The sequence below is a fragment of the Phalangium opilio genome, unplaced genomic scaffold (genome assembly GCF_054372755.1).
Source record: "Phalangium opilio isolate 3A_F unplaced genomic scaffold, DU_Popi_V2 ptg000046l_1, whole genome shotgun sequence".
Classification (NCBI taxonomy): Eukaryota; Metazoa; Arthropoda; class Arachnida; order Opiliones; family Phalangiidae; genus Phalangium; species Phalangium opilio.
In genome coordinates, this window is record NW_028324169.1 from 508,921 (window position 1) to 581,009 (window position 72,089).

Consider the following 72,089-nt stretch of genomic DNA (forward strand, 5'->3'; position numbering starts at 1 on the left):
ACCACGCAATAAACCCGGACCTTCTGGGTGAAAGCAAGATATCCTAGCCACTAGACCATATCGGATCCGTTCAGTTTTCCACAATTGAGCTCCTAGTATTGTTTCTTAATAAGGTTTTTTGGAAACCTGATCTCCGATACCGGGAATTGAACCCGGGCCTTCTGGGTGAAAGCCAGATAGCCTAGCCACTAGACCATATCGGATCTGCTTTGGTTTTCACAATTGAGCTTCATGTATCGTTTCATAATAAAGTTTTTTTAGAAAACTAACCTCCGATACCGGGAATTGAACCCGGGTCTACTGCGTGAAAGCCAGATATCCTAGCCTCTAGACCATATAGGAACGGCTTGGGTTTTCACAATTGAGATTCATGTATCGTTTCATAATACATTTTTTGGAAAACTGACCTCCGATACCGGGAATCGAACCCGGGCCTTCTGCGTGAAAGCCAGATATCCTAGCCACTAGACCATATCGTATCCAATTGGCCTATCACATTTGTGCTCCTAGTATCGTTGATCAATAAAATTTAAACAAAACTGACCTCTGATACCACGCAATAAACCCGGACCTTCTTGGTGTAAGCGAGATATCCTAAACACTAGGCCATATCGTATCCAACTGGCTGTTCACAATTGTGCTCCTTGTATCGTTGATCAATTAAATTTAAAGAAAACAGACCTCTGATACCGGACAATGAACCCGGACCTTCTGTGTGAAAGCAAGATATCCTAGCCACTAGACCATATCGGATCCGTTCAGTTTTTCACAATTGAGCTCCTAATATCGTTGATTAATAAAATTAATAGAAAACTGACCTCCGATACCGGGAATTGAACCCGGGCCTTCTGGGTTAAAGCCAGATATCCTACCCACTAGACCATATCGGATCTGCTTGGCTTTTCACAATGGAGCTCCTAGTATTGTTTCTTAATAAAGTTTTTGGAAAACCGACCTCCGATATCGGGAATTGAACCCGGGCCTTCTGGGTGAAAGCCAGATATCCTAGCCACTAGATCATATCGTATCCAAATTGCCTTTCACAATTGTGCTCCTAGTATCGTTGATCAATAAAATTTAAAGAAAACTGACCTCTGATAACAGGCCCCAAGAGCTTGGTCTCCGCGCCCCTATTCGCAAAACTATCGGCTTGCTCATTGCCATAATATCCGCTATGCCCTGGCACCCAGTACAACAGAACCCTGTTGCAGGACGCTAGTCGCGCTAGCTGATCAAGGCAGCACGCACCTGTTGAGAGGTAATCTGACACGGGTTCAGCGCGTTCAGGGCGACCTGACTGTCAGAATAAATTCCCACAGTCCGTCCGGTATACCCTTTGTTAATGCAGTAATCTGCGCAATAACAGATCGCGGCAATTTCCGCCTGGAACTCGCTAGCAAAGGTGCCCAGGCAAGCAGAAAAACCGACCCTTGTGGTTTGGCAGTAATAGCCGGCGCCAGCGCCGGAATCAGTCTTGGAACCATCGGTGAACCAAATAGTTTCACCCCCAGTGCCAAGAGGCAGCAGGTTAGTCCACTCGGCCCGACTGGGAAAGTGGATGCTGAATGGCTTAGTGAAATCAAAACTGGTAACAAAGAGTAAGGGATATAAAAATAATATAAAGATTAGTGAAGTCTAATAATAATTTGAAGTCTAATAACATTTAAAATTTTACAGAGAGTTTGGAGAAAAGCCAAGCGATCATGGATGAGCGAAAATCAAAGACAAAGAATGAAATGCAAACTACGACGAAACTTCTAGAAAGTCTCAATGAATCCCAAAATATCTTCAAGCAAATGTCTGCTACGCTAACTCAACTTGGGGGGGGCAGCGGAAAATGTGTCAAAAGAATAAAAAAATATAGCCAATCAGTTAAAGGAAATGGCTAATCAACAAAAAGAACTTTTAATGAATGGGAAAGAAAGGAACAAAATAGAAATGCTAAAACTCGCTGCTGTAAGGCAAAACAATACATTGTTACAATCCTTAATGGAACAACTAAATAAGAAGAAAACATAATTTTTTAAAAAGCTTTTAATAAAAACATACAATTGTTGTCTAAACTTTCTTTCCGGAAATATTTTTTAAACCTTAGTTTGTGAATCGCCTACGAATAATTTGATGTCTTGTTTGTTGCCCAGCCAATTTCCATTTATCAACCGGGTTAGCCGATGGTGCTGCGACATCCTCCCATGGTTCATTATCGATCCAAATTTTATCATCGGCACCGTATTCTCCTGGTTCTAGCGGTTCAAGTTCGTTGAAATCATCAGGCACACCTCTCAAGATACAAATGTTGTGAAGAACTACACAAGCTGTTATTATTTTCGTAGCTTTTTGGGGAGAATAGTGGAGCATTCTATCTTTTAGCAAACATCTGAACCTTTGTTTCAAAACACCATTACATCTTTCTATAACACTGCGAGCAGACTGCTGGCGTTGAGAAAATCTTTCTTCTGGAGAGTCTTTTACTGGCTTTGAAATCGGAGTTATCAGCCATGGCAATAACGGGTAGCCGCTATCTCCTATCAATTAAATATTTTTTATCTATTAAATCACGAAAATTGGATTTACGAGTTTGAAATATTTTATATCTACCTAATATCCATGAGCCTTTTATCGAACCATCCTCGTATTTCCTCTCCAAGTATGAAGATATTTCCGATGTTTTGTAGATATACGTGTCATGGGCTGATCCCGGATATTTTGCGTTAGACTGCACAATTACTAGGTCATAGTCACATATCTATTATCATGAGTTAATAATATGTTAACTCCCTATAAGTTACTCACGCAATTCATTTTTATACTCTAGCGTTTTCTTCCGCGCCGCCGGCTTCTCAATTATATGCGACGCTCTGCGGCCGCCACGTGAACGAAAATTTTATTTACTCTTCTTTCCGGTTTTTCCCCGGACGCGCGTGTAGTGGAAGCTAGCCCATGATATCGGAGCTATTTAAGCAGCCGAAGCTGCCGAATATTGAACTCAGTTACTTCGGTTAGGAAAACAGTTAAGAGATCAATGGATCGGATTTAGCTCAGTTGTATGATTGGTTTCAAGTCACAATAACAACTCTTATCTTTAGCATTCTTTATCTATATCGGCAAATTGCATTGAGTTCCTGCATTTTTTGTCTCGGTACTGACACAAACACCGTGATTTAATGTTAAATTGTTAAAACATAAACATTCACGACTAAAACACTCCCTTGGTGAAAAATCAGCCGACGACTCAGGGTCGAGGAGCCGTACGAGCTAGATTTTTTATTCGACAAGAGAGAGCGCAACATTCGGATGTTTTTCCCGCGCGGGCGAAATGAGAAGAAATCGCTGGATACATTACGCCTATGGAGCCTGAGTAACTTATAGGGAGCTAACATATTATTTACTCATGCTATTATATAGATTAAGTGTTTAGTGGGGATTTAAAATTATATGTAATGATAAATCACATACCAACTGCACATTGATGGAGTGGTACCCTTTCCTGTTAACGTATAAATACTCCCTATTTAACCCATTTACTTTTACTGGGGGTACTATTGCAACGTGTGTGCAGTCTATTGCCCCGATTACTCCAGGAAAACGGGTCTTTTCCATAAACCTGAAAAACCAAATCATTACTTCTTTATGCAATGTGAAGGTAAGGGGAAACGTTACCTCATTTGTATAGACATGCTTTCAATCTCATTTGTTGGGAATTTGATCGTCTTTTCAGCCAATGAATCTATAATTACGTTGGTAACGCAATTTATTACTCGAGAGACAGTTGACTGGCTTACTTCTAAGAATAAATCTTGACCAACACACAATTGGTATGACCCTACGGCGTAGAAGCGCAAAGCAATCAAAATCTAAAAGTAAAATTGTTAAAAAGAACTATTTAATGTGTACTAAAAAATAAGGGAAACCAACCTTGCAGTCCACAGGCAAATTAGTGGCTCTTTTCCCTGACAAAGGCCCACGAAGGTCTTCGCAAAGTTCTATAACAACCGATTTTTCGAGACGATATAAACGTCGAAAATTTACTTCAGAAAGTTCAAAGGCTTTGGACTTATCTCTAAGTACTCGCTGTCGTCGCAAATCTCTTCTTCCATCTATTCTTAACGCGAGGTTAATAATTTCTAGGCGAGCTAGGTTTATCGCGGCCATTTTTTCCCCTTTATGTTGTCTTTCGTGCAGGATAACGATGCGCGATCGTGATTGGAGGAAAATGATAACGAAGAGGTTTTCGTCCGCTACTACCCTGTCGAAATAGATTTCGATATCTATCTCGGATTACGATTTCGAATCGACAGACATTTATCGAAAACGACCTTATAGAATACCATTTTGGCATTTTTCGAAATCTTGTATCGAAATCGAAATGTTTTCGATCGAAATTTCCATTTCGAAGCTTAGAGAATCGGGTCCCTGTATCGGCGATTATGCTCATGACAATTGAAGCAGGAAGGACCCCCCCCTTCGGATTCGCATTGAGCGTTTGAGTAGCTACCACCACAATAGCCACAGACGGGGCGAGTACTGGGACAGCGAGCACGCGAGTGGCCATAGTCCTGGCACATGAAACAGCGTCGAACATTTAATAGCTCTCCTACGGCGCAGCACCGGAAACCAAGAAATTCTCGACCACGCTCCAGGAGATCGTTAAAATAAATTGATGGCAGTTCCAGGACGCAATTGGTACCCTGGTCGGATTTAAACTTGGTGAGCAGGGCGAAATAATCTGGCAATGCTTCGAGGTTAAGGCTCGTTTACATGTGCGCGAGAATTAAGCTTAAAGCGGAGAGTAGAAGTTTAAAGTCGAATCTTTTTCTCGTGCCCCTAAAAATCGCGTCTGCCAAAAGCCTTTGTTCCCGCTGCTCCACCCGCTCCTTCGTTTACATACGAGCTGGGCGATAGCATGAGCCTAGATTGCAGAGTTGCCTTTCAGTCGGAAGTAAACAACTAAAATGGCGTCGACTGTCGTTAGTTTGCTTGTGCTTAAAAAGAAACTATTGCTTTTGAAAAACATTCGATATTTATAACAAAAAAAAAACAGAAAACTAGAGTGGAACATCGTTGGTGGGTACATACTATATGCAGAAATAGAAACAAAGAAGGCTATTTTCGCCTTTTGATACGTTATTTGATATATAACTTATCAAGGTGCGTATATTTTCTCTACTTGAGTTTAGAATAATGTTGATTTAATTGTCTAGCTTGAAAGGATGAGGCAATGTGATTACACGTATTTCAAAAATTTTATCTTGCTCTTTTCTTTCTTTTAAAGACATTTTCAATGGGGGTGCCTAGCCCTATTTCGCGAGATAAACAAACGTATAAGTATAAAACGATATTCGGTCCTTGGCTATTATGGGCTTGGTAATGACGTGACTCTTTGCGACAAGAAAAAATCAGCTGAAAAATCTACCACGGCAGATCGAAGCTTATTCGGAACACCCGCTTCATCTTTTAGCAAGAAGCGCGACTTAAAAAGTTCTCGCTTGTTTGAAAACGGTACGACTAGGGAACACAAACCCCAATACGCCTCATCTCTCAGCTTTACGCTTCGGCTTTTTCCATTTCTCGCGCACATGTAAACGAGCCTTTATCATCTTTTTGCCTCATAATTTTGTTCAAGCTCACTAAATTGGAATTCCTCCCATATTGGGTTACCAATTAAAGACGCATATGGATTGTCACTATCACTTTGACTTTGAAAAGCGAAATGATCTCGGACGGGTCTAAGTTGGTTAAAATCTCCAACTAAAAGTACAGACACACCACCAAAATAATCTGGGCAACCCATTATCTCTTGCATTCTCGAGTTCACTCGGTTAAAAACCTTCGCACCAACCACTGATATTTCGTCAATAATTAACAGTTTCACTTGACCATACATCAATCTACAATTGTGAAGAGTTTCACTTTCTAATCTGGAAATGTTTCCGGCAAATTGACTAACGGGCAGACAAAAGGCACTATGCAAAGTCGCCCCACCTATATTAAAGACAGCCTTGCCCGTAGTTGCGCATCGCAGAACTTTAACCTCCGAGGGATTAGACCCTGGTTGCTTATTGTAAAATCTAGTAACAGATTCAAATATAGCACTTATCAAAACGCTTTTTTCAACACCAGCGCCTCCTTTAACAAACAGTCGTAAAGGCGTTTCTTTGCACTTTAAATAGTGCAGATCTTCATAAAATATTTCTTTCTGTTTCAAATTCAGCTTTCTAACAAGGGCATTGTATTCTGAATCATTAACTAACGTGACTGATTTAGCAACAGTTTTTTCCGCATTACCATCAAGAATATCTCTGTTAATATTTCCCATTACCTCTTCCACTGTATTAAATAGAAATTCAGAATCTTCAACAATTAAAGACCTATCTATTTCATTTTGATGTTCCAATTCAGGTTGGATATTAGTAAGATCAGCTTCAATCGCTTCACTTTTGAAATTTCTCACAGCCTGTTCAATAGCTACTTAGTCAATTTCATTATGAAATACTTTTCTAGATTCCGTTATAATGTCAAGTCTAAGCTCATACTCCGATTTTACATCCTTTGTCAAAATATCACTACTCTCATCACGCCAAGGCGAGAATAACATGATTTGCTTACGATAAAACTGCTCGGGATCTTTCACTAAATTGAATCTACGATACCGTATAATTTTAGAATGACCACGTTTTCTAATGAACTTTGAATCATTTTTCAGTTTTAACCATTTACCACATTGAACTTCATCGTTCACACCGTCATCAATATGACTATGAGTTTTCGAAACTCTACGACTTCTGGAAAATTCATAACAAGCCGCAAATTGAGCTAACGTTACTGCCACTAAATCGTCTGGCCTTTGAACATAATGGTCTAACTTCCAGAAGCGAAAACATCCAAATAATTGTTCAAGCTCAACTTTGCTTTTGAGAATATGAACACGATTTTCGGGCACATTTGTGTTAACATAAATGCAAGCCCGACTACACCTGGAGACTGGAATTTTTAAAGCACTATAAGCCGCTTCCTGCGCGCTTACCTCGTGCGCGTTCAAAAACTGATTAGCAATCACCTTCAACTTTTGCTTCACCGTGCATTTATCTGACTGCGCTCGTTTAGCAGCTTCACGCAGAAGCATTGACATACCACGCTGAGATTTCCCTATATAAGACACGATATACATAACCAGAGCGTAAGGACCAAGAAAAAACTGAATGTCCATATTCGCTTGCCAGAGGCGCAGAGTGCACGGGTTGTACGGATTAACCCGAGTATCTTTAGGGTGTCTTTTCAATAAAACCACTTTCCTTTTAAGGTCATACGTAATGGCTTTAATATAATCATCTTCAGTTATACGCAACTTTTCCAACAACTCCTCAAAACTATCTACCCACAATTCTTTTTCTTTCGATTGCAAAAGCTCAAGCAATTTCTTGGAATTGTTCTTACACCTAAGTTCTTCATCAAGAGTACCGGGTTCTCTTAAACTCGGATCATAAATAATAGTTCTAGGCATGGGAGGAAATGGAATTCCAAAACGACAAACTGAACTATTATTAACCTTCTTCCTGCACGTTGTCGTGTGTTTATGCATTTGCAATGACGTTAACAAATCCCCATTATCATCGTTCAATTTACCAGCGCAAGAAATAACTTTATCATTATATTCCTCTACCTCTTTAACATTTGACAAGTCATCTTTAAGCTTAGGCGCATCTTTAATCCATATCAACCCATGTTGATGAGGAGAGCCTCTTTGCTGTATTTCAACTCTAAAGTAATAATCTTCAATAACACCAAGAGGGCCTAGCTTTTGCAGAGCTTTAAGAAGAGCCCGAAAACGGTGGTCAAAATATCTAGCACAAGTAACAGGATCATTCTGAATCAACTTTGCCTTTTCCGAAAAACTTAAATTGCCAATATCATCATTCGCTAAGCGATCTTGACTCGAAGTCACCCTCAGTATGTTCAAAAGCTCAGGCCATTTGCCTTCCGCAGCTGAAAACGTTATAAAAAAGGTAGCCGTACCAAGCTGCCTAATCATAGCCATTAACTCTTTCTGCCCATGCTGCCAGGGTTGGCAAGTTTTAAACAAACTGTTTTAAACTTTGGTTTAAAACTTGTTTTAAACAGCCATGGAAAAAAAACATTAATTTGTTTAAAACGTTTTAAACAAACAGTTTAAAACATGTTTTTTATGGAGAGGAATTTCGAATATTTTTCACTCGTTTTATTTGAAAATGAGCGAAAATATTAAATAATTGAAATAATAAGCTTCAGTCAAAACCTTGCAATAATTTGACTGTTTTTTAAGAGTATTTAATTGTTTGGAAACCCTACCAGTTGATTTATCCGTTACCAATCTGTATTGAAGACTGATATTCAATAATTTGATTAAGAATAACTTATTTTGTCGTCTACCTAAGGTAAAGGAACGTTTTTGTACACTGTTGGTACATTTTACTGTTCTAAAGTGATTACGCGTAATATTTAAAGCCAGGCCCTTGCCAGTGCTAAAATTAATACGCTTAATCCATAAACGGAAAACATGAAGCGCCTACAAAGTAGAAAGAGGTGTGAAGTTTCAAATGTATGATACTGCAGTATGGATGCGAAAATTCCTTAATAGTGGCCACAAAAGAAATCAAGCATTTGGACATTTGGGGTTAAATGAACAATTTTACCCATCACCCTCATTTTGTATGCGCTATAAAAAAATTAGATTTTCGTTTTGAAAAGATCTCTTGCTCTTTTTAAACAGTCAGTAGAACATTTCAAATATTCAAATTTGATCCCTCAACACGTACTCCCTTTTTAATAATTAATTTCATGATAAAATGTTTTCGGAAAATCTAATTTTAAATCGTGTTTTAAGCATTAAAAACACAACTTTTTTTTACTACATTTTTGCCAACCCTGGCAAGGACCCTTTCTTACACCTTCAAATTCTAAATTTTAGGAGCTCTTGATTTCGTCTTTTCGTGTTTTTCTTCTCAATACGTTTTCGTGGTCCGTTGGTCAAGCTGTATGATACTCGCTTTGGGTTCAAGTGGTCCCTGGTTCTAATTCCACACAGACAATTTCTTACACCTTGAAATTCTAAATTTAAGGAGCTGTTGCTCGTTTTAAAGTTAGTAGAATATTTCACATATTCTGTATTGATCGCTTAACACGCACTCCCTTCAAAATAATTAATATCATAAAATAATTTTGGAAAATCTAATTTGTTCTTGAAAAAGCTCAGATATGTTATTTTTCAAATAATTTGGAGGGAACAAATCGATTAACAATTAAATAAGTTGATTGAATTAAATTGTGATTAAGGAATAAATTAATATAAATAAAGAAAAATCGCAATATCGGATCATCAGTCAATTGATAAACGTCACTCTCATCGTTTGTTTTTTCTGTCTTGGTCCAAACCAAGACCATTTTGTTTAATCAAGCACGCTGTGAAAATAAGTGCCTTGCGCTAGCGGGAAAAGTGGCATAAATGGAGAGCCGCGATGTATAATATATAGGCTATTAGATCTGCAAGAGTGATTTTAAACATGTTTAAAACTAGTTTTTTTTGTGTTTTTTACTGTTTTTTTCTACTTGTTTAAAAAACAGTTTAAAACAACATATCGTGTTTTAAACAATAAAAAACAGAATTTTTGTTTTTTTTAAAAAAAACTCAATTTTTGCCAACCCTGCATAGTCGATGCGCGATTGAAGATAAGAGCCATACACGGGACCGGACCAGGTCCAGTCAAAAATGTCCGCATGTGTTGCGCGCCAAACGTCAATGAGGTGGGTATCACGTAGAAATCGGAATAGGGCAGTCGAGCCCAAACGCGAAGAGGAACCAGACAATGGTCGGCGATCGAGACCCGGCTGCGCTACGTCGTTAAAGTCCCCGACGACTAGGGGACGCGAACAGCTCGAGACCACCCCCCGCAAGCAAAAGGGCAAACGATCGGGCGCGACACTCGGAAGATACACGTTCACGATATCCAGAGGTTCGCCGTCAATGGACAAAGACGCCAAAATAAACCGGCCCTCTCCACTACGTAGGACGCGGGAAGGCAAAACGTCAAGACCCGCCCGAATGCAAATAGCAACACCGCGAAAACCGGAAACAGGTTCATTATCAAAATAAATGGGACCGCGCCAAAGAGACCGAAAAACCGCGACATGGGAGCCCGACCAGTGAGTCTCTTGGAGACACAAAACGTCGAAACCCTTGCTCCATTCAACCAGTTCTTTCATCTTCGCCAGAGCCCGCAAACCGCGGACGTTAAGAGAAACGATTTTTATCATTTAAGGGCGAGAGCAGCGGAGGGGTCACCTGGTCAGCGATACGACGTGGAGAAGGAGGCCGACCAAGCAGGGTGAGGTCTGACTTAGGCCTTTTCAGCCCCTGCTTACCACCGACATCACGCCAGTCGCCCTGGCCATCCTCGGGCGAAACGGAAGGTTCACCCTCACTACTAGAAACTGGACGTTTCTGAGCCGCAACCAGTACTTCAGAGTCTCCAGGCGCTGCAACTGATGACCCGCCCTCCGGGATAACCTCGGCGGAAGAAACACCAACCGGCAAGTCGACAGAAGGTGCAGCAGGAGGCAGACGACGAGGTATATCAACATTGGGGCAAACCCGTTCGATATGCTCTTGGGTGTCACACCGGCGGCAAACGAAGAGAGGACAGTCCTTGTAGAGGTGAGAGTTAGACAGACACTTATTACAAACTTTGCCCTGCCGATCATGCCGAACGCGGTAGGAGCTTTCTAGCCCCATGACGTCGACAAACGCAAACTATAAGGTAAGCTAGAGACACCCTCTGGTAGCGAGACTTTTACCGATCGTTGCCCGTAACACTTGCCATTTGTACGCTCCCAAACCACCTCACTTCTTAACTCGCAATTATAACTCAGCAACTTTGCCTTTAAAACGTCATCCGATACAAACTCCGGGAGATCAAAAAAGGTAGCAATGATCTCGCGACTCCCGACTTTGCGCACCACGCAATCTTTCGCCTCTAGCCCAAGACCTAATTCTGCGCAATTATCCGCATCTTCCACCGAGACTAAAGTTACGAAAAATCCGCCCTTCGTACTCACCACCGACGAATAAGAATCCGAACCAAAAGTCAAGGACAAAGCTTCTTCAATCTTCGAAACAACGCGCTCCTGACATTCCACAAAAGCCGAACGTCTCAAAACTTCCATCGTGTAAGTAGATTAGTTGAAAAAAAATAACGGGACTCTGCCCGAGGCAGAGCCCAAAACGCGAGAAACCAGACACAAAATATGCAGCAAAAAAAGTAACTCACGCAAAGAAACGAATAAAAAAGCCAAAAGGCCGAAAAAAAAACCTCGCGAACAAGAAGAAAAGCCGAGGACGGAGCGAGAGAAAAACGCGACCCCACCCGACGAAAACCGAAACGCTATTTCCGTGTTAGGCGGCCGTGATAACCACTACACCATAGTTCGGTAGTTAGATTGAGTCTTCCAAGAGACCTAGCTTATTTTTATGCGCAATCACGATGGACACAACATGTCTCTACCAGGGCTCGAACCTGGGACCTTCCGCGTGTAAAGCGGACGTGATAACCACTAAACCATAGATACGTAGTACTGAGTTTTCCAAGATATCTAGCTTATTTTTATGCCCAATAACGATGGACAAAATAACTATCTACCTGGGCTCGAACCTGGGACCTTCCGCGTGTAAAACGGACGTGATAACCACTACACCATAGATACCTACTAATATTGAGTTTTCCAAGACACCTAGCTTATTTTAAATGCCCAATCACGATGGTTAAAACATGTATCTCATGGTGCTCGAACCTGGGACCTTCCGCGTATTAGGCGGACGTGATAACCACTACACCATAGATACCTACTATTTTTGAGTTTTTCAAGACACCTACCTTATTTTTATGCCGAATCACGATGGACAAAATATGTATCTACCAGGGCTCGAACCTGCGACCTTTCGCGTGTTAGGCTGCCGTGATAACCACTACACAATAGTTAGGTAGTTAGACTGAGTTTTCCAAGAGATCTAGCTTATTGTTATGCCCAATCACGATGGACGAAATATGTATCTAACAGGGCTCGAACCTGGGACCTTCCGCGTGTAAAACGGACGTGATAACTACTACACCATAGATCCCTACTATTATTGTGTTTTCCAAGACACCTAGCTTATTTTTATGTCCAATCACGATGGTTAAAACATGTATCTCATGGTGCTCGAACCTGGGACCTTCCGCGTATTAGGCGGACGTGATAACCACTACACCATAGTAAGTTTGTTAGACTTAGTTTTCCAAGAGACCTAGCTTATTGTTATGCCCAATCACGATGGACAAAATTAGTATCTACCAGTGCTCGAACCTGGGACCTTCCGCGTGTAAAGCGGACGTGATAACCACTACATTATAGATACTTAGTAATAATGAGTTTTCCAAGAGACCTAGCTTATTTTTATGCCCAATAACGATGGTCCAAACATGTATCTCATGGGGCACGAACCTGGGACCTTCCGCGTATTAGGCGGACGTGAAAACCACTACACCATAGTTAGGTAGTTAGACTTAGTTTTCCAAGAGACCTAGCTTATTGTAATGCCCAATCACGATGGACAAAATATGTATCTACCAGGGTTCAAACCTAGGACCTTCCGCGTGTAAAACGGACGTTATAACCACTACACCATAGATACCTACTAATAATGAGTTTTCCAAGACACCTAGCTTATTTTTATGCCCAATCACGATGGTCAAAACATGTAGCTTATGGGCTCGAACCTGGGACGTTCCGCGTGTGAAGCGGACGTGATTACCACTACACCATAGTTAAGCATTTAGACTGAGTTTTCCAAGAGATCTATCTTATTTTTATCCCCAATCACGATGGTGAAAACATGTATCTACCAGGGCTCGAACCTGGGACCTTTCGCATGTAAAACGGCCGTGATAACCACTACACCATAGATACCCACCAATATTGAGTTTTCCAAGACACCTAGCTTATGTTAAATGCCCAATCACGATGGTCGAAACATGTATCTCATGGGGCTCGAACCTGGGACCTTCGGCGTGTTACGCGGACGTGATAACCACTACACCATAGTTAGGTAGTTCGATTGAGTTTTCCAAGAGACCTAGCTTATTGCTATTCCCAATCACGATGGACAAAATGTGCATCTACAAGGGCTCGAACCTGGGACCTTCAGCGTGTATCGCGGACGTGATAACCACTACACCATAGATACCTACTAAATTTGAGTTTTTCAAGACTCCTACCTTATTTTTATGCAGAATCTTGATGGACAAAATATGTATCTACCAGGGCTCGAACCTGCGACCTTTCGCGTGTTAGGCTGCCGTGATAACCACTACACCATAGTTAGGTACTTGGCTGAGTTTTCCAAGAGATCTAGCTTATTGTTATGCCCAATCACGATGGACGAAATATGTATCTAACAGGGCTCGAACCTGGGACCTTCCGCGTGTAAAACGGACGTGATAACTACTACACCATAAATCCCTACTAATATTGAGTTTTCCAAGACACCTAGCTTAATTTTATGCCCAATCACGATGGTCAAAACATGTAGCTCATGGGGCTCGAACCTGGGACGTTCCGCGTGTGAGGCGGACGTGATTACCACTAAACCATAGATACGTAGTACTGAGTTTTCCAAGATATCTAGCTTATTTTTATGCCCAATCACGATGGACAAAATAACTATCTACCTGGGCTCGAACCTGGGACCTTCCGCGTGTAAAACGGACGTGATAACCACTACACCATAGATACCTACTAATATTGAGTTTTCCAAGACACGTAGCTTATTTTTATGCCCAATCACGATGGTAAAAACATGTATCTCATGGTGCTCGAACCTGGGACCTTTCGCGTATTAGGCGGACGTGATAACCACTACATCATAGTAAGGTTGTTAGACTTAGTTTTCCAAGAGACCTAGCTTATTGTTATGCCCAATCACGATGGACAAAATTAGTATCTACCAGTGCTCGAACCTGGGACCTTACGCGTGTAAAGCGGACGTGATAACCACTACACCATAGTAAGGTTGTTAGACTTAGTTTTCCAAGAGACCTAGCACATTGTTATGCCCAATCACGATGGACAAAATATGTATGAACCAGGGCTCGAACCTGGGACCTTCCACGTGTAAAACGGACATGATAACCACTACACCATAGAAACGTAGTGATATTGAGTTTTCCAAGAGACCTAGGTAATTAGTATGTCCAATCACGATGGTCAAAACAAGTATCTAATGGGGCTCGAACCTGGGACCTTGCGCGTGTGCAGCGGACGTGATTACCACTACACCATAGTTAGGTAGTTAGATTGAGATTTCCAAGAGACCTAGCTTATTTTTCTCCCCAATCACGATGGTCAAAACATGTATCTACCAGGGCTCGAACCTGGGAGCTTTCGCGTGTAAAACGGCCGTGATAACCACTACACCATAGATACCTACTAATATTGAGTTTTCCAAGACACCTAGCTTATTTTAAATGCCCAATCACGATGGTTAAAACATGTATCTCATGGTGCTCGAACCTGGGACCTTCCGCGTATTAGGCGGACGTGATAACCACTACACCATAGATACCTACTATTTTTGAGTTTTTCAAGACACCTACCTTATTTTTATGCCGAATCACGATGGACAAAATATGTATCTACCAGGGCTCGAACCTGCGACCTTTCGCGTGTTAGGCTGCCGTGATAACCACTACACAATAGTTAGGTAGTTAGACTGAGTTTTCCAAGAGATCTAGCTTATTGTTATGCCCAATCACGATGGACGAAATATGTATCTAACAGGGCTCGAACCTGGGACCTTCCGCGTGTAAAACGGACGTGATAACTACTACACCATAGATCCCTACTATTATTGTGTTTTCCAAGACACCTAGCTTATTTTTATGTCCAATCACGATGGTTAAAACATGTATCTCATGGTGCTCGAACCTGGGACCTTCCGCGTATTAGGCGGACGTGATAACCACTACACCATAGTAAGTTTGTTAGACTTAGTTTTCCAAGAGACCTAGCTTATTGTTATGCCCAATCACGATGGACAAAATTAGTATCTACCAGTGCTCGAACCTGGGACCTTCCGCGTGTAAAGCGGACGTGATAACCACTACATTATAGATACTTAGTAATAATGAGTTTTCCAAGAGACCTAGCTTATTTTTATGCCCAATAACGATGGTCCAAACATGTATCTCATGGGGCACGAACCTGGGACCTTCCGCGTATTAGGCGGACGTGAAAACCACTACACCATAGTTAGGTAGTTAGACTTAGTTTTCCAAGAGACCTAGCTTATTGTAATGCCCAATCACGATGGACAAAATATGTATCTACCAGGGTTCAAACCTAGGACCTTCCGCGTGTAAAGCAGACGTGATAACCACTACACCATAGGTACTTAGTAATATTGAGTTTTCCAAGAGACCTAGCTTTTTTTAATATCTTATCACGATGGTCAAAATATGTATCTACCAGGGTTCGAACCTGGGACCTTCCGCGTGTAAAACGGACGTTATAACCACTACACCATAGATACCTACTAATAATGAGTTTTCCAAGACACCTAGCTTATTTTTATGCCCAATCACGATGGTCAAAACATGTAGCTTATGGGCTCGAACCTGGGACGTTCCGCGTGTGAAGCGGACGTGATTACCACTACACCATAGTTAAGCATTTAGACTGAGTTTTCCAAGAGATCTATCTTATTTTTATCCCCAATCACGATGGTGAAAACATGTATCTACCAGGGCTCGAACCTGGGACCTTTCGCATGTAAAACGGCCGTGATAACCACTACACCATAGATACCCACCAATATTGAGTTTTCCAAGACACCTAGCTTATGTTAAATGCCCAATCACGATGGTCGAAACATGTATCTCATGGGGCTCGAACCTGGGACCTTCGGCGTGTTACGCGGACGTGATAACCACTACACCATAGTTAGGTAGTTCGATTGAGTTTTCCAAGAGACCTAGCTTATTGCTATTCCCAATCACGATGGACAAAATGTGCATCTACAAGGGCTCGAACCTGGGACCTTCAGCGTGTATCGCGGACGTGATAACCACTACACCATAGATACCTACTAAATTTGAGTTTTTCAAGACTCCTACCTTATTTTTATGCAGAATCTTGATGGACAAAATATGTATCTACCAGGGCTCGAACCTGCGACCTTTCGCGTGTTAGGCTGCCGTGATAACCACTACACCATAGTTAGGTACTTGGCTGAGTTTTCCAAGAGATCTAGCTTATTGTTATGCCCAATCACGATGGACGAAATATGTATCTAACAGGGCTCGAACCTGGGACCTTCCGCGTGTAAAACGGACGTGATAACTACTACACCATAAATCCCTACTAATATTGAGTTTTCCAAGACACCTAGCTTAATTTTATGCCCAATCACGATGGTCAAAACATGTAGCTCATGGGGCTCGAACCTGGGACGTTCCGCGTGTGAGGCGGACGTGATTACCACTACACCATAGTTAGGCATTTAGACTGAGTTTTCCAAGAGACCTATCTTATTTTTATGCGCAATCACGATGGTCAAAATATGTATCTACCAGGGTTCAAACCTGGGACCTTCCGCGTGTAAAGCAGACGTGATAACCACTACACCATAGATACCTACTAATAATGAGTTTTCCAAGACACCTAGCTTAATTTTATGCCCAATCACGATGGTCAAAACATGTAGCTCATGGGGCTCGAACCTGGGACCTTTCGCATGTAAAACGGCCGTGATAACCACTACACCATAGATACCCACCAATATTGAGTTTTCCAAGACACCTAGCTTATGTTAAATGCCCAATCACGATGGTCGAAACATGTATCTCATGGGGCTCGAACCTGGGACCTTCGGCGTGTTACGCGGACGTGATAACCACTACACCATAGTTAGGTAGTTCGATTGAGTTTTCCAAGAGACCTAGCTTATTGCTATTCCCAATCACGATGGACAAAATGTGCATCTACAAGGGCTCGAACCTGGGACCTTCCGCGTGTATCGCGGACGTGATAACCACTACACCATAGATACCTACTATATTGAGTTTTTCAAGACACCTACCTAATTTTTATGCCGAATCACGATGGACAAAATATGTATCTACCAGGGCTCGAACCTGCGACCTTTCGCGTTTTAGGCTGCCATGATAACCACTACACCATAGTTAGGTACTTGGCTGAGTTTTCAAAGAGATCTAGCTTATTGTTATGCCCAATCACGATGGACGAAATATGTATCTAACAGGGCTCGAACCTGGGACCTTCCGCGTGTAAAACGGACGTGATAACTACTACACCATAAATCCCTACTAATATTGAGTTTTCCAAGACACCTAGCTTAATTTTATGCCCAATCACGATGGTCAAAACATGTAGCTCATGGGGCTCGAACCTGGGACGTTCCGCGTGTGAAGCGGACGTGATTACCACTACACCATAGTTAAGCATTTAGACTGAGTTTTCCAAGAGATATATCTGATTTTTATCCCCAATCACCATGGTGAAAACATGTATCTACCAGGGCTCGAACCTGGGACCTTTCGCGTGTAAAACGGCCGTGGTAACCACTACACCATAGATACCCACCAATATTGAGTTTTCCAAGACACCTAGCTTATGTTAAATGCCCAATCACGATGGTCGAAACATGTCTCTCATGGGGCTCGAACCTGGGACCTTCGGCGTGTTACGCGGACGTGATAACCACTACACCATAGTTAGGTAGTTCGATTGGGTTTTCCAAGAGACCTAGCTTATTGCTATTCGCAATCACGATGGACAAAATGTGCATCTACAAGGGCTCGAACCTGGGACCTTCCGCGTGTATCGCGGACGTGATAACCGCTACACCATAGATACCTACTATATTGAGTTTTTCAAGACACCTACCTAATTTTTATGCCGAATCACGATGGACAAAATATGTATCTACCAGGGCTCGAACCCACGACCTCTCAAGTGTTAGGCTGCCGTGATAAGCACTACACCATAGTTAGGTACTTGGCTGAGTTTTCCAAGAAATCTAGCTTATTGTTATGTCCAATCACGATGGTTAAAACACGTATCTCATGGTGCTCGAACCTGGGACCTTCCGCGTATTAGGCGGACGTGATAACCACTACACCATAGTTAGGTAGTTAGACTTAGTTTTCCAAGAGACCTAGCTTATTGTTATGCCCAATCACGATGGACAAAATATGTATCTACCAGGGTTCAAACCTGGGACCTTCCGCGTGTAAAGCAGACGTGATAACCACTACACCATAGATACTTAGTAATATTGAGTTTTCCAAGAGACGTAGCTTTTTTTAATATCTTATCACGATGGTCAAAATATGTATCTACCAGGGTTCGAACCTGGGACCTTCCGCGTGTAAAACGGACGTGATAACCAATACACCATAGATACCTACAAATAATGAGTTTTCCAAGACACCTAGCTTATTTTTATGCCCAATCACGATGGACAAAACATGTAGCTCATGGGGCTCGAACCTGGGACGTTCCGCGTGTGAAGCGGACGTGATTACCACTACAACATAGTTAGGCATTTAGACTGAGTTTTCCAAGAGATCTATCTTATTTTTATCCCCAATCACGATGGTCAAAACATGTAGCTCAAGGGGCTCGAACCTGGGACGTTCGGCGTGTTACGCGGACGTGATAACCACTACACCATAGTTAGGTAGTTCGACTGAGTTTTCCAAGAGACCTAGCTTATTGCTATTCCCAATCACGATGGACAAAATGTGCATCTACAAGGGCTCGAACCTGGGACCTTCCGCGTGTAACGCGGACGTGATAACCACTACACCATTGATACCTACTAATTTTGAGTTTTCCAAGACACCTACCTTATTTTTATGCCGAATCACGATGGACAAAATATGTATCTACCAGGGCTCGAACCTGCGACCTTTCGCGTGTTTGGCTGCCGTGATACCCACTACACCATAGTTAGGTAGTTAGACTGAGTTTTCCAAGAGATCTAGCTTATTGTTATGCCCAATCACGATGGACAAAATATGCATCTAACAGGGCTCGAACCTGGGACCTTCCGCGTGTAAAACGGACGTAATAATTACTACACCATAGATCCCTACTAATAATGAGTTTTCCAAGACACCTAGCTTATTTTTATGCCCAATTACGATGGTGAAAACCTGTATCTCATGGGGCTCGAACCTGGGACGTTCCGCGTGTGAGGCGGACGTGATTACCACTACACCATAGTTAGGCATTTAGACTGAGTTTTCCAAGAGACCTATCTTATTTTTATGCGCAATCACGATGGTCAAAACGTGTATCTACCAGGGCTCGAACCTGCGACCTTCCGCGTATTAGGCGGACGTGATAACCACTACACCATAGTTAGGTAGTTAGACTTAGTTTTCCAAGAGACCTAGCTTATTGTTATGCCCAATCACGATGGACAAAATATGTATCTACCAGGGTTCAAATCTGGGACCTTCCGCGTGTAAAGCAGACGTGATAACCACTACACAATAGATACTTAGTAATATTGAGTTTTCCAAGAGACCTAGCTTTTTTTAATATCTTATCACGATGGTCAAAATATGTATCTACCAGGGTTCGAACCTGGGACCTTCCGCGTGTAAAACGGACGTGATAACCACTACACCATAGATACCTACTAATAATGAGTTTTCCAAGACATCTAGCTTATTTTTATGCCCAATCACGATGGACAAAACATGTAGCTCATGGGGCTCGAACCTGGGACGTTCCGCGTGTGAAGCGGACGTGATTACCACTACAACATAGTTAGGCATTTAGACTGAGTTTTCCAAGAGATCTATCTTATTTTTATCCCCAATCACGATGGTGAAAACATGTATCTACCAGGGTTCGAACCTGGGACCTTTCGCGTGTAAAACGGCCGTGATAACCACTACACCATAGATACCTACTAATATTGAGTTTTCCAAGACACCTAGCTTATTTTAATGCCCAATCACGATGGTCAAAACATGTAGCTCATGGGGCTCGAACCTGGGACCTTCGGCGTGTTACGCGGACGTTATTACCACTACACCATAGTTAGGTATTTAGACTGAGTTTTCCAAGAGACCTATCTTATATTTATGCGCAATCACGATGGTCAAAACGTGTATCTACCAGGGCTCGAACCTGGGACCTTCCGCGTGTAAAACGGCCGTGATAACCACTACACCTTAGTTACCTACTAATATTGAGTTTTCCAAGACACCCAGCTTATTTTTATGCCCAATAACGATGATCCAAACATGTACCTCATGGGGCTCGAACTTGGGATCTTCCTCGTGTAAAGCGGACGTGATAACCACTACAACATAGTTAGGTAGTTAGACTTAGTTTTCCAAGAGATCTAGCTTATTGTTATGCCCAATCACGATGGACGAATTATGTATCTAACAGGGCTCGAACATGGGACCTTCCGCGTGTAAACGGACGTGATAACCACTACACCACAGATCCCTACTAATAATGAGTTTTCCAAGACACCTAGCTTATTTTTATGCCCAATCACGATGGTCAAAACATGTAGCTCATGGGGCTCGAACCTGGGACGTTCCGCGTGTAACGCGGACGTGATAACCACTTCACCATAGATACCTACTAATCTTGAGTTTACCAAGACACCTACCTTATTTTTATGCCGAATCACGATGGACAAAATATGTATCTACCAGGGCTCGAACCTGGGACCTTCCGCCAATTAGGCGGACGTGATAACCACTACACCGTAGTTAGGTAGTTAGACTTAGTTTTCCAAGAGACCTTGCTTATTGTTATGCCCAATCACGATGGACAAAATATGTTTATATCAGGGCTCAAACCTGGGACCTTCCGCGTGTAAAGCGGACGTGATAACCACTACACCATAGATACTTATTATTATTGAGTTTTCCAAGTGACCTAGCTTTTTTTAATATCTTATCACGATGGTCAAAATATGTATCTACCAGGGCTCGAACCTGGGACCTTCCGCGTGTGAAGCGGACGTGATTACCACTACAAAATTGTTAGGTAGTTAGATTGAGATTTCCAAGAGACCTAGCTTATTTTTATCCCCAATCACGATGGTCAAAACGTGTATCTACCAGGGCTCGAACCTGGGACCTTCCGCGTGTAAAACGGCCGTGATAACCACTACACCATAGTTACCTACTAATATTGAGTTTTCCAAGACACCCAGCTTATTTTTATGCCCAATAACGATGGTCAAAACATGTATCTCATGGGGCTCAAACCTGGGACCTTCGGCGTATTAGGCGGACGTGATAACCACTACACCATAGTTAGGTAGTTAGACTTAGTTTTCCAAGAGACCTAGCTTATTGTTATGCCCAATCACGATGGACAAAATATGTATCTACCAGGGCTCAAACCTGCGACGTTCCGTGTGTGAAGCGGACGTGATTACCACTACACCATAGTTAGGTATTTAGAGTGAGTTTTCCAAGAGACCTATCTTATTTTTATGCGCAATCACGATGGACAAAATATGTATCTACCAGGGCTCGAACCTGCGACCTTTCGCGTGTTAGGCTGCAGTGATAACCACTACACCATAGTTAGGTACTTGGCTGAGTTTTCCAAGAAATCTAGCTTATTGTTATGTCCAATCACGATGGTTAAAACACGTATCTCATGGTGCTCGAACCTGGGACCTTCCGCGTATTAGGCGGACGTGATAACCACTACACCATAGTTAGGTAGTTAGACTTAGTTTTCCAAGAGACCTAGCTTATTGTTATGCCCAATCACGATGGACAAAATATGTATCTACCAGGGTTCAAACCTGGGACCTTCCGCGTGTAAAGCAGACGTGATAACCACTACACCATAGATACTTAGTAATATTGAGTTTTCCAAGAGACGTAGCTTTTTTTAATATCTTATCACGATGGTCAAAATATGTATCTACCAGGGTTCGAACCTGGGACCTTCCGCGTGTAAAACGGACGTGATAACCAATACACCATAGATACCTACAAATAATGAGTTTTCATAGACACCTAGCTTATTTTTATGCCCAATCACGATGGTCAAAACATGTAGCTCAAGGGGCTCGAACCTGGGACGTTCGGCGTCTTACGCGGACGTGATAACCACTACACCATAGTTAGGTAGTTCGATTGAGTTTTCCAAGAGACCTAGCTTATTGCTATTCCCAATCACGATGGACAAAATGTGCATCTACAAGGGCTCGAACCTGGGACCTTCCGCGTGTAACGCGGACGTGATAACCACTACACCATTGATACCTACTAATTTTGAGTTTTCCAAGACACCTACCTTATTTTTATGCCGAATCACGATGGACAAAATATGTATCTACCAGGGCTCGAACCTGCGACCTTTCGCGTGTTTGGCTGCCGTGATACCCACTTCACCATAGTTAGGTAGTTAGACTGAGTTTTCCAAGAGATCTAGCTTATTGTTATGCCCAATCACGATGGACAAAATATGCATCTAACAGGGCTCGAACCTGGGACCTTCCGCGTGTAAAACGGACGTGATAATTACTACACCATAGATCCCTACTAATAATGAGTTTTCCAAGACACCTAGCTTATTTTTATGCCCAATTACGATGGTGAAAACCTGTATCTCATGGGGCTCGAACCTGGGACGTTCCGCGTGTGAGGCGGACGTGATTACCACTACACCATAGTTAGGCATTTAGACTGAGTTTTCCAAGAGACCTATCTTATTTTTATGCGCAATCACGATGGTCAAAACGTGTATCTACCAGGGCTCGAACCTGCGACCTTTCGCGTGTTAGGCTGCCGTGATAACCACTACACCATAGTTAGGTACTAGGCTGAGTTTTCCAAGAGATCTAGCTTATTGTTATGCCCAATCACGATGGACGAAATATGTATCTAACAGGGCTCGAACCTGGGACCTTCCGCGTGTAAAACGGACGTGATAACTACTACACCATAGATCCCTACTAATATTGAGTTTTCCAAGACACCTAGCTTATTTTTATGTCCAATCACGATGGTTAAAACATGTATCTCATGGTGCTCGAACCTGGGACCTTCCGCGTATTAGGCGGACGTGATAACCACTACACCATAGTTAGGTAGTTAGACTTAGTTTTCCAAGAGACCTAGCTTATTGTTATGCCCAATCACGATGGACAAAATATGTATCTACCAGGGTTCAAACCTGGGACCTTCCGCGTGTAAAGCAGACGTGATAACCACTACACCATAGATACTTAGTAATATTGAGTTTTCCAAGAGACCTAGCTTTTTTTAATATCTTATCACGATGGTCAAAATATGTATCTACCAGGGTTCGAGCCTGGGACCTTCCGCGTGTAAAACGGACGTGATAACCACTACACCATAGATACCTACTAATAATGAGTTTTCCAAGACATCTAGCTTATTTTTATGCCCAATCACGATGGTCAAAACATGTAGCTCATGGGGCTCGAACCTGGGACGTTCCGCGTGTGAAGCGGACGTGATTGCCACTACACCATAGTTAGGCATTTAGACTGAGTTTTCCAAGAGATCTATCTTATTTTTATCCCCAATCACGATGGTGAAAACATGTATCTACCAGGGTTCGAACCTGGGACCTTTCGCGTGTAAAACGGCCGTGATAACCACTACACCATAGATACCTACTAATATTGAGTTTTCCAAGACACCTAGCTTATTTTAATGCCCAATCACGATGGTCAAAACATGTAGCTCATGGGGCTCGAACCTGGGACCTTCGGCGTGTTACGCGGACGTTATTACCACTACACCATAGTTAGGTATTTAGACTGAGTTTTCCAAGAGACCTATCTTATTTTTATGCGCAATCACGATGGTCAAAACGTGTATCTACCAGGGCTCGAACCTGGGACCTTCCGCGTGTAAACGGACGTGATAACCACTACACCACAGATCCCTACTAATAATGAGTTTTCCAAGACACCTAGCTTATTTTTATGCCCAATCACGATGGTCAAAACATGTAGCTCATGGGGCTCGAACCTGGGACGTTCCGCGTGTAACGCGGACGTGATAACCACTTCACCATAGATACCTACTAATTTTGAGTTTACCAAGAGACCTACCTTATTTTTATGCCGAATCACGATGGACAAAATATGTATCTACCAGGGCTCGAACCTGGGACCTTCCGCGTATTAGGCGGACGTGATAACCACTACACCGTAGTTAGGTAGTTAGACTTAGTTTTCCAAGAGACCTAGCTTATTGTTATGCCCAATCACGATGGACAAAATATGTATATATCAGGGCTCAAACCTGGGACCTTCCGCGTGTAAAGCGGACGTGATAACCACTACACCATGGATACTTATTATTATTGAGTTTTCCAAGTGACCTAGCTTTTTTTAATATCTTATCACGATGGTCAAAATATGTATCTACCAGGGCTCGAACCTGGGACCTTCCGCGTGTGAAGCGGACGTGATTACCACTACAAAATTGTTAGGTAGTTAGATTGAGATTTCCAAGAGACCTAGCTTATTTTTATCCCCAATCACGATGGTCAAAACGTGTATCTACCAGGGCTCGAACCTGGGACCTTCCGCGTGTAAAACGGCCGTGATAACCACTACACCATAGTTACCTACTAATATTGAGTTTTCCAAGACACCCAGCTTATTTTTATGCCCAATAACGATGGTCAAAACATGTATCTCATGGGGCTCAAACCTGGGACCTTCGGCGTATTAGGCGGACGTGATAACCACTACACCATAGTTAGGTAGTTAGACTTAGTTTTCCAAGAGACCTAGCTTATTGTTATGCCCAATCACGATGGACAAAATATGTATCTACCAGGGCTCAAACCTGGGACGTTCCGTGTGTGAAGCGGACGTGATTACCACTACACCATAGTTAGGTATTTAGACTGAGTTTTCCAAGAGACCTATCTTATTTTTATGCGCAATCACGATGGACAAAACATGCATATACCAGAGCTCGAACCTGGGATCTTCCGCGTGTAAAGCGGACGTGATAACCACTACACCATAGATACTTAGTAATATTTAGTTTTCCAAGTGACCTAGCTTTTTATAATATCTTATCTCGATGGTCAAAATATGTATCTACCAGGGCTCGAACCTGGGACCCTCCGCGTGTGAAGCGGACGTGATTACCACTACACCGTAGTAAGGTAGTTAGATTGAGATTTCCAAGAGACCTAGCTTATTTTTATCCCCAATCACGATGGTCAAAACGTGTATCTACCAGGGCCCGAACCTGGGACCTTCCGCATGTAAAACGGCCGTGATAACCACTACACCATAGATACCTACTAATATTGAGATTTCCAAGACACCTAGCTTATTTTTATGCCCAATCACGATGGTCAAAACATGTATATCATGGGGCTCGAACCTGGGACGTTCCGCGTGTGAAGCGGACGTGATTACCACTACACCATTGTTAGGCATTTAGACTGAGTTTTCCAAGAGACCTATCTTATTTTTATGCCCAATAACGATAGAGAGTATGCAGCCATTATACCGTACAAGATGGCGGCCACTGTTAAGGCGGGGGAGTTGGGTCTTCCCGATCTCTCTCTCTTTACCTGTCAAGATTTGATTGATTGTACAGGCTTAGTTTGATATGCTTATAACAATGTAGGAATACATTTATAAAGACTATAATATAAAGTGAAAATTATTATTGACAAATTTATTCTAATCATAATAAAACTAATTGCAATTAACATACACAAAAATGTCTGCAGACAAAACCCCCAATTAATAAAAAATACAAAAATTGTATACACAAATTACTTTTACAAATTTACTTAAGATACCCGTAAGGGGTTGTGGTGTAATCTGGGAAAACTCTTACTTTATCGACGACGGCTTGATATGTTTTTGTTTGATTTACTGTAATGAGGGTGTGATTGGGCAGGCGACGTATTTGGGGACCAATGTGTGTTCATTTCTGGTTTACCATCGTTGTTTACACCTAATAGTTTCTTCATTATATCGAAATTCACGTGATTCTCAGTAGACGAATTTAAATAAAATCTTTTAACTTTATTTATGTTAGTGACGTTTTCTGTTGCGGGGTCGTAAATATTCATTGAATAATTTTTCGCACCAGCGCTTCCAAACTCACAAATATAGGCGTCTTTCCCGTATGGCTCTAATTCATTCTTTAACTGACCAAGATAATCTCCTGTGGGGAGTATAGGAGCGCCATCTGGCGAGAGGTGGATCAGGCTGTCCGTATCCATATAAAAAACATAGGTCTCCCACCATCTCGAGATGTTTTAAAAGATGAAGGCGTGCCATAGTCGTAGTATAACACGCTATAACTACGTTTGTATGCTTGTGAGCTATCTCGTTTTCTGCAATTCTGAGAGAGCGGTCGCTCTCTTAGATAAGACCTCATACTGCTCTTAATATATAAGGAGGGTTTTTTGTTTGGATGTAGTATTTTTTGTATTGTATTAATTGTTTTGAAAAATTTTCACTGAACTAAAATTCGGACCCTTAATATGTGGTTAAACTTTCAAAGAGATCCCTCCATTAGTTTTTTTCATAGAAAATAAAGTTGCTAGGGGTGATTTTCATTTACATAAAAAAATTAAGACATTTTGGCAAAAAAAGGAAACTTTTCCCATAGGAATAACATGGGAAATGTTTGCTGTGATAGCCAAATGGTCTCGACCATTTTTTGAAGATTATTTATTCGATAGGTCTGAAAATGGTTTTAAATGAAAGGTTGAACATTAAACTGGTGCCTTTCGAAGTTTTATTGAAAACAATTAATATTAAGTATTACTTTTTGTACTTTTAAGCACATACTTAAACTTACGACCTTTTATTCTGTTGGACTTACGTGGTTTAATCCTAGCTAAAATCATAGAGAAACGTACTGTTGGACATACGCTGTTTTACCGCTAATAGAGCGACTGAGCGAAGATTTTTGTTTAGACAACGCGTGTGGCTATGTCGAGCTTAAGGCGAATTTTTTAACTTTTCACATAAAAGAAGGGGTTAATTCGTCCTCATTTTATTTTAATTTCGTAAGTTAAACCTTATTATAATTTATTACAAAAGAATTTAAATTTAGGATTTAGCCGATAATTTTTAAATTCACTGATTTCACTAAGCCTCGGTCAAAATTTAAATACAGCTGATTGTATGTAAAGACAAGAGACCAATTGGCCGTGTAGCGTACGTTTTAAGGTGTTTCTCCTGGTGCCATCGGCCAACGATAGCCGCTAATTAGGTAGTTTTTACCTCTCCGAGTGACGTATGTCACGGAGAGGTTCTAATTTCGACGTGTCTGTGTGTGTGTGTGTGTGGGTGGGGGTGTGTGTGTGTGTGTGTGGGTGTGTCTGTCTGTGTGTCTGTCTGTCCGTTGTTACACCCACGTGACCGCGTTCGCAGTTTGCGTATCGGAGCAAACGTGTTCCCAATTTCCGGACCGCATTGACAGTTCACAGAAATTTGGAAAATTGTATTTCTCTCCTTTGGCTAATCTATACTTGAGTTCTCACACCACCATGTTTGGTCTTCGTCCATCCCATATGAACACCGGTCTGGTACTTTTCTGGCTTCCACCACCACCATCTTCTATTCTTTGTCAATCCCACATTGACACCAGTCTGCACTTACACTGGCTTCTAACACCACCATCCACAAAGTCTATTCCACATAGACACCAATCTATATCATTGGCTTCTACTCCATTATCATCGTTTGGTTTTAGGATATACGCGGCGATCAGCTAGGGTTACGAGAAACGTCTAGCCTCCCTAAGGTGGGATCTCCACCAAAGGTTTTCGCAATTGCGCTTTTTCCTTACTATTATAATGGAAACGAATCGTATATATACCCCAAAATTTGAAGAAAGCGGGAAGAGGGGTACCCTTCACTTTAAACGTCAATATTAGCAAAGTTTGAGATGATAATAGGTATAACTTTATTTTAAACGATTTAACTATTATTAATGTTAATTATTGAAGATTAAAATATTTAAAAATAACTATATTTATTTAAATATTAAAGATAAACCTCTCGTGCAAAGAGAGAGATTATCATTGCCTCCTATATCTACCAAGGCCCGTGCATGCGATATATTTCCTTCATTGCCTCCTATATCTATCAAGGCCCGTGCATTGTGATATATTTCATTCATTGCCTCCTTTATCTATTAAGGCCCGTGCATTGCGATATATTTTTCAAAATAACAACAAAAATGGGAAGCTCCTCTCAGAAACATAATAATTTCTTTTCTCTGTATATGAAATGAAAATATGGATAATATTGCTCTCCTTCTTTAATGGTATGAATCCTTGCCTGTCTATTAATATTTTACGTAAGAGAAATACGTATTTAGCGAAGCCTAGAGAGGATAAACATAAGCGAGATTGTTTCGGAAAAAAAATACTGCTTCCACTAATGGGTTTATACTCCTTGTTACTGTTGTATAGAGTAATCTTGATAAAAGCTTAAAAAATTACGAGAGGACAGATATTTTTTATCCTCTTGTTTTATTCTTAATAAGAATATAAAACATTTATTTTGTATCAAAAAATATTTTTTGGTGCTGAGATTGCTTTAGAAAAATCCAAACGGTTAGGCATTGGTAAAAAAGACATGTGTAAGCTATTTGCAGAGATGATAATTGTTTTACATGTTTTAAATAAAACTGAAGCTTCCATTATTGTGTTTATGCTCCTTGTTTGTTTCTCTGAAAACCATCTAGGTGTAGATAACAGTTAGACCAAAAATTTCAAAAAAACCTAGTTGAAAATAGACCTTTTAAATTTGCGGGAGCCATTCTTGAGAATTTTTCTTTGCTTGTAGGTTGTCAATTTATCTACCAGTAAATATTTGTGTTTGGAAGTTGGATATTAAGTCAAATTAAGTGGTTGTAAAGAGCCAGCAGGTTTTTGCCGCTCCTTTTTGTGAGTATTCGATTTTTGTATGTAAAATGGAGGAAGATAATGTTGAGAGTAAGGATGAAATGCGGAAGCGCAAAGCGCGGGAAAGGATGAGGGCAAAAAGGTCGACGTTTTCATTGGATACTTAAGTTTATATAATCTTCTCGACACGGAGAGGTAATATTTTGGTTTTCCCGACTTGTCTGAACATGAAATACACGTTATTAAAATGAAAAAAAAAACGATGTCAGAACTGGGTTTCGAACCCACGCCCTCATACGAGGATCAGAACTTAAATCTCACGCCTCAGACCACTCGGCCATCCTGACACGCTCTTAAACGTTTTCCTTGATAATGAAGCTATAGTACCACCCCGAAATACCTCTCGGAATTCTATGCTCCATAAAGCTACTCACTTGTTGTCATACAATAGAAGGCTTTTTACCTCTCCGTGTGACGTAGTCCAGGAGAGGTTCTGTAACGGCCGTGTCTGTCCGTGTGTCTGTGTGTCTGTCTGTCTGTGTGTCTGTCTGTCTGTGTGTGTGTCTGTCTGTCCGTTGTTACACCCACGTGACCGCGTTCGCAGTTTGCGTATCGGAGCAAACGTGTTCGCCATTTCCGAACTGCTTTCACAGTCACGGAAATGGCTCCTCTACTTGAGTTCTCACACCACCAATCTTCTGGTCTTTGTCCATACCACACGGACACTAGTCTGTTCTTACTGGCTGCTAATCACCACCATCTTCTGGTCTTCGTCCATTCCACGTGGACACCAGTCTGTACATACTGGCTTCTAATCACCACCATCTTCTGTTCTTTGTCAATCCCACATTGACACCCGTCTGCACTTACACTGCCTTCTAACACCACCATCCACTGGTCTTCCGTCTATTCCACATAGACACCAATCTGTATCATTGGCTTCTACTCCATTATCATCGTTTGGTTTTAGGATATACGCGGCGATCAGCTAGGGTTACGAGAAACGTCTAGCCTCCCTAAGGTAGGATCGCTACCAAAGGTTTTCGCATTTGCGGTTTTTCCTTACTATTATAATGGAAACGAATCGTATATATACCCCAAAATTTGAAGAAAGCGGGAAGAGGGGTACCCTTCACTTTAAACGTCAATATTAGCAAAGTTTGAGAAGATAATAAGTATAACTTTATTTTAAACGATTTAACTATTATTAATGTTAATTATTGAAGATTAAAATAATTAAAAATAATTATATTTATTTAAATATTAAAGATAAACCTCTCGTGCAAAGAGAGAGATTATCATTGCCTCCTATATCTACCAAGGCCCGTGCATGCGATATATTTCCTTCATTGCCTCCTATATCTATCAAGGCCCGTGCATTGTGATATATTTCATTCATTGCATAAACATAAGCGAGATTGTTTTGGGAAAAAAATACTGCTTCCACTAATGCGTTTATACTCCTTGTTACTGTTGTATAGAGTAACCATGATAAAAGCTTAAAAAATTACGAGAGGACAGACCTTTTTTATCCTCATTCAAAAATATTTTTTGGTGCTAAGACTGCTTTAAAAAATCCAAACGGTTAGGCATTGGTAAAAAAGACAAATGATATTTTTCAAATCTTATGAGATAACGCCCACCTAGTTGAAAATTGCCGTTTTTTATCCGCGGGAGCCATTCCTTATGAGAATTTCGATGCTAGTAGGTTGTCAATTAAACTACCGGTATATTATTGTTGTTGGAAATTGGATATTAAGTCAAATTAAGTGGTTGTAAAGAGCCAGCAGGTTTTTGCCACTTCTTTTTGTGAGTATTTGATTTTTATATGTAAAATGGAGGAAGATAATGTTGAGAGTAAGGATGAAATGTGGAAGCGCAAAGCGCGGGAAAGGATGAGGGCAAAAGGTCGACGTTTTCATTGGATACTTAAGGTTATATAATCTTCTCGACACGGAGAGGTAATATTTTGGTTTTCCCGACTTGTCTGAACATGAAATACATGTTATTAAAATGAAACAATTCGTCGTCAGAAGTGGGGTTCGAACCCACGCCTTTATACGAGAATCAGAGCTTAAATCTGACGCCTTAGACCACTCGGCCATCCTGACACGCTTTTTATCGTTTTCCTTGAAAATGAAGCTATAGTACCATCCCGAAATACCTCCCGGAATTCTATGCTCCATAAAGCCACTCACTTGTTGCCATACTATAGAAGCCTTTTCTGAACATGAAATACACGTTATTAAAATGAAAAAAAAACTATGTCAGAACTGGGGTTCGAACCCACGCCCTCATACGAGGATCAGAACTTAAATCTGACGCCTTAGACCACTCTGCCATCCTGACACGCTCTTAAACGTTTTCCTTGATAATTAAGCCATAGTACCACCCCAAAATAGCTCTCGGAATTCTATACTCCATAAAGCCACTCACTTGTTGCCACACTAGATAAGCGTTTCCTGAGCATGAAATACATGTTATTAAAATGAAACAATTCGTTGTCAGAAGTGGGGTTCGAACCCACGCCCTTAAACGAGGACCAGATCTTAAATCTGACGCCTTAGACCACTCGGTCATCCTGACACGCTCTTCAACGTTTTCCTTGAAAATGAAGTTATAGTACCATCCCGAAATACCTCTCGGAATTCTATGCTCCATAAAGCTACTCACTTGTTGCCATACTAAAGAAGCCTTTCCTGAGCATGAGATACATGTTATTAAAGTAAAACAAATCGTTGTCAGAAGTGGGGTTCGAACCCACGCCCTCATACGAGGATCCGAGCTTAAATCTGGCGACTTAGACCACTCGGCCATCCTGACACGCTTTTAAACGTTTTCCTTGAAAATGAAGCTATAGTACCATCCCGAAATACCTCTTGGAATTCTATGCTCCATAAAGCTACTCACTTGTTGCCATACTAGGGAAGCCTTTCCTGAGCATGAGATACATGTTATTAAACTAAAACAAATCGTTGTCAGAAGTGGGGTTCGAACCCACGCCCTCATACGAGGATCAGAGCTTAAATCTGACGCCTTAGACCACTCGGCCATCCTGACACGCTTATAAACGTTTTCCTTGAAAATGAAGCTATAGTACCACCCAAATACCTCTTGGAATTCTATGCTCCATAAAGCCACTCACTTGTTGCCATACTATAGAAGCCTTTTCTGAACATGAAATACACGTTATTAAAATGAAAAAAAAAAGATGTCAGAACTGGGGTTCGAACCCACGCCCTCATACGAGGATCAGAACTTAAATCTGACGCCTCAGACCACTCGGCCATCCTGACACGCTCTTAAACGTTTTCCTTGATAATGAAGCCATAGTACCACCCCAAAATAGCTCTCGGAATTCTATACTCCATAAAGCCACTCACTTGTTGCCACACTAGATAAGCGTTTCCTGAGCATGAAATACATGTTATTAAAATGAAACAATTCGTTGTCAGAAGTGGGGTTCGAACCCACGCCCTTATACGAGGATCAGAGCTTAAATCTGACGCCTTAGACCACTCGGTCATCCTAACACGCTCTTCAACGTTTTCCTTGAAAATGAAGTTATAGTACCATCCCGAAATACCTCTCGGAATTCCATGCTCCATAAAGCCACTCACTTGTTGCCATACAATAGAAGCCTTTTCTGAACATGAAATACATGTTATTAAAATGAAACATTTCGTTGTCAGAAGTGCGGTTCGAAACCACGCCCTCATACGAGGATCAGAGCTTAAATCTGACGCCTTAGACCACTCGGCCATCCTGACACGCTATTAAACATTTTTTCTTGACAATGAAGCTATAGTACCACCCCGAAATAGCTCTCGGAATTGTATACTCCATAAAGCTACACACTTGTTGCCACACTAGATAAGCGTTTCCTGAGCATGAGATCCATGTTATTAAAGTAAAACAAATCGTTGTCAGAAGTGGGGTTCGAACCCACGCCTGTATACGAGGATCAGAGCTTAAATCTGACGCCTTAGACCACTCGGCCATCCTGACACGCTCTTAAACGTTTTCCTTGAAAATGAAGCTATAGTACCATCCCGAAATACCTCTCGGAATTCTATGCTCCATAAAGCCACTCACTTGTTGCCATACAATAGAAGCCTTTTCTGAACATGAAATACATGTTATTAAAATGAAACATTTCGTTGTCAGAAGTGGGGTTCGAACCCATGCCCTTATACGAGGATCAGAGCTTAAATCTGACGCCATAGACCACTTGGCCATCCTGACACGCTTGTAAACGTTTTCCTTGGAAATGAAGTTTTAGTACCATCCCGAAATACCTCTCGGAAGTCTATGCTCCATAAAGCTACTCACTTGTTGCCATACTAAAGAAGCCTTTCCTGAGCATGAGATACTTGTTATTAAAGTAAAACAATTCGTTGTCAGAAGTGGGGTTCGAACACACGCCTTCATACGAGGATCAGAGCTTCAATCTGACGCGTTAGACCACTCGGCCATCCTGACACGCTTTTTATCGTTTTCCTTGAAAATGAAGCTATAGTACCATCCAGAAATACCTCTCGGAATTCTATGCTCCATAAAGCCACTCACTTGTTGCCATACAATAGAAGCCTTTTCTGAACATGAAATACATGTTATTAAAATGAAACAATTCGTTGTCAGAAGTGGGGTTCGAACCCACGCCCTTATACGAGGATCAGAGCTTAAATCTGACGCCTTAGACCACTCGGTCATCCTGACACGCTCTTCAACGTTTTCCTTGGAAATGAAGTTTTAGTACCATCCCGAAATACCTCTCGGAATTTTATGCTCCATAAAGCCACTCACTTGTTGCCATACTATAGAAGCCTTTTCTGAACTTGAAATACACGTTATTAAAATAAAAAAAAACGATGTCAGAACTGGGGTTCGAACCCACACCCTCATACGAGGATCAGAGCTTAAATCTGACGCCTTAGACCACTCGGCCATCCTGACACGGTGTTAAACGTTTTCCTTGAAAATGAAGCTATAGTGTCATCCCGAAATACCTCTCGGAATTCTATGCTTCATAAAGCTACTCACTTGTTGCCATACAATAGAACCCTTTTCTGAACATGAAATACATGTTATTAAAATGAAACAATTCGTTGTCAGAAGCGGGGTTCAAACCCACGCCCTCATATGAGGATCAGAGCTTAAATCTGACGCCTTAGACCACTCGGTCATCCTGACACGCTCTTCAACGTTTTCCTTGGAAATGAAGTTTTAGTACCATCCCGAAATACCTCTCGGAATTCTATGCTCCATAAAGCTACTCACTTGTTGCCATACTAGAGAAGCCTTTCCTGAGCATGAGATACTTGTTATTAAAGTAAAAACAATTCGTTGTCAGAAGTGGGGTTCGAACCCACGCCTTCATACGAGGATCAGAGCTTAAATCTGACGCCTTAGACCACTCGGCAATCCTGACACGCTTTTTATCGTTTTCCTTGAAAATGAAGCTATAGTACCATCCCGAAATACCTCTCGGAACTCTATGCTCCATAAAGCTACTCACTTGTTGCCATACTATAGAAGCCTTTTCTGAACATGAAATACACGTTATTAAAATGAAAAAAAAACGTTGTCAGAAGTGGGGTTCAAACCCACGAATTCATACGAGGATCAGAGCTTAAATCTGACGCCTTAGACCACTCTGCCATCCTGACACGCTCTTAAACGTTTTTCTTGATAATGAAGCTATAGTACCACCCCGAAATACCTCTCGGAATTCTATGCTCCATAAAGCTACTCACTTGTTGCCATACTAGATAAGCGTTTCCTGAGCATGAAATACATGTTATTAAAATGAAACAATTCGTTGTCAGAAGTGGGGTTCGAACCCACGCCCTTAAACGAGGACCAGATCTTAAATCTGACGCCTTAGACCACTCGGTCATCCTGACACGCTCTTCAACGTTTTCCTTGAAAATGAAGTTATAGTACCATCCCGAAATACCTCTCGGAATTCTATGCTCCATAAAGCTACTCACTTGTTGCCATACTAAAGAAGCCTTTCCTGAGCATGAGATACATGTTATTAAAGTAAAACAAATCGTTGTCAGAAGTGGGGTTCGAACCCACGCCCTCATACGAGGATCCGAGCTTAAATCTGGCGACTTAGACCACTCGGCCATCCTGACACGCTTTTAAACGTTTTCCTTGAAAATGAAGCTATAGTACCATCCCGAAATACCTCTCGGAATTCTATGCTCCATAAAGCTACTCACTTGTTGCCATACTAGGGAAGCCTTTCCTGAGCATGAGATACATGTTATTAAACTAAAACAAATCGTTGTCAGAAGTGGGGTTCGAACCCACGCCCTCATACGAGGATCAGAGCTTAAATCTGACGCCTTAGACCACTCGGCCATCCTGACACGCTTATAAACGTTTTCCTTGAATATGAAGCTATAGTACCACCCAAATACCTCTTGGAATTCTATGCTCCATAAAGCCACTCACTTGTTGCCATACTATAGAAGCCTTTTCTGAACATGAAATACATGTTATTAAAATGAAACAATTCGTTGTCAGAAGCGGGGTTCAAACCCACGCCCTCATATGAGGATCAGAGCTTAAATCTGACGCCTTAGACCACTCGGTCATCCTGACACGCTCTTCAACGTTTTCCTTGGAAATGAAGTTTTAGTACCATCCCGAAATACCTCTCGGAATTCTATGCTCCATAAAGCTACTCACTTGTTGCCATACTAGAGAAGCCTTTCCTGAGCATGAGATACTTGTTATTAAAGTAAAACAATTCGTTGTCAGAAGTGGGGTTCGAACCCACGCCTTCATACGAGGATCAGAGCTTAAATCTGACGCCTTAGACCACACGGCAATCCTGACACGCTTTTTATCGTTTTCCTTGAAAATGAAGCTATAGTACCATCCCGAAATACCTCTCGGAACTCTATGCTCCATAAAGCTACTCACTTGTTGCCATACTATAGAAGCCTTTTCTGAACATGAAATACACGTTATTAAAATGAAAAAAAAACGTTGTCAGAAGTGGGGTTCAAACCCACGAATTCATACGAGGATCAGAGCTTAAATCTGACGCCTTAGACCACTCTGCCATCCTGACACGCTCTTAAACGTTTTTCTTGATAATGAAGCTATAGTACCACCCCGAAATAAATCTCGGAATTCTATGCTCCATAAAGCTACTCACTTGTTGCCATACTAGATAAGCGTTTCCTGAGCATGAAATACATGTTATTAAAATGAAACAATTCGTTGTCAGAAGTGGGGTTCGAACCCACGCCCTTAAACGAGGACCAGATCTTAAATCTGACGCCTTAGACCACTCGGTCATCCTGACACGCTCTTCAACGTTTTCCTTGAAAATGAAGTTATAGTACCATCCCGAAATACCTCTCGGAATTCTATGCTCCATAAAGCTACTCACTTGTTGCCATACTAAAGAAGCCTTTCCTGAGCATGAGATACATGTTATTAAAGTAAAACAAATCGTTGTCAGAAGTGGGGTTCGAACCCACGCCCTCATACGAGGATCCGAGCTTAAATCTGGCGACTTAGACCACTCGGCCATCCTGACACGCTTTTAAACGTTTTCCTTGAAAATGAAGCTATAGTACCATCCCGAAATACCTCTCGGAATTCTATGCTCCATAAAGCTACTCACTTGTTGCCATACTAGGGAAGCCTTTCCTGAGCATGAGATACATGTTATTAAACTAAAACAAATCGTTGTCAGAAGTGGGGTTCGAACCCACGCCCTCATACGAGGATCAGAGCTTAAATCTGACGCCTTAGACCACTCGGCCATCCTGACACGCTTATAAACGTTTTCCTTGAAAATGAAGCTATAGTACCACCCAAATACCTCTTGGAATTCTATGCTCCATAAAGCCACTCACTTGTTGCCATACTATAGAAGCCTTTTCTGAACATGAAATACACGTTATTAAAATGAAAAAAAAACGATGTCAGAACTGGGGTTCGAACCCACGCCCTCATACGAGGATCAGAACTTAAATCTGACGCCTCAGACCACTCGGCCATCCTGACACGCTCTTAAACGTTTTCCTTGATAATGAAGCCATAGTACCACCCCAAAATAGCTCTCGGAATTCTATACTCCATAAAGCCACTCACTTGTTGCCACACTAGATAAGCGTTTCCTGAGCATGAAATACATGTTATTAAAATGAAACAATTCGTTGTCAGAAGTGGGGTTCGAACCCACGCCCTTATACGAGGATCAGAGCTTAAATCTGACGCCTTAGACCACTCGGTCATCCTAACACGCTCTTCAACGTTTTCCTTGAAAATGAAGTTATAGTACCATCCCGAAATACCTCTCGGAATTCCATGCTCCATAAAGCCACTCACTTGTTGCCATACAATAGAAGCCTTTTCTGAACATGAAATACATGTTATTAAAATGAAACATTTCGTTGTCAGAAGTGCGGTTCGAACCCACGCCCTCATACGAGGATCAGAGCTTAAATCTGACGCCTTAGACCACTCGGCCATCCTGACACGGTGTTAAACGTTTTCCTTGAAAATGAAGCTATAGTGTCATCCCGAAATACCTCTCGGAATTCTATGCTTCATAAAGCTACTCACTTGTTGCCATACAATAGAACCCTTTTCTGAACATGAAATACATGTTATTAAAATGAAACAATTCGTTGTCAGAAGCGGGGTTCAAACCCACGCCCTCATATGAGGATCAGAGCTTAAATCTGACGCCTTAGACCACTCGGTCATCCTGACACGCTCTTCAACGTTTTCCTTGGAAATGAAGTTTTAGTACCATCCCGAAATACCTCTCGGAATTCTATGCTCCATAAAGCTACTCACTTGTTGCCATACTAGAGAAGCCTTTCCTGAGCATGAGATACTTGTTATTAAAGTAAAACAATTCGTTGTCAGAAGTGGGGTTCGAACCCACGCCTTCATACGAGGATCAGAGCTTAAATCTGACGCCTTAGACCACTCGGCAATCCTGACACGCTTTTTATCGTTTTCCTTGAAAATGAAGCTATAGTACCATCCCGAAATACCTCTCGGAACTCTATGCTCCATAAAGCTACTCACTTGTTGCCATACTATAGAAGCCTTTTCTGAACATGAAATACACGTTATTAAAATGAAAAAAAAACGTTGTCAGAAGTGGGGTTCAAACCCACGAATTCATACGAGGATCAGAGCTTAAATCTGACGCCTTAGACCACTCTGCCATCCTGACACGCTCTTAAACGTTTTTCTTGATAATGAAGCTATAGTACCACCCCGAAATACCTCTCGGAATTCTATGCTCCATAAAGCTACTCACTTGTTGCCATACTAGCAATGCGTTTCCTGAGCATGAGATACATGTTATTAAAGTAAAACAAATCGTTGTCAGAAGTGGGGTTCGAACCCACGAATTCATACGAGGATCAGAGCTTAAATCTGACGCCTTAGACCACTCGGCCATCCTGACACGCTTTTAAACGTTTTCCTTGATAATGAAGCTATAGTACCACCCCGAAATAGCTCTCGGAATTCTATGCTCCATAAAGCTACTCACTTGTTGCCATACTATAGAAGCCTTTTTACCTCTCCGTGTGACGTAGTCCAGGAGAGGTTCTGTAACGGCCGTGTCTGTGTGTGTGTGTGTTTGTCTGTCTGTCTGTCTGTCTGTCTGTCTGTCTGTCCGTTGTCACACCCACGTGACCGCGTTCGCAGTTTGCGTATCGGAGCAAACGTGTTCGCCATTTCCGAACTGCTTTCACAGACACGGAAATGGCTCCTCTACATGAGTTCTCACACCACCATCTTCTCGTCTTTGTCCATCCCACACGGACACCAGTCTGTACTTACTGGCTTCTAATCACCACCATCTTTTGGTCTTCGTCCATTCCACTTGGACACCAGTCTGTACATACTGGCTTCTAATCACCACCATCTTCTGGTCTTTATCCATCCCACTTGGACACCAGTCTGTACGTACTGGCTTCTAATCACCACCATCTTCTGGTCTTTGTCCATCCCACTTGGACACCAGTCTGTACATACTGGCTTCTAAACACCACCAACCTTCTTCCGTCTATTCCACATAGACACCAATCTGTATCATTGGCTTCTACTCCATTATCATCGTTTGGTTTTAGGATATACGCGGCGATCAGCTAGGGTTACGAGAAACGTCTAGCCTCCCTAAGGTGGGATCGCCACCAAAGGTTTTCGCAATTGCGCTTTTTCCTTACTATTATAATGGAAACGAATCGTATATATACCCCAAAATCTGAAGAAAGCGGGCAAGAGGGGTACCCTTCACTTTAAACGTCAATATTAGCAAAGTTTGAGATGATAATAGGTATAACTTTATTTTAAACGATTTAACTATTATTAATGTTAATTTTTGAAGATTAAAATAATTAAAAATAATTATATTTATTTAATTATTAAAGATAAACCTCTCGTGCAAAGAGAGAGATTATCATTGCCTCCTATATCTACCAAGGCCCGTGCATGCGATATATTTCCTTCATTGCCTCCTATATCTTTCAAGGCCCGTGCATTGTGATATATTTCATTCATTGCCTCCTATATCTATCAAGGCGCGTGCATTGTGATATATTTCATTCATTGCCTCCTTTATCTATCAAGGCCCGTGCATTGCGATATATTTTTCAAAACAACAACAAAAATGGGAAGCTCCTCTCAGAAACATAATAATTTCTTTTCTCTGTATATGAAATGAAAATATGGATAATATTGCGCTCCTTTAACGGTATGAATCCTTGCCTGTCTATTAATATTTTACGTAGGAGTAATACGTTTTTAGCGAAGTCTAGAGAGGATAAACATAAGCGAAATTGTTTCGAAAAAAAATACTGCTTCCACCCTTACGAAAAAAACCATTGAAAAACAATTGGTTTTTTATTGGTTGGATTGGAAAGGAATTGGTATTGTATTGGAAATGTTGTACCAATCAAAAACCAATGATGCTTTCACTGGAGTCAATTAATTTCCAATTGGTATCATGATGGTCTATAATGGGAAATTGATTGGTTTTTGCGTCCAATCGAAAACCAATCAATCCCAATTAAATACCAATAGACTAGGCCAAATTTAATCGATGGGAAATCGATTGGTTTTTGCGTCCAATCGAAAACCAATCAATCCCAATTAAATACCAATAGACTAGGCGAAATTATATCGATGGGAAATCGATTGGTTTTTGTGACCAATCGTAAACCAATCAAACCCAATTAAATACCAATAGTCTAGGCCAAATTATATCGATGGGAAATCGATTGGTTTTTGTGTCCAATCGTAAACCAATCAAACCCAATTAAATACCAATAGTCTAGGCCAAATTTAATAGATGGGAAATCGATTGGTTTTTGTGTCCAATCGAAAACCAATCAATCCCAATTAAATACCAATAGTCTAGGCCAAATTTAATCGATGGGAAATAGATTGGTCGGACCGTCCCATAAAGCTATAATAAAAATCCAGTGTATTCGCGTAGTCTGTACGAAAGGCTAATTCTAATTAACATATCACATTCTATGGCTTTCGTTTTCAATAGACGACGCTAAAATCACTAGTTATTAACAAGTTGTTAAGCCAAAGACATTTTCAAGAATTTCAATTTATTACGCATCTAAAACTTACATTATACCTAAGCATTCTATTCTATTTGGAAAATCGCCGAAGTAAATTTTATCATTAATTTTCAATACAATACATTTCTGTTTACTACTTGATATTTTAAATATATACATCTTTTTCGTACTAAACCCAATTTTGATATGAGGCACCATATTAGACTCTTCTGTTTCATAAGGCTGAATTACTGCAATTGTATTTTCGGTATCTTTTAAATCCATATTACAGTCTCCGAGATCAATAAAATATTGAATTTCCCCATAATGTTTAATACCTTCGTATTCAAAAATTACAAAGCAGTTATTTCGTTTTATGGATCTCTTGTACTCTGTTCTATGTAATATTATTCCCCTATAAGTAACTCTTTTTGATATTTGGTAATACGTATTTTCACTGAAATTCAAATTCAAAATATCATTCTTCAAACATTTCACTTCTTCATCAGTCAGTTTCCTAATTTCAGCTTTTCCCAACGTTTTGAATTTGATTTCCTTTTCATCAATCGTAAAACCCAACTTTTGTAAATAATCCTTTGTAGCGTTATAAATTTTAGGGAATACATTTTGTAACACCATTTCAAAAGACAGTTTTCGAAAATACTTTTCGCAAATCTGCACGGGTACTCCTTGCGTCCCATTAATAAAAGATATTAATTTCCCATTAGCATCTTCAAAGACAAACGCTGAATGGGCCCACAGGGGGCCGAAGTTTAAGACGCTCTTTGGCAAGTGCAGTAGGAAGTGAACGTTGGCAACCATAGATTTTTCGCCATAGAGTTTTTGGTATTGATAAACAAACTTTGTTATTAAATAGTTAGCCTTATTGAGTTCGTTTGGTAGTATACAGGAACCGAGCATCATATAAATACTTTTAGAAAGGAGACAGAAATGCCTCACATATTTTTTGGGTAAAATATCTAATACGCAAGGATAACAGTAAAAAAGAAGCCAGTTCCTCCATTCATTTGCTTTCCACAAGTTTCTTTCTTTTAAAGATCTAGGGCGTCTAGCAATGTCGCTTGGTGGTTTAATATTTTTCAAACGAGTGTCAACTAATGTCAAATCTTTTGGACACCCTATATAGTATTCTTCACCAGTTCTTGAAAGCCAAATTTCTGTGAGTGTTTTAGTAACACCAAGCAACACTACATGCATATAATCTGGTACAAACCCATCAATAATGTTAAATAGGGGCAGGTTAATAAGAGGGCTTGGACCTTTAATTCCAAAAATATGCTTGCCATTTTGGACTACTTTTTCAATATCCCTAATAGTCTGCTGTTCGCTGCGTTCTGCATAAGTGTTTTCAGTTTCTGTGTATCTAATAAACTTTCTTTTACGACCTTCAGTTTCTACTATTATAGAATGCCCTGGATGTAGGCACCAACTGCAGCCATAGTAACCGTTGAATTGGATGAAATTTTGCATTGCAGGTCGGGCAACTGAATCAGGGCAGCTACAAACCGAAAGGACTTTACTGGTTATGGAATCTGTTTGGGTTTTTTTCCAAGTGAAACCAACATCGTGTAATAACGTCATCTCTGAGACAAAGGGTTGTAAAAAAATTTCCATATTTGGATCTCCTTTCCCGCACCATAGTCCTACTAAAAGAACCCGATTTGAGCGTTCTTTTGGAGGTAGCTCATTCAAAGTAACAAATAACGGCCATATAGAATATCGACTAGACTTAAAAACAGAAGCATCGTCTGTATTAAAAGTGATTGAAAAATTATTAGGGTCACTTAAAAGCATTCCTGGTTTAGATAAGTTCTTATACATTTGCCCATCGTATATGTCCTCAATGCCATTTTCAACCTTCTTCACCCTTTCAAATTTATAATTTAGCTTTGAAGCTATAGAGGAATCCTCAAACAAACGTTTCAACTGTTCCTCTAATGGAAAGGAGTAAAAACTTGTTGAAATTTCCTTACTGTCGTACTGTTTCACACAATTGGGGCACACCAAATTCTCACTTAGAATTTCTACGCATCCATTACAAAGATGGTGTTTAATACTGTTACTTTTTGGAAATAACTGTTTTAAGCGATACTTCGAATTTGGAACTACTTCACTTCCAAGCATGGTGTTTATCAATTTCAGCAAGTCGTCTAGAGCAAGTTCAGTTATACTATGTCTTAGTGAAAAACCTTGAATTAGTAGCACAGCTTCTCCTTTGGTTACGCAGTTTCCCAAGGTAATTTTTTCTTCAAACAGTTCATAAGGGTACTTTTTTTGATTTGGTTCTTCATTATCAACTTCATGCTGAGATTCATTTTCATTTAAGCGACAATTATTAGCTTCATCCTCACATTCATATTCATTGAAATTTGGATTATTAGCTTCAGTATCAGATTCATATTCATTTAAGCGAGGATTTTCAGCTTCATCTTCAGATTCACATCCACTGAATTGGCGATTATAAAACTCATTTCCAAATTCTATGTCTTCGATTTGTTGACCTTCTCTACTGACATCCAAGTTATCTTTGTTGTTTAGACCAAACGTGTTCTGCAAATGATGTTCAGGCTCACCAGAACGATTCTATAAAGACAGACAAAAGTTATAATTAAAAACTACTCCAGGCTTACAAATGTTTTTGGCCAAGGCTTAAGTCGAAACATACCTGATTTAGCTCCTTAAGGCGTTTCTGTTTAGCCTGATTATAAAGAGTAGTTTTGGGAATAAAAATAGTTGGGCTAATATAGTCTTTTTCTAAATATAACTTATACCTTTTTCGTGACATAATAAGAGCTAATATAAAATTTACTGGGGCAAAAGAAATATTTCGGGCGAGCTGCTCTTTTGGCAGTTGGCAGTTTGGCACTGGCATAGACTAAGGCCGTGTAACCCGTATTACATTGACCACGGCCAACTTAGATACTCATGGCGAGCTTGTCGAGTATCAAAGTTGGCCGTGCATTGGCACTAGAGCGCAGAGCGCTCCCATGGAGACATAACTACAGTAGAAGTAGTTGAAAACTTCATTTAAGCTTTGTGTTTGGAATCGTGACATCCTATAGGGCAAATAGACTAGTCTTTGTTACAGGGTCATTGGTCACTTTCAGGTTCAATGCTGTCGTTACATATTTCCCTCTAAACTAAACAAATTGAGTAATGTCAATAATTATTTTTTATAGTTTTAATTTAAATTAGTATTTTTAAATATAATTATAATTTAGTGATGAAAACCTGAAATCTTAGTTCTGAAAACGTATAATTAAAGTAGCCGAAAAATGCTCATAGATGGCTGCCAAAGAATGTTGTTAATTTGGGCCTCGTGGGACGGTGTGGGGGAGCTGCGTTCGAATCATGCGGGGTTTTCCCATGTCCATGATACCGATCAAAAGTACAATGAAACTAGTACCCATTTACTTTTTCGCTTTGGTTGGTCCTCGGACATTTTGCATCGTGTGCAAGGCTAAAATTTGTGTAAGTATCTCTTATTTGTTATAAATTTCAAATATAGGGCTAATTTGAATAGTTTTGATGATTACGTTTGATATAGTCCATGAGCCAGAAAATAAAATATTGGCAGCCGGTAGCCTCCGTGGTGGCAAAATTTTGACTGTGCCACTTGATACCTTATGGCCCCAGTATAACATTAAGCCATGATAACCCGCTGGATATGGGTGCTTTTGTGAGCTACATAGGTCAAAAGGTCAAATTTGCAATTTTTCATTTGCTTGTAACTTTTTGTTTTAATTCCGATTTTAACGCGGATATATTCATTGTTCTCAGAATTTTATGGGCTTTTCTATGCATATTCAAATCTATGTCGATTACCAGTTGGTCGCTAGGTGGTGCTGAGAACCTGATGTTAATAAATCCTGAACCCTTAACCCAAAAATAGTCATAAAAATATACATTTTAATGATTTTGGCCCGGGGAATTCGAATATGCAAGTCCCAAATAGGTTATCCTTTCCTAAAATTTAGTTAATAGACAGATTAATGGTTTTGCATAATAGATGGCGCTAAGATGTTTTAATAATACCTACGCCACGAGGCGAGGAAGCCATTTTTTCCAACAGTGAATTGATAGGTAAGGTTTATTTCTGTTTAATTTGCCTCGCTTTATACTAAAATCCACATCGATATTATATTTACCTTGTTTAGTGTAACTAAAAAATGGATAAGCCATCGACGACTAATACATTTGGTAGTGCGAATAGACGAATCGCTGTAAACAAAACAGAATGCTTTATACATATGACGGTGGAAGATACAGAAGAAAATCTTGTTAAAATAAAAGATTTAGATTCATGGGAATCGTTACTAAGCGCTGCTAAGATTAGACGACACGAAGCAATCTTAGAACTATCAAATAGCCTGTTGGAGGGAGAAATACCAGATATTAGATACCATAGAAAATGTCGTTCCATATTCACAATGAAGAAAACACTTCTGTCTATTGAAAGGAAACATTCCGAGGGTGATTCAACTCAAGAAGGAACTCCAGCGCCTATCAGAAGATCTATTCGCCAGGCACCAACAACTTCTTTAGTATATAAGGCAGAGTGTATATTTTGTCAAAAAGCCAACAAGTGCGTAAAGGGTGTTAAAACTCGTGAACCACCTTGGCGGCCGACGAAACTATACGAAAAGCTGCTGCAAATAAATGCGACGATCGGATTTTAAGTCTTACCAGCCGAGATATTGTGGCTGCCGAAGCCCATTACCATCGTAGCTGCTATCGAACCAATACAAAGATTAAGGAAAACGAGTCTGAGGCTTCTAGCTCTTTTAGAGATTCTTTCACTACACCAGAAAATAAGGCTTACGCGGGCCTTTTCGAGCACATTAGAAATGATTTGTTCCTGAATCCAAGAGCGATCTACATGACTGAACTAACTGAGATTTTGGTTTCAAAACTACAATCTGATAACGATGAAGATATAACGCCATCGTTGAAAAAACAAATACGTAAAAGACTAGAGGTAGAGTTCAGAGACTCAATTCATATTATTTCGGACGACAAAGGCAAGCTTATCGTTTATCCGGATAACATTTGCAGAGATGAGCTGGTCAAAGAGAATTTGAACTTAAAACGTTCCCTAAAATCATTGAAGTCGGACCCAGATTTCGGAGAAGCGCTCACAATATCTGGCTTAAAAATGCGATCTGATTTAAAAACGGAAGTACCAGAAACAACGTGGCCTCCCCAACCGTCAGACTTAGATGAAAATGTGATCAACATTCCGGACTCAGTAAAGTCGTTTCTTCGCCTTGTAATTACTGGGAAAGAAAAAGGATCAATATCTCAAAGATCTCAAAGTGTTATAAACTCAATTGCTCAAGATCTAATCTATGGAGTTTCTAGTGGACAAAAACGCCCTCCTAAGCATGTTTTACTTCCATTTGTTATAAAGTCTCTAACTGGCAATGTTGAACTCATTCGCATCCTAAACCGACTTGGTCACTGCGTCTCTTATACCGTTTACGAAGAAATCGAAACAGCCTTATGCCTTCAAAAACTTCAATCAACTCAAGATCAGGATACTGTTCTACCTTCAAACATTTACCCTTTGACTTTTACAACCCTAGTTTGGGATAACATCGATCGTCTTGAAGAAACAATAACAGGGGCTGGAACCTCCCATCGTGTCAATGGTATTGCAATTCAAGCACCAATGATTGGTCCCAAACAAGACTCGTCATTTACGGGTTTTCAGAAGACCAAGCAAAGAAACATAACAGCCAAGACACTTCCATTACCTGACTATTTTTCTGGGGAGAGATCTGGGCCACCACCTCTGAGGCCAATTACAGTTCCAGGTGACGAATACATCGGAAATTCTAATCTCAAAAATCATTTCTGGATAATGAGCCGTATTTATAGTTCCTTAACTCCGAGCTGGACGGGCTTTAATATTTTGATGAGAAGCGATCTCGACGTTGTTAAAGATTCAATTGGATATCTTCCAACTATCAACGCACCGGCGACCAGCCTGAACACCGTCAACGAAATTTTAGAACGATCTTTACAAATAATGTCTCAACTCGAAATTGAAAATGTAGTTTGCGTTTTTGACCAAGCGATATACGCAAAAGCGACAGAAATAGCTTGGAAACGCCCTGAAAAATATAAAAAAATTGTTCTACGTATGGGAGAATTCCATACTATCGGTGTCCTCCTTTCAACAATCGGGAAAAGGTTTAAGGATGCAGGGCTACGAGAGCTTTGCGTTGAATCAGGCATTATAGCTGAAGGAACTGTTGAAAGCGTTTTGGAAGGACGACAATACAACAGAGGTATCCGACTACACAAACTAGTTTTTGAAGCTCTTCTTCGACTTGCGTGGGACGAATTTAGTATATGGTTACTTCAGAAACATCCCGAAGAAGCTGAGACCGAAGAATATCTAAAAGCCAGTTTCGACAGCATTTGGCACGACCTGAAACAGCAAACTCTACAAGATCTCTTTAGTAAAGAATCATGCCAAAAATTTCTGCATCTTTTTGAAGAATACCTTGATCTCATGCGCAATGGAAGCAAAGGTCATTTAGCAGCATTTTGGATGTCATATGTTGACATGGTTCAAATTGTCTTGGACCTCTTGAGAGCTTCGAGAGAAGGAAATTGGAGCCTGCATTTGCGAGCCATTCGAGCTTTGATTCCATGGGTCTTTGCTTATGATAAGGTTAACTACTCGCGATATTTACCCGTATATTTAGATCAAATGACTCATCATGAAGAAACGCATCCCGATGTATTCGAAAATTTCAAGAATGGTGGATTTTCTGTTCAGGTTGGAGATTCGAACCCATTCGGTAAAATACCAGCAGATCAAACCATAGAAGTAACTATAAATAGGGACACTCAGACAGCTGGTGGAACCAAGGGATTCAGCCTTAAGACAGGAGCTCTAAACAGATACTATCTAACAGCGGAATACAGAAGTCTTTGTGTTAAACAGTTGCGCGATCTTACCTACTTTTCCGGCACTAAATTCTCGCACAAAGATTTACAAAAAAGCAGAATTGGCGAAGATCAAAAGGCCGTCAAAGTTTTAATGGATCTTCTGAATGATTGGGTTAATCCAATGAGCTCTCCAAATACGGAACTAATTAGTCTATCCACATCGATGCTAGCCACACCAGAAGTCACCGAAAATCTTCTGAACGCGCAAGCAATTGGGGAAACGGCTTATAAATTGTTCTGCCAAAATAGGCTAGGAAGTGAAACTCCCACAGAAAAGTTTCACAGCACCATCCATAAAAAGAAACTGAAGACATTCACGGATATCACAAGAAAGTCAAGAACACTTAAAAATCAAAATACCGAGGTGGTCTTAAAAGCTGACCGAAATCTATTCGCCCACATGATTTTAATTGCACAAAGCCGAAGTCTCGATTTGAAAGATGTTCTTGCACATCCCCTAAGTCCAATTCCATGGGCGTTAGCTACATCAGACGGTTCTTTGCGAAAAACGAACAAATCGACTTTGGCACATGGTATTGAAAAGAGTGCCTGTTCCGTCGACCAAATTCCATCTCCAAGTGCCCTTATTATCGATGGAATGAATTTAATTCAAAAGATTAAGGGTGATGAACAGACATTTGGTGAAATATCCAACTATGCCTTAGCGGTGGTTCTCAAAGAAGGTAGAGACAACAATCGAATAGATGTTGTCTTCGATGTTTATAAAGAAATGTCTATCAAAACACAAGAGAGACGCTTACGGGGTTCCGATTGTGGACCAACGTTCATGAATATTGCTCCATCTCACAAAGTTAAACAATGGAGAAAGTTTTTAAGAGTTTCACACAACAAGTCTAGCCTTATTACCTTTCTTGTAGAAGAGTGGAAGAAACCTCAAATTAGGGAACGACTAATGAAGAAAACACTTTTCGTTACAAATGGAGATCAGTGCTTTCGTCTTACAGAAGAATGCTGGACTGAGGTTGTCGATTTAAAATCGACTCACGAAGAAGCCGATACCAGAATTTTTCTTCACGCTAGTCATGCATCAAAAGAGGGCTACAAGGCTATTGTCTTATCTGCGGAAGATACTGACATACTAATATTGAGCCTATCCATTTGCAATCAAATTTCTAGTCAAATGTACCAAAAGGTGGGCAGCAAATGTCGTCGAAATATTCGTGATATTTCCAAGTTGTACAGTGCTCTCGGGTCAGATGTTTGTGAAGCCCTTGTCGGCCTTCATGCGTTCACTGGCTGCGACACAGTAAGTGCTTTCGCTGGGAAAGGAAAACTAAGAGCATTAGAAATTATGAAGAAAGAAAAAAGGTTCCAAGATACCTTCTCAAGACTGTGAAAATCGTGGGAAATGACAGAAGATTTGTTGAAACAACTTGAAGAATTTACATGCCGCATATACGCTTCCAAAGAAAAAGTCTGTGATATCAATGAATGTCGATATTTGTTATTTTGCTCAAAAAGAGGTCAGCCCTCATCTGCGCAGTTGCCTCCATGCAAGGATTGCTTACAACAACACTCTAGACGTGCCAAATACCAATGTGGCATATGGAGAAGGTGCTTAAAGCAAAATTACAGTATTCCCGATCCAACTGAACACGGCTGGAAAATGGATAGCCTTGGAAATTTAGAAATTGAATGGATGACTGGGTTTCCAGCTCCCGCATCTGTAATTGAATTTATGAAGTGCAATTGCACCCGAATTTGCAAAGAAGGCAATTGCACTTGCATCGACAATGGGCTCAAATGCACGGAGCTGTGCAAATTCACAAAATGTAGTAACCAGAAACCAGCCAATGAAATCGATGACTGCCAGTTAACTACAAATGAGTCTGACTATGAGGATGAGTGAACTAAACAATAAATAAATTATGTCAAAGACATTGAAATTGATAGCGTGTTATTTTGTTTTATCCTTAATAAATTTTTGTTTAGTCAAAAGGAAAGATGATATTTTATTTTGATGGATTCCGTGCCGTGTGAAACGATAACCTATTTGGGACTTGCATATTCGAATTCCCCGGGCCAAAATCATTAAAATGTATATTTTTATGACTATTTTTGGGCTAGGGGTTCAGGATTTATTAACATCAGGTTCTCAGCACCACCTAGCGACCAACTGGTAATCGACATAGATTTTAATATGCATAGAAAAGCCCATAAAATTCTGAGAACAATGAATATATCCGCGTTAAAATCGGAATTAAAACAAAAAAGTTACTAGCAAATGAAAAATTGCAAATTTGACCTTTTGACCTCTGTAGCTCACAAAAGCACCCTTATGCAGCGGGTTATCATGGCTTGATCTTATACTGGGGTCATAAGGTATCAAGTGGCACAGTCAAAATTTTGCCACCACGGAGGCTACCGGAAAATCACCTGGCTCACGGACTAATAAGTTTAAAGTTTGAATTCTATGCAAATTAGGGTCTCCCATGATAAACCGACTCCCCTCCCCTCTTTGATTAATTGAAATTAAACAAAGAAACCTTTATATCCCCAACATGTTTGAAAATTGGGTATTGGTATTTTTAAATGATACATAAAAATAACTGGTTCGCGATTCACTATACCATCTACCGAGTACATATTTGTTGGCTAATATCTAAATTAATTTAGGCAATAACATGCGGCCTTTCGAAATGGGGAAACGTACACCCAAAAATTGTAAGAAAAGGGTTTCAAGTATTGCATCGCAACGCTTCCAAACAACTCCGCTAGGATGTAAAAGAAATTCACCACAGTCAACACCTGATCAAGCGCCCAATTTTGCTCTTGTCAAAGTTATCCATGATAACTCCCAAAAGGTGGTTGAAGTGAAGGATATACTTCAGTTTCAACCCATAAATAAAATGGACTTCAATTGTCGCCATAAGTACATGGTAGAAAGTGAGGACAGCAGGGCGGAAGTTTTGATTCTGTTATTGGGTGGTAAGAAATTATTTTATAGCCATTATCAAATAGAGGGTTGAAAGGACGACCCTCTTTTGACCCTTCTTTTAATATAATACTTAATATATCGTCGCCATTGATAGCATTTTATCAAACACCCTTTTGTCATTGAAAAATCTTAAATTCATATTTACTTCAATAATAGTCACGGAAGATGAAGTTAGCCATGATATTAAGGGTAAACGCATACGTGCCCCACCGTTTAGGTTTATCACCAACACGCCACTGACAACAAAACACAAAGGAAAAAAGAGGAATGCTGAAGATATGAAAGAAAGAGCCCAGAAGAAACGATACACTCGAATAATAAATAATAAACTTAAAAACAAGAAACACGCATTTAATTTTGTAAGTTTTTGTTTCAAAGTTAGTTATACTCGTTTGGTCTAGAAAATAAGCCGGAATTTCATTTAAAATCAAGGACAGTAAGAGTGAAGAGCAACTTAAAAATCATGTGGTGGGAAGTGAAATTAGCGAAGAAACTCAATCAAGAGAACTCATTGATTCTGATAATATCATTCAAATAAATGCTAGGAACAATTTATTACCAAATAATAACAAGGATAAAGAAAATGAGATTAGTGAAGACGGCAGAAATTTTTTAGGTAAATTTATATTTTTCCTAAATTAAGTTAATTTTAATATTGAGTTTCTGAAACAAATTTTAAATTGCCTTGTCTTGTAGATAATGTATCATCTGATGAATATGAGGAAAATGAAGTTCGTGGACATGGAGTGAACAATTTTGGTGAATTTATAGTTTTCTTTAATATTAATAGTGAATTTCTTAATTTTCTAATTTAAATAATTTGTAGATAATCTACCATCTGATGAATATGAGAAAAATGAAGTTCGTGGACATGGAGTGAACAATTTTGGTGAATTTATAGTTTTCTTTAATATTAATAGTGAATTTCTTAATTTTCTAATTTAAATAATTTGTAGATAATCTACCATCTGATGAATATGAGAAAAATGAAGTTAGTGGACATGGAGTGAACAATTTTGGTGAATTTATAGTTTTCTTTAATATTAATAGTGAATTTCTTAATTTTCTAATTTAAATAATTTGTAGATAATCTACCATCTGATGAATATGAGAAAAATGAAGTTCGTGGAGATGCTGTGATAAATTTAGGTGAATTTCAATTTTTCTAATATTTTTGCATTAACATTATTAGGAATTTCTTTAAAAATGGTAAATTTGAATAATTTATCTTAAAGGCAATTTATACATGGGTGAACGCGTGGAACCTGAAATTCATGAAGATGCCATTAATGACAAAGACTTTTCATCTCAACTTTGTGATGACAGCGAAGAAGAATCAATTGAAGGTTAGCTTTTGGAAATTAGCTAAATAAATAATGCATTATTGGCTGTAATTTGTTCATTTCTAAATATTTTTAGAAAAACATCGTAAGCTACAAAATAAGTATGAGCGGCTAATGAAACGTTCTCTTGAAATCAGTGGGGACCTAAACAGTCTTCCAACCTTATATCTGGGGACATTTGTGTATAAATTATTAGATTTTGTATTAGTGTCGAAAGCCTATATGGTTCCATCAGGTATTTCAATTTCATTTTTCACACTCGATAAATTTACAAGTGGGGACCTTCACCGTCATTTCAACAGACAAGTGGGGTCTTTTAAACACACATTTTCTAATTTCATGTATATTATAATTTTATAGTTTAAATATTGATTATTATAATGAAATTGAGGTAATCGGACCTTTTAAAGGCTTAACACTTAAGTTTTGAGCTGATTTCTGGTTTACAAGTGGGGACCTAAACAGTCTTCCAACCTCAGATCTGGGGACATTTGTGTATAAATTATTAGATTTATTACTAGTGTCGAAGCCTATATGGTTTCATCAGGTATTTCAATTTGATTTTTCAGACTCGATAAATTTACAAGTGGGGACCTTCACAGTCATTTCAACAGACAAGTGGGGTCTTTTAAACACACATTTTCTAATTTCATGTATATTTTAATTTTATAGTTTAAATATTGATTATTATAATGAAATTTAGGTAATCGGACCTTTTAAAGGCTTAACACTTAAGTTTTGAGCTAATTTCATGTTTACAAGTGGGGACCTAAACAGTCTTCCAACCTCAGATCTGGGGACATTTGTGTATAAATTATTAGATTTATTACTAGTGTCGAAGCCTATATGGTTTCATCAGGTATTTCAATTTCATTTTTCACACTCGATAAATTTACAAGTGGGGACCTTCACAGTCATTTCAACAGACAAGTGGGGTCTTTTAAACACACATTTTCTAATTTCATGTATATTTTAATTTTATAGTTTAAATATTGATTATTATAATGAAATTTAGGTAATCGGACCTTTTAAAGGCTTAACACGTAAGTTTTGAGCTGATTTCAGGTTTACAAGTGGGGACCTAAACAGTCTTCCAACCTTATATCTGGGGACATTTGTGTATAAATTATTAGATTTTGAATTAGTGTCAAAGCCTATATGGTTCAATCAAGTATTTCAATTTCATTTTTCACACTCGATAAATTTACAAGTGGGGACCTTCACCGTCATTTCAACAGACAAGTGGGGTCTTTTAAACACACATTTTCTAATTTCATGTATATTTTAATTTTATAGTTTAAATATTGATTATTATAATGAAATTTAGGCAATCGGACCTCTTAAAGGCTTAACACGTAAGTTTTGAGCTGATTTCAGGTTTACATGTGGGGACCTTAACAGTCTTCCAACCTTATATCTGGGGACTATTGTGTATAAATTATTAGATTTGGAATTAGTGTCAAAACCTATATGGTTCAATCAAGTATTTCAATTTCATTTTTCACACTCGATAAATTTACAAGTGGGGACCTAAACAGTCTTCCAACCTTATATCTGGGGACATTTGTGTATAAATTATTAGATTTTGAATTAGTGTCAAAGCCTATATGGTTCAATCAAGTATTTCAATTTCATTTTTCACACTCGATAAATTTACAAGTGGGGACCTAAACAGTCTTCCAACCTTATATCTGGGGACATTTGTGTATAAATTATTAGATTTTGAATTAGTGTCAAAGCCTATATGGTTCAATCAAGTATTTCAATTTCATTTTTCACACTCGATAAATTTACAAGTGGGGACCTTCACCGTCATTTCAACAGACAAGTGGGGTCTTTTAAACACACATTTTCTAATTTCATGTATATTTTTATTTTATAGTTTAAATATTGATTATTATAATGAAATTTAGGTAATCGGACCTTTTAAAGGCTTAACACTTAAGTTTTGAGCTAATTTCATGTTTACAAGTGGGGACCTAAACAGTCTTCCAACCTCAGATCTGGGGACATTTGTGTATAAATTATTAGATTTATTACTAGTGTCGAAGCCTATATGGTTTCATCAGGTATTTCAATTTCATTTTTCACACTCGATAAATTTACAAGTGGGGACCTTCACAGTCATTTCAACAGACAAGTGGGGTCTTTTAAACACACATTTTCTAATTTCATGTATATTTTAATTTTATAGTTTAAATATTGATTATTATAATGAAATTTAGGTAATCGGAACTTTTAAAGGCTTAACACTTAAGTTTTGAGCTAATTTCATGTTTACAAGTGGGGACCTAAACAGTCTTCCAACCTCAGATCTGGGGACATTTGTGTATAAATTATTAGATTTATTACTAGTGTCGAAGCCTATATGGTTTCATCAGGTATTTCAATTTCATTTTTCACACTCGATAAATTTACAAGTGGGGACCTTCACAGTCATTTCAACAGACAATTGGGGTCTTTTAAACACACATTTTCTAATTTCATGTATATTTTAATTTTATAGTTTAAATATTGATTATTATAATGAAATTTAGGTAATCGGACCTTTTTAAGGCTTAACACGTAAGTTTTGAGCTGATTTCAGGTTTACAAGTGGGGACCTAAACAGTCTTCCAACCTTAGATCTGGGGACATTTGTGTATAAATTATTAGATTTATTACTAGTGTCGAAGCCTATATGGTTTCATCAGGTATTTCAATTTCATTTTTCACACTCGATAAATTTACAAGTGGGGACCTTCACAGTCATTTCAACAGACAAGTGGGGTCTTTTAAACACACATTTTCTAATTTCATGTATATTTTAATTTTATAGTTTAAATATTGATTATTATAATGAAATTTAGGTACTCGGACCTTTTAAAGGCTTAACACGTAAGTTTTGAGCTGATTTCAGGTTTACAAGTGGGGACCTAAACAGTCTTCCAACCTTATATCTGGGGACATTTGTGTATAAATTATTAGATTTTGAATTAGTGTCAAAGCCTATATGGTTCAATCAAGTATTTCAATTTCATTTTTCACCCTCGATAAATTTACAAGTGGGGACCTAAACAGTCTTCCAACATTATATCTGGGGACATTTGTGTATAAATTATTAGATTTTGAATTAGTGTCAAAGCCTATATGGTTCAATCAAGTATTTCAATTTCATTTTTCACACTCGATAAATTTACAAGTGGGGACCTTCACCGTCATTTCAACAGACAAGTGGGGTCTTTTAAACACACATTTTCTAATTTCATGTATATTTTAATTTTATAGTTTAAATATTGATTATTATAATGAAATATAGGTAATCGGACCTCTTAAAGGCTTAACACGTAAGTTTTGAGCTGATTTCAGGTTTACATGTGGGGACCTTAACAGTCTTCCAACCTTATATCTGGGGACTATTGTGTATAAATTATTAGATTTTGAATTAGTGTCAAAGCCTATATGGTTCAATCAAGTATTTCAATTTCATTTTTCACACTCGATAAATTTACAAGTGGGGACCTAAACAGTCTTCCAACCTTATATCTGGGGACATTTGTGTATAAATGATTATATTTTGAATTAGTGTCAAAGCCTATATGGTTCAATCAAGTATTTCAATTTCATTTTTCACACTCGATAAATTTACAAGTGGGGACCTTCACCGTCATTTCAACAGACAAGTGGGGTCTTTTAAACACACATTTTCTAATTTCATGTATATTTTTATTTTATAGTTTAAATATTGATTATTATAATGAAATTTAGGTAATCGGACCTTTTAAAGGCTTAACACTTAAGTTTTGAGCTAATTTCATGTTTACAATTGGGGACCTTAACAGTCTTCCAACCTTATATCTGGGGACTATTGTGTATAAATTATTAGATTTTGAATTAGTGTCAAAACCTATATGGTTCAATCAAGTATTTCAATTTCATTTTTCACACTCGATAAATTTACTAGTGGGGACCTAAACAGTCTTCCAACCTTATATCTGGGGACATTTGTGTATAAATTATTACATTTTGAATTAGTGTCAAAGCCTATATGGTTCAATCAAGTATTTCAATTTCATTTTTCACACTCGATAAATTTACAAGTGGGGACCTAAACAGTCTTCCAACCTCAGATCTGGGGACATTTGTGTATAAATTATTAGATTTATTACTAGTGTCGAAGCCTATATGGTTTCATCAGGTATTTCAATTTCATTTTTCACACTCGATAAATTTACAAGTGGGGACCTTCACAGTCATTTCAACAGACAAGTGGGGTCTTTTAAACACACATTTTCTAATTTCATGTATATTTTAATTTTATAGTTTAAATATTGATTATTATAATGAAATTTAGGTAATCGGAACTTTTAAAGGCTTAACACTAAGTTTTGAGCTAATTTCATGTTTACAAGTGGGGACCTAAACAGTCTTCCAACCTCAGATCTGGGGACATTTGTGTATAAATTATTAGATTTATTACTAGTGTCGAAGCCTATATGGTTTCATCAGGTATTTCAATTTCATTTTTCACACTCGATAAATTTACAAGTGGGGACCTTCACAGTCATTTCAACAGACAAGTGGGGTCTTTTAAACACACATTTTCTAATTTCATGTATATTTTAATTTTATAGTTTAAATATTGATTATTATAATGAAATTTAGGTAATCGGAACTTTTAAAGGCTTAACACTTAAGTTTTGAGCTAATTTCATGTTTACAAGTGGGGACCTAAACAGTCTTCCAACCTCAGATCTGGGGACATTTGTGTATAAATTATTAGATTTATTACTAGTGTCGAAGCCTATATGGTTTCATCAGGTATTTCAATTTCATTTTTCACACTCGATAAATTTACAAGTGGGGACCTTCACAGTCATTTCAACAGACAATTGGGGTCTTTTAAACACACATTTTCTAATTTCATGTATATTTTAATTTTATAGTTTAAATATTGATTATTATAATGAAATTTAGGTAATCGGACCTTTTTAAGGCTTAACACGTAAGTTTTGAGCTGATTTCAGGTTTACAAGTGGGGACCTAAACAGTCTTCCAACCTTAGATCTGGGGACATTTGTGTATAAATTATTAGATTTATTACTAGTGTCGAAGCCTATATGGTTTCATCAGGTATTTCAATTTCATTTTTCACACTCGATAAATTTACAAGTGGGGACCTTCACCGTCATTTCAACAGACAATTGGGGTCTTTTAAACACACATTTTCTAATTTCATGTATATTTTAATTTTATAGTTTAAATATTGATTATTATAATGAAATTTAGGTAATCGGACCTTTTAAAGGCTTAACACTTAAGTTTTGAGCTAATTTCATGTTTACAAGTGGGGACCTAAACAGTCTTCCAACCTCAGATCTGGGGACATTTGTGTATAAATTATTAGATTTATTACTAGTGTCGAAGCCTATATGGTTTCATCAGGTATTTCAATTTCATTTTTCACACTCGATAAATTTACAAGTGGGGACCTTCACAGTCATTTCAACAGACAATTGGGGTCTTTTAAACACACATTTTCTAATTTCATGTATATTTTAATTTTATAGTTTAAATATTGATTATTATAATGAAATTTAGGTAATCGGACCTTTTTAAGGCTTAACACGTAAGTTTTGAGCTGATTTCAGGTTTACAGGTGGGGACCTAAACAGTCTTCCAACCTTAGATCTGGGGACATTTGTGTATAAATTATTAGATTTATTACTAGTGTCGAAGCCTATATGGTTTCATCAGGTATTTCAATTTCATTTTTCACACTCGATAAATTTACAAGTGGGGACCTTCACAGTCATTTCAACAGACAATTGGGGTCTTTTAAACACACATTTTCTAATTTCATGTATATTTTAATTTTATAGTTTAAATATTGATTATTATAATGAAATTTAGGTAATCGGACCTTTTTAAGGCTTAACACGTAAGTTTTGAGCTGATTTCAGGTTTACAGGTGGGGACCTAAACAGTCTTCCAACCTTAGATCTGGGGACATTTGTGTATAAATTATTAGATTTATTACTAGTGTCGAAGCCTATATGGTTTCATCAGGTATTTCAATTTCATTTTTCACACTCGATAAATTTACAAGTGGGGACCTTCACAGTCATTTCAACAGACAAGTGGGGTCTTTTAAACACACATTTTCTAATTTCATGTATATTTTAATTTTATAGTTTAAATATTGATTATTATAATGAAATTTAGGTAATCGGACCTTTTAAAGGCTTAACACGTAAGTTTTGAGCTGATTTCAGGTTTACAAGTGGGGACCTAAACAGTCTTCCAACCTTATATCTGGGGACATTTGTGTATAAATTATTAGATTTTGAATTAGTGTCAAAGCCTATATGGTTCAATCAAGTATTTCAATTTCATTTTTCACACTCGGTAAATTTACAAGTGGGGACCTAAACAGTCTTCCAACCTTATATCTGGGGACATTTGTGTATAAATTATTAGATTTATTACTAGTGTCGAAGCCTATATGGTTTCATCAGGTATTTCAATTTGATTTTTCACACTCGATAAATTTACAAGTGGGGACCTTCACCGTCATTTCAACAGACAAGTGGGGTATTTTAAACACACATTTTCTAATTTCATGTATATTTTAATTTTATAGTTTAAATATTGATTATTATGATGAAATTTAGGTAATCGGACCTCTTAAAGGCTTAACACGTAAGTTTTGAGCTGATTTCTGGTTTACATGTGGGGACCTTAACAGTCTTCCAACCTTATATCTGGTCACTATTGTGTATAAATTATTAGATTTTGAATTAGTGTCAAAGCCTATATGGTTTAATCAAGTATTTCAATTTCATTTTTCACACTCGATAAATTTACAAGTGGGGACCTTCACCGTCATTTCAACAGACAAGTGGGGTCTTTTAAACACACATTTTCTAATTTCATGTATATTTTTATTTTATAGTTTAAATATTGATTATTATAATGAAATTTAGGTAATCGGACCTTTTAAAGGCTTAACACTTAAGTTTTGAGCTAATTTCATGTTTACAAGTGGGGACCTAAACAGTCTTCCAACCTCAGATCTGGGGACATTTGGGAAAAATTATTAGATTTATTACTAGTGTCGAAGCCTATATGGTTTCATCAGGTATTTCAATTTCATTTTTCACACTCGATAAATTTACAAGTGGGGACCTTCACCGTCATTTCAACAGACAAGTGGGGTCTTTTAAACACACATTTTCTAATTTCATGTATATTTTTATTTTATAGTTTAAATATTGATTATTATAATGAAATTTAGGTAATCGGACCTTTTAAAGGCTTAACACTTAAGTTTTGAGCTAATTTCATGTTTACAAGTGGGGACCTAAACAGTCTTCCAACCTCAGATCTGGGGACATTTGTGTATAAATTATTAGATTTATTACTAGTGTCGAAGCCTATATGGTTTCATCAGGTATTTCAATTTCATTTTTCACACTCGATAAATTTACAAGTGGGGACCTTCACAGTCATTTCAACAGACAATTGGGGTCTTTTAAACACACATTTTCTAATTTCATGTATATTTTAATTTTATAGTTTAAATATTGATTATTATAATGAAATTTAGGTAATCGGACCTTTTTAAGGCTTAACACGTAAGTTTTGAGCTGATTTCAGGTTTACAGGTGGGGACCTAAACAGTCTTCCAACCTTAGATCTGGGGACATTTGTGTATAAATTATTAGATTTATTACTAGTGTCGAAGCCTATATGGTTTCATCAGGTATTTCAATTTCATTTTTCACACTCGATAAATTTACAAGTGGGGACCTTCACAGTCATTTCAACAGACAAGTGGGGTCTTTTAAACACACATTTTCTAATTTCATGTATATTTTAATTTTATAGTTTAAATATTGATTATTATAATGAAATTTAGGTAATCGGACCTTTTAAAGGCTTAACACGTAAGTTTTGAGCTGATTTCAGGTTTACAAGTGGGGACCTAAACAGTCTTCCAACCTTATATCTGGGGACATTTGTGTATAAATTATTAGATTTTGAATTAGTGTCAAAGCCTATATGGTTCAATCAAGTATTTCAATTTCATTTTTCACACTCGGTAAATTTACAAGTGGGGACCTAAACAGTCTTCCAACCTTATATCTGGGGACATTTGTGTATAAATTATTAGATTTATTACTAGTGTCGAAGCCTATATGGTTTCATCAGGTATTTCAATTTGATTTTTCACACTCGATAAATTTACAAGTGGGGACCTTCACCGTCATTTCAACAGACAAGTGGGGTATTTTAAACACACATTTTCTAATTTCATGTATATTTTAATTTTATAGTTTAAATATTGATTATTATGATGAAATTTAGGTAATCGGACCTCTTAAAGGCTTAACACGTAAGTTTTGAGCTGATTTCTGGTTTACATGTGGGGACCTTAACAGTCTTCCAACCTTATATCTGGTCACTATTGTGTATAAATTATTAGATTTTGAATTAGTGTCAAAGCCTATATGGTTTAATCAAGTATTTCAATTTCATTTTTCACACTCGATAAATTTACAAGTGGGGACCTTCACCGTCATTTCAACAGACAAGTGGGGTCTTTTAAACACACATTTTCTAATTTCATGTATATTTTTATTTTATAGTTTAAATATTGATTATTATAATGAAATTTAGGTAATCGGACCTTTTAAAGGCTTAACACTTAAGTTTTGAGCTAATTTCATGTTTACAAGTGGGGACCTAAACAGTCTTCCAACCTCAGATCTGGGGACATTTGGGAAAAATTATTAGATTTATTACTAGTGTCGAAGCCTATATGGTTTCATCAGGTATTTCAATTTCATTTTTCACACTCGATAAATTTACAAGTGGGGACCTTCACCGTCATTTCAACAGACAAGTGGGGTCTTTTAAACACACATTTTCTAATTTCATGTATATTTTTATTTTATAGTTTAAATATTGATTATTATAATGAAATTTAGGTAATCGGACCTTTTAAAGGCTTAACACTTAAGTTTTGAGCTAATTTCATGTTTACAAGTGGGGACCTAAACAGTCTTCCAACCTCAGATCTGGGGACATTTGTGTATAAATTATTAGATTTATTACAAGTGTCGAAGCCTATATGGTTTCATCAGGTATTTCAATTTCATTTTTCACACTCGATAAATTTACAAGTGGGGACCTTCACAGTCATTTCAACAGACAAGTGGGGTCTTTTAAACACACCTTTTCTAATTTCATGTATATTTTAATTTTATAGTTTAAATATTGATTATTATAATGAAATTTAGGTAATCGGACCTTTTAAAGGCTTAACACTTAAGTTTTGAGCTAATTTCATGTTTACAAGTGGGGACCTAAACAGTCTTCCAACCTCAGATCTGGGGACATTTGTGTATAAATTATTAGATTTATTACTAGTGTCGAAGCCTATATGGTTTCATCAGGTATTTCAATTTCATTTTTCACACTCGATAAATTTACAAGTGGGGACCTTCACAGTCATTTCAACAGACAATTGGGGTCTTTTAAACACACATTTTCTAATTTCATGTATATTTTAATTTTATAGTTTAAATATTGATTATTATAATGAAATTTAGGTAATCGGACCTTTTTAAGGCTTAACACGTAAGTTTTGAGCTGATTTCAGGTTTACAGGTGGGGACCTAAACAGTCTTCCAACCTTAGATCTGGGGACATTTGTGTATAAATTATTAGATTTATTACTAGTGTCGAAGCCTATATGGTTTCATCAGGTATTTCAATTTGATTTTTCACACTCGATAAATTTACAAGTGGGGACCTTCACCGTCATTTCAACAGACAAGTGGGGTATTTTAAACACACATTTTCTAATTTCATGTATATTTTAATTTTATAGTTTAAATATTGATTATTATGATGAAATTTAGGTAATCGGACCTCTTAAAGGCTTAACACGTAAGTTTTGAGCTGATTTCTGGTTTACATGTGGGGACCTTAACAGTCTTCCAACCTTATATCTGGTCACTATTGTGTATAAATTATTAGATTTTGAATTAGTGTCAAAGCCTATATGGTTTAATCAAGTATTTCAATTTCATTTTTCACACTCGATAAATTTACAAGTGGGGACCTTCACCGTCATTTCAACAGACAAGTGGGGTCTTTTAAACACACATTTTCTAATTTCATGTATATTTTTATTTTATAGTTTAAATATTGATTATTATAATGAAATTTAGGTAATCGGACCTTTTAAAGGCTTAACACTTAAGTTTTGAGCTAATTTCATGTTTACAAGTGGGGACCTAAACAGTCTTCCAACCTCAGATCTGGGGACATTTGGGAAAAATTATTAGATTTATTACTAGTGTCGAAGCCTATATGGTTTCATCAGGTATTTCAATTTCATTTTTCACACTCGATAAATTTACAAGTGGGGACCTTCACCGTCATTTCAACAGACAAGTGGGGTCTTTTAAACACACATTTTCTAATTTCATGTATATTTTTATTTTATAGTTTAAATATTGATTATTATAATGAAATTTAGGTAATCGGACCTTTTAAAGGCTTAACACTTAAGTTTTGAGCTAATTTCATGTTTACAAGTGGGGACCTAAACAGTCTTCCAACCTCAGATCTGGGGACATTTGTGTATAAATTATTAGATTTATTACAAGTGTCGAAGCCTATATGGTTTCATCAGGTATTTCAATTTCATTTTTCACACTCGATAAATTTACAAGTGGGGACCTTCACAGTCATTTCAACAGACAAGTGGGGTCTTTTAAACACACATTTTCTAATTTCATGTATATTTTAATTTTATAGTTTAAATATTGATTATTATAATGAAATTTAGGTAATCGGACCTTTTAAAGGCTTAACACTTAAGTTTTGAGCTAATTTCATGTTTACAAGTGGGGACCTAAACAGTCTTCCAACCTCAGATCTGGGGACATTTGTGTATAAATTATTAGATTTATTACTAGTGTCGAAGCCTATATGGTTTCATCAGGTATTTCAATTTCATTTTTCACACTCGATAAATTTACAAGTGGGGACCTTCACAGTCATTTCAACAGACAATTGGGGTCTTTTAAACACACATTTTCTAATTTCATGTATATTTTAATTTTATAGTTTAAATATTGATTATTATAATGAAATTTAGGTAATCGGACCTTTTAAAGGCTTAACACGTAAGTTTTGAGCTGATTTCAGGTTTACAAGTGGGGACCTAAACAGTCTTCCAACCTTATATCTGGGGACATTTGTGTATAAATTATTAGATTTATTACTAGTGTCGAAGCCTATATGGTTTCATCAGGTATTTCAATTTCATTTTTCACACTCGATAAATTTACAAGTGGGGACCTTCACAGTCATTTCAACAGACAAGTGGGGTATTTTAAACACACATTTTCTAATTTCATGTATATTTTAATTTTATAGTTTAAATATTGATTATTATAATGAAATTTAGGTAATCGGACATCTTAAAGGCTTAACACGTAAGTTTTGAGCTGATTTCTGGTTTACATGTGGGGACCTTAACAGTCTTCCAACCTTATATCTGGTCACTATTGTGTATAAATTATTAGATTTTGAATTAGTGTCAAAGCCTATATGGTTTAATCAAGTATTTCAATTTCATTTTTCACACTCGATAAATTTACAAGTGGGGACCTTCACCGTCATTTCAACAGACAAGTGGGGTCTTTTAAACACACATTTTCTAATTTCATGTATATTTTTATTTTATAGTTTAAATATTGATTATTATAATGAAATTTAGGTAATCGGACCTTTTAAAGGCTTAACACTTAAGTTTTGAGCTAATTTCATGTTTACAAGTGGGGACCTAAACAGTCTTCCAACCTCAGATCTGGGGACATTTGGGTATAAATTATTAGATTTATTACTAGTGTCGAAGCCTATATGGTTTCATCAGGTATTTCAATTTCATTTTTCACACTCGATAAATTTACAAGTGGGGACCTTCACCGTCATTTCAACAGACAAGTGGGGTCTTTTAAACACACATTTTCTAATTTCATGTATATTTTTATTTTATAGTTTAAATATTGATTATTATAATGCAATTTAGGTAATCGGACCTTTTTAAGGCTTAACACGTAAGTTTTGAGCTGATTTCAGGTTTACAGGTGGGGACCTAAACAGTCTTCCAACCTTAGATCTGGGGACATTTGTGTATAAATTATTAGATTTATTACTAGTGTCGAAGCCTATATGGTTTCATCAGGTATTTCAATTTCATTTTTCACACTCGATAAATTTACATGTGGGGACCTTCAGAGTCATTTCCACAGACAAGTGGGGTCTTTTAAACACACATTTTCTAATTTCATGTATATTTTTATTTTATAGTTTAAATATTGATTATTATAATGAAATTTAGGTAATCGGACCTTTTAAAGGCTTAACACATAAGTTTTGAGCTGATTTCAGGTTTACAAGTGGGGACCTAAACAGTCTTCCAACCTTATATCTGGGGACATTTGTGTATAAATTATTAGATTTTGAATTAGTGTCAAAGCCTATATGGTTCAATCAAGTATTTCAATTTCATTTTTCACACTCGATAAATTTACAAGTGGGGACCTAAACAGTCTTCCAACCTTATATCTGGGGACATTTGTGTATAAATTATTAGATTTATTACTAGTGTCGAAGCCTATATGGTTTCATCAGGTATTTCAATTTGATTTTTCACACTCGATAAATTTACAAGTGGGGACCTTCACCGTCATTTCAACAGACAAGTGGGGTATTTTAAACACACATTTTCTAATTTCATGTATATTTTTATTTTATAGTTTAAATATTGATTATTATAATGAAATTTAGGTAATCGGACCTTTTAAAGGCTTAACACTTAAGTTTTGAGCTAATTTCATGTTTACAAGTGGGGACCTAAACAGTCTTCCAACCTCAGATCTGTTGACATTTGTGTATAAATTATTAGATTTATTACTAGTGTCGAAGCCTATATGGTTTCATCAGGTATTTCAATTTCATTTTTCACACTCGATAAATTTACAAGTGGGGACCTAAACAGTCTTCCAACCTTATATCTGGGGACATTTGTGTATAAATTATTAGATTTTGAATTAGTGTCAAAGCCTATATGGTTCAATCAAGTATTTCAATTTCATTTTTCACACTCGATAAATTTACAAGTGGGGACCTAAACAGTCTTCCAACCTTATATCTGGGGACATTTGTGTATAAATTATTAGATTTTGAATTAGTGTCAAAGCCTATATGGTTCCATCAGGTATTTCAATTTCATTTTTCACACTCGATAAATTTACAAGTGGGGACCTTCACAGTCATTTCAACAGACAAGTGGGGTCTTTTAAACACACAATTTCTAATTTCATGTATATTTTAATTTTATAGTTTAAATATTGATTATTATAATGAAATTTAGGTAATCGGACCTATTAAAGGCTTAACACTTAAGTTTTGAGCTGATTTCAGGTTTACATGTGGGGACCTAAACCGTCTTCCTACCTTATATCTGGGGACATTTTTTGATTATACACTTTCAAGATCCACGCAGTGACTTCATTGACAAGTGGGGACTTTCACCTAGCGACATCTATATCTGAAATATGAAAGTAATCTGGAATTAAGGTCCCCATTTATGCGGTGAAAATATCGTGTGTTTTCAGGTCCCTACATATAAATGTCTTGGGTTCTTTTTCCACAGCGAGTGTTTAATTATATGCTTTACGGCGCTCAACTAATTATGAAATCCTCTTTTTAATGAACTATAGTTAATTGGGTCCTCAGATGTCAATCACTCCTTACCGGTCCCCAAGTGTCAATCGTGTGCCCGTATGGGTGTGTGTGTGTGTCTTTCTGTCCGTTGTTACACCCACGTGACCGCGTTCGCAGTTTGCGTATCGGAGCAAACGTGTTCCCAATTTCCGGACCGCATTGACAGTTCACAGAAATTTGGAAAATTGTATTTCTCTCCGTTGGCTACTCTATACTTGAGTTCTCACACCACCATGTTTGGTCTTCGTCCATCCTATATGAACACCATTCTGGTACTTTTCTGGCTTCCACCACCACCATCTTCTATTCTTTGTCAATCCCACATTGACACCAGTCCGCACTTACACTGGCTTCTAACACCACCATCCACTGGTCTTCCGTCTATTCCATATAGACACCAATCTGTATCATTGGCTTCCAACACCACCATCCACTAGTCTTCCGTCTATTCCACATAGACACCAATCTGTATCATTGGCTTCTAACACCACCATCCACTGGTCTTCCGTCTATTCCACATAGACACCAATCTGTATCATTGGCTTCTACTCAATTATCATCGTTTGGTTTTAGGATATACGCGGCGATCAGCTAGGGTTACGAGAAACGTCTAGCCTCCCTAAGGTGGGATCGGCCACCAAAGGTTTTCGCAATTGCGCTTTTTCCTTACTATTATAATGGAAACGAATCGTATATATACCCCAAAATTTGAAGAAAGCGGGCAAGAGGGGTACCCTTCACTTTAAACGTCAATATTAGAAAAGTTTGAGAAGATAATAGGTATAACTTTATTTTAAACGATTTAACTATTATTAATGTTAATAATTGAAGATTAAAATAATTAAAAATAATTATATTTATTTAAATATTAAAGATAATCTTGTTTCTCAACTCAAAATTAATACGGAAAGATTTAAAAAGCAGTCTATGTTTTTGTCTGTGTGTGTCCGTCCATTGTTACACTAGTGCGTCGCGTTAGCAGTTAGCCTTGTGTTGATGTGTTAAGAAATCATACAGAACCTTAATATTCCCTTTTTCCATAATATAAAGTGAATATGTGGAAGTATTTTTCGTAATTATGATGCATTTAGTACTTTTGTAGCTTTAAAGCTCTGTTTCATTTTGATATTCCAAAGATTTATTTTAATATTGTTATTTGAAATGGCTCTTTATATATTGCGTAAGCTATACTACATCTGTATATAGAATAATCCTTGGTTTAGTAATTTCATGAAGAAAACCAAGACCTAGACTCAGGCGCGTATAACAAGTATTATCCGCAATAGGCTTAGTGAAACAAAGAGTAAATAATTGAGGCCTGAGGTGAAGTAAACTTTTGGCTTTGATTTTCGTGTCTGAAATGAACAGACATCAACGGTTCAGAGTGAGCCGAAAGTTAAATACTCTCTTAAATAATAATAATAAGGTTAGTAAAAGGGCTAATGGTAAACGACTAGTAACTACAGACTTATTACTCTCTTTATGGTGCGCATTGACTATTAGTGCGTCTAGCTACAATTTAGCTTTGGTGTTATTTAACGTTAACATTCATGTTGGCAAACTAAGAATATTGTTGAGGTGAGACGAGACGATAGTGTTTACACTGCAAACCAGTTGTGAATGTAGCTTTCAGAATATAGGGTAAACAGCTGAAGCGTAGACTTAATTTCCTGTTCTTTTCCCCATTGACTGATTTCCATGTGTCCAAGATTTATCCTTATTGGATGTAAAATGTCGTCTGCTTTACTGTACATTCGCTATGTTTTGAATACTGCTTCAATATTTCGTAAATTTTTATTTCAAAAAAGTGAAATAATTCCATATCTAGGTAAATACGATTGTAGTAGTAGACCTCTTGACACGGAGAGGTAATATTTTGGTTTTCCCAACTTGTAATATATCAAATCTCGCCTTTTCAGTTTAAGTTTCGTTATGAGACAGTCCGCCGGCTTGACTATGTTAAGTCTCGCATATTCAGTTTTAGTCTGTTTATGAGACTATTCAAGGCCTGAATATGAGGATGCACAATATGCCTTTGGCATCGGTGCTAGGGCGCGTACCCTCCTCAACAACAATAGAACTACTAGCAAAGGTGCATAAAAGTACGCAACGGTCTGAAACTATGCTAAATGCTAGAGAGGGGCCGATACCAGTTTAAACAGATATTGATATAATCTGATAATTGGGAAACCGCCACCTTCCGATACCGATATTTAACCCGATCCTACAATTAAACCGATACCGATATTTTACCCGTTCCTACAATTAAACCAATATTAAATCGATACCGATATTTTACCCGATCCTTCGATTAAACCAATATTAAATCGATACCGATATTTTACCCGATCCTTCGATTAAACCGATACTAAACCGATATCAATAATAACAATAAATAAGAAAATTGATGCTAAAATATAAGTTGAAAAACAGTAACTTTATTTTGATAATAAATCACAGCTTGTAACTTATTCCAATATGAGTGTTTGAAGTAGACTAGATATGTAAAACAATTTTGAGAATTTCTGATACTTTTGGAAATTTTCTAAACTGTATGCGTATCACAGAAAAACACTTTTTCCCGTGTTAGCACGCGTTCAAATTGAAGGCCATGCATCCAAAGAAATAAAACAAATTGCATTGTGTAATAAAGCAGTATTTAAAAAAGGCACTTGTTCAAAAACGGAAACTTTTCAACTTTTTGTGGCTTCAGACGACTTCTCTTAGGAGTGACAGAATCACCAGTTATGTTAAATGCGCGCTCACTATCAGCAGAAGTTGGAGGAATCGTCAACATTTTTTTGTCCAAACAAGTGAGATTTGGATAAAAATGTTCGTTGTTTTTCCACCACAGGATAGGACATTCATTTTTATCACATTGCCCTTTAAGTTTGGATTCTATTTCGTTCTTAATTTTCAATCTGAGGGATCCAACTGAGGAAAAATCATCCCATATGATCAAAGAATTTTTATTAGGATGAAGATAATTTTTACTGGATTTAGCATTTTCTTGCGCTTGAGGTTCCTGAATATTTTGGCTCTTTAATGCTATGGAATAAATCTCGTCTTCTATTTTCCCTTTCACGATTTCAGCATTCTGCAAGGTAGAAAGACTATCCACTTTGTAGCGTGGATTCAAAAGAGTGCTCATGGCATAGAGGGTGTTTTTTTTTCATATCTTTAAATCTTGTGTTCAGTGACATCACTATTGCGTTTCTCATTTCCTTGATGTATTCATGTTCTTCCAAATAAGGCGTTTCTAATCTGTTAAAGAGCAAGTTAATACCAACCATCACCGATCCAAGGGTGCAATTTCTATGTTCAAAACTTTTGCTAAGTAGTTCAATTGGGCGTAAGAGAGTCACAAGTTGCTCTAATACAGTAAGCTGCTCTGGACAGGCAGTATCTCCAAAAGTGTATTGTAGGAGTAGTTTTTGTTCAACTACCCTCTCTACCATGTAGAAGGTTGAGTTCCAACGTGTTGGCACTTCTTGGAGAAGTGTATGGTCTGGTGCTCCATGGGTAATTTGGTTTTCAAATTGCCTTGTTGAAGACGTAGATGATCTGTTGAAATGTCCCACAATGGACCGAGTTCTTTTTAGTATTTCCCCTAACATATTTTTCACACGTTTCATACCATCTTTAATAACCAAATGAAGGGTATGATTTACGCATGGAAGGCTCTTCAAATTTAAAATTCTCACAGATCAAGCATGTTTGCCCCCTTGTCAGTTATTATGGCCAACACTTGGTACGTTTAGAATTTCCAGAAATTAAGATTTTCATTGAGCATTCTCCATATATCTACTCCTTTGTGTACACAGCTAAATGGCTTCACATTCAAGAGAACCGTGTGTCTGGTAATACTATCATCTACAAGACTGAGTGTTAGGCTTAGATAAGCGTCGTTTGTCCTCGAAGTCCACATGTCCGTGCGTAGTGCAAATTTAGGTTCATTGTCCTTCATAGCAAAGCTAGCGGCCTTGACGGTCTTCCAGTCGAATTTTACATCACTTTTTGGACCCTTCTCGGGCCAATTTTACTACGGGTTTTTACCTCCCTCCCAAATCACCCCAGGTTCTTACTTCGATTTGCCTTATCGGCTATTGCGTTACTTCCTAAGTCAGGAAATCTTCTCGATTTGGCAAAATGCCGCCTTGTCTCCATAACCAACTGCGATTATAAAATCTATGCCAGAGTTTTTAGCGATCGTCTGAATCCAGTCATTGCCGATCTTATCGCTCCTTCCCAAACATACTCCATTCCCGGTAGATGCATTTACAACACCCTCGCTACACAACGAGGTAGCATAGCTCTAGCGAACGAAAATAATGAATCCCTCTCCCTCGTGAACATTGATTTTTGCACAGGTTTTGACCGAGTTAACCAAGACTACTTATTCTCCTTTTTAGCCCGTTACGGTTTCCCGCAGTTTTTCACCAATTGTTCACGATTTATTTACACTGATTCCTTTTTTTCAAGTCAGGGTTAATAACACTCTGACCTCGGCCATTCCCTTCGGGCGTGTTATTAGACAGGGTTGTCCACTCTCCGGCCTACTTTTTGTTCTCACCATTGAACCACTACTCTCAACTCTTCGCCGTTTCATCCCGCGCCAAATAAATCCCTCGTACTTCGAGACCGTGGCCGCTACCTTTCCTAATGACTTCACATCCCTTATCCGTCACCCACATGAATTCGTAATCCTTGATAACTGCTTAACTACCTACTCCCTCGCCTCAGGTGCTCAAATCAATTACGCTAATTCTTTTGTTCCGTGGTGCGGTGCATGGCGTACCTCCCCTCCAACGTTCCCCCTCCCGATCCCTGCGCGGACTGATGGTGGGAAGTTCCTCGGTATTTATCTTGACAATACAAAAGTTTATGAATCACAAAATTGGACTGAGCTTTCGGAAGTTAGGCCAGATACAGGCATTTGTCGTCACTTACTGGTAGGTGCTCCTTATCAATCAACTTGCGGCTTCCATTTTATGGCACAGACTTAAGATTCTGGATCCTCCTCCTGCGGCGATTGTGGGGTGGCAGAAGTTGCTCGTTGATTTCCTTAGGGCGATACGATGAACAGCGGGGCAACCGACGCTCTTTATTTTGCTTTGGTCCCATTGAACCGAATTCCCATTCGACAGAACGGCTTTTTTGTGCTGTCCCATTCGACCGAACGTAGCCAAAAGGTGCGATTTTATTATAGTCCCATTGGACAGAAATTCTATTGAACTGGAAGAAAACATAGTGTGGTTTTGCATTAAATATATTTTTAATTAATAGGAGAATATTTTAGAAAAGGTGGTAGCTAATTAAAAGGAGAATAATTTGGAAAATGTGGCAGCTAATTAGTAGGAGAATATTTTGGAAAAGGTGGCAGCTAATTAATAGGAAAACCTTTTTGGAAAAGGTGGCAACTAATTAATAGGAGAATGTTTTGGAAAAGGTGGTAGCTATTTAATGGGAGAATATTTTGGAAAAGGTGGTAGCTAATTAAAAGGAGCATATTTTGGAAAAGGTGGTAGCTAATTAAAAGGAGCATATTTTGGAAAAGGTGGTAGCTAATTAAAAGGAGCAAATTTTGGAAAAGGTGTCAACGAATTATTGGAACCAAATTAAACCAAATCTAACCTAACCTAACCCACCCGAAACCAAAATATTAAAATTTTAATTTAAAACTTAAAGACATTGATGGAACTACCATTAAGACAGTACTTCATTTTAAGCAAAATTTGTTTATTAATTCTATATATCTCTTGCCTTGAAAGGAATGAAAGTGAGCGTTTTAAATAGTGTAAAAGAAAATCGAGGACCTTCTCAAATCCAATATTATCGAACCTGCCACCGGTCGTACATCGTGGCTATCTTCACTAGTGATGGTTCCCAAGAAAAACTCCTCCGAAATAAGAATTTGCGTAGACATGCGCCTCCCGAACCGTGCCATCGTAAGGGTCCGTCATACACCTCCCAAAATCGAAGATATTATCCACGCTATGAACGGTATGACAGTCTTCACTCGTCTACATCTTAACAAGGGCTACCACCAAATTGAGCTTGATTCCGAATCCCGTGACATAACAACTTTCTCCACACATATGGGGCCATTCCGATACAAACGCCTCATATTCGGGGCCAACTCGGCTGCCGAAATATTCCAAAAAGCCATCGAAGACGTCATCAATGGTATCAATAACACTTTAAATACAAGTGATGATATTTTAATTGGCGGAAAAGACATCGAAGACCATAACATTAAACTGCGGATCGTCTTGACAAGACTTTCCGACGCTGGCCTAACACTCAACAAAGCGAAATGCGAATTCTCAAAATCAGAAATAACTTTCCACGGGCATATCTTTGGCCGTGACGGCGTTAAACCAGATCCCAGGAAAAAACAATGAACCTACTTTTGTCACTTCTAATAGAAGGGAGGTCATTGACCTCACGCTAGCCACGGAAAATCTT

General features: G+C 38.4%; 2 protein-coding genes, 1 long non-coding RNA gene and 11 other non-coding genes across 14 annotated transcripts; 1 reads left to right on the forward strand and 13 right to left on the reverse strand.

Moving 5' to 3' along the window:
* Nucleotides 1–131: 131 nt before the first annotated feature.
* Nucleotides 132–203, reverse strand: TRNAE-UUC (transfer RNA glutamic acid (anticodon UUC)). The gene has a single exon. It is a non-coding gene; the product is annotated as a tRNA-Glu (tRNA).
* Nucleotides 204–16,625: 16,422 nt separating this feature from the next.
* On the reverse strand, nucleotides 16,626–16,698 carry TRNAV-UAC (transfer RNA valine (anticodon UAC)). The gene has a single exon. It is a non-coding gene; the product is annotated as a tRNA-Val (tRNA).
* A 1,581-nt stretch (nucleotides 16,699–18,279) lies between these two features.
* On the reverse strand, nucleotides 18,280–18,352 carry TRNAV-UAC (transfer RNA valine (anticodon UAC)). Its single transcript has one exon. It is a non-coding gene; the product is annotated as a tRNA-Val (tRNA).
* Nucleotides 18,353–19,383: 1,031 nt separating this feature from the next.
* Nucleotides 19,384–19,453, reverse strand: TRNAI-AAU (transfer RNA isoleucine (anticodon AAU)). The gene has a single exon. It is a non-coding gene; the product is annotated as a tRNA-Ile (tRNA).
* A 206-nt stretch (nucleotides 19,454–19,659) lies between these two features.
* On the reverse strand, nucleotides 19,660–19,732 carry TRNAV-UAC (transfer RNA valine (anticodon UAC)). Its single transcript has one exon. It is a non-coding gene; the product is annotated as a tRNA-Val (tRNA).
* Nucleotides 19,733–21,865: 2,133 nt separating this feature from the next.
* TRNAV-UAC (transfer RNA valine (anticodon UAC)) lies at nucleotides 21,866–21,938 on the reverse strand. Its single transcript has one exon. It is a non-coding gene; the product is annotated as a tRNA-Val (tRNA).
* Nucleotides 21,939–23,244: 1,306 nt separating this feature from the next.
* On the reverse strand, nucleotides 23,245–23,317 carry TRNAV-UAC (transfer RNA valine (anticodon UAC)). Its single transcript has one exon. It is a non-coding gene; the product is annotated as a tRNA-Val (tRNA).
* A 5,234-nt stretch (nucleotides 23,318–28,551) lies between these two features.
* On the reverse strand, nucleotides 28,552–29,185 carry LOC149674137 (uncharacterized). Its single transcript, XR_016366742.1, has 2 exons — nucleotides 28,865–29,185; nucleotides 28,552–28,807 (listed from the first exon to the last, which is right to left on the reverse strand). It is a non-coding gene; the product is annotated as an uncharacterized LOC149674137 (long non-coding RNA).
* A 2,762-nt stretch (nucleotides 29,186–31,947) lies between these two features.
* On the reverse strand, nucleotides 31,948–32,031 carry TRNAL-UAA (transfer RNA leucine (anticodon UAA)). The gene has a single exon. It is a non-coding gene; the product is annotated as a tRNA-Leu (tRNA).
* An 864-nt stretch (nucleotides 32,032–32,895) lies between these two features.
* Nucleotides 32,896–32,979, reverse strand: TRNAL-UAA (transfer RNA leucine (anticodon UAA)). Its single transcript has one exon. It is a non-coding gene; the product is annotated as a tRNA-Leu (tRNA).
* Nucleotides 32,980–35,267: 2,288 nt separating this feature from the next.
* On the reverse strand, nucleotides 35,268–35,351 carry TRNAL-UAA (transfer RNA leucine (anticodon UAA)). Its single transcript has one exon. It is a non-coding gene; the product is annotated as a tRNA-Leu (tRNA).
* A 1,337-nt stretch (nucleotides 35,352–36,688) lies between these two features.
* TRNAL-UAA (transfer RNA leucine (anticodon UAA)) lies at nucleotides 36,689–36,772 on the reverse strand. The gene has a single exon. It is a non-coding gene; the product is annotated as a tRNA-Leu (tRNA).
* A 3,153-nt stretch (nucleotides 36,773–39,925) lies between these two features.
* LOC149674142 (uncharacterized) lies at nucleotides 39,926–43,451 on the reverse strand. The gene is made up of 4 exons (XM_089838605.1): nucleotides 43,231–43,451; nucleotides 40,883–43,148; nucleotides 40,688–40,795; nucleotides 39,926–39,984 (listed from the first exon to the last, which is right to left on the reverse strand). Exons 1-4 carry the CDS (start codon nucleotides 43,435–43,437, stop codon nucleotides 39,926–39,928), a joined length of 2,640 nt encoding a protein of 879 aa, XP_089694731.1. The 5' UTR covers nucleotides 43,438–43,451.
* A 73-nt stretch (nucleotides 43,452–43,524) lies between these two features.
* On the forward strand, nucleotides 43,525–53,182 carry LOC149674143 (uncharacterized). Its single transcript, XM_089838606.1, has 9 exons — nucleotides 43,525–44,111; nucleotides 49,946–50,477; nucleotides 50,644–50,846; nucleotides 50,920–51,103; nucleotides 51,184–51,246; nucleotides 51,574–51,636; nucleotides 51,723–51,833; nucleotides 51,907–52,012; nucleotides 53,158–53,182. The coding sequence occupies exons 2-9, from the start codon at nucleotides 50,174–50,176 to the stop codon at nucleotides 53,180–53,182; spliced, it is 1,059 nt and encodes a 352-aa protein (XP_089694732.1). The 5' UTR covers nucleotides 43,525–44,111; nucleotides 49,946–50,173.
* The last annotated feature ends 18,907 nt before the right edge of the window (nucleotides 53,183–72,089 follow it).

Excerpts from the sequence above, each read along its gene's own strand:
- LOC149674142 (XM_089838605.1), bottom strand. The coding sequence starts at position 43,437 with ATGCCAGTGCCAAACTGCCAACTGCCAAAAGAGCAGCTCGCCCGAAAT. Across the intron at positions 43,149-43,230 it reads GCCTTAAGGAGCTAAATCAG|AATCGTTCTGGTGAGCCTGA; the intron begins GTATGTTTCGAC and ends CTGTCTTTATAG. Across the intron at positions 40,796-40,882 it reads TGTAATTTTTGAATACGAAG|TAATTCAGCCTTATGAAACA; the intron begins GTATTAAACATT and ends ATACAATTGCAG.
- LOC149674143 (XM_089838606.1), top strand. The coding sequence starts at position 50,174 with ATGCGGCCTTTCGAAATGGGGAAACGTACACCCAAAAATTGTAAGAAA. Across the intron at positions 50,847-50,919 it reads AGAAACACGCATTTAATTTT|GACAGTAAGAGTGAAGAGCA; the intron begins GTAAGTTTTTGT and ends TTTAAAATCAAG. Across the intron at positions 51,247-51,573 it reads ACATGGAGTGAACAATTTTG|ATAATCTACCATCTGATGAA; the intron begins GTGAATTTATAG and ends AATAATTTGTAG.